Here is a 72,089-nt window from a genome sequence, read left to right on the forward strand (position 1 = left end):
CAAATGTGTCGTATCTTAGGCTCTATTTTAGGAGATTAGTTAGCTAGTTGGTTTGAATAGAATTTATTGTAAATGGAAACTTGTTATTTAATAAGTGATCCATAATTAGAGGTAGTTAGGACATGGAGCTTATAAATAGCTCATTGCAAGAGTGTTTGTGTTGTTCGGGTGTAAACTCTTGCAAAATCAATTATGTAATTGTTTTTTTCTGATTAATAAAATTACGTGTCTGAGGACACTTCTGCCATTATTGTGGTATCAGAGCTCCAGTAATGCTGCAGTGGATGTGAAGAAGAGATTCCAGCTCTATCAGATCGTGGAAAACTCAACTCCGTTGAAGTGATCAGCAAAAGCTTGGTATGAAATTTGCAATTTTTTTTATTGATTTTAGATCTGCAAATTCTAAAATCATTTTTTTTAAAGGAGCAAATGCAAATATGTGTGACTTCTTCAAATTGGTTGAGTGAATAAAAACATAAAAAAAGGACAGCGCTGTATATTTTAATTGTTTTTAAAATCTTTTCAAAACATTCAATCGATTCTGCAAATCGATTCTGCATTTTTTATGAGAATGGTTGACATCGATTTATGCTCAAATACCCTGCGTTGAGCATTCTGGCATCATCAACATCAACGGCATCGGTTGCTAGAGGTCTGGGTTCTGTTCCTGGCTCCAGTCGGATTGGCGCTGTAATCTGTACCATAAAACCAGTGTGCTTTCGATGAGACCGTTTCATTGTCAGTCTTGGGCGTTGTAGTCAGAGCGAGAGTTTTGCTGACTTTGTAATAAAGGTATGAGTAAGTGGGAGTCTACGTTATTGGAATCTGATTAAGGATGGATTCAATTAGTGGGCCAAACCTTGATCACCCCAGGCGTGCCGGTGAAGATCGTGGTATTGCCATTCAATCCAGCGTGTGAAGTGTTTCTTTGTCAAAATAACTGTGTGTTGAAATCATATCCAGTGTGGACGTATTTATTTCTCTGTGATGCTGCTTCGGTTTCATGTCCATTTTAATAATGTGAAATCACAGTGTCCAATGTTAGATTTATTGTTGAATCTAACCTGAAATTGAAACAGAAGTCGTTGCAGGAGGAACGTTTCTTGTTCTGGAAGACCGAGACTAGTAATCATTGAAGAATGTGCAGGCTGAGAAATAAATATCGTAGAAGACCTGCGTGTAGAGGTTTGTGAGAAAAGATGTGATATGCTTAAAAACAAAAAATTCTGCGTGTAGTATAGGTGAACGAGCTGCAGAATCATTCCATCATTCCACTGTAATTTCATTCTGTGTGCGTGGATGAAAATGTCGTGCAAAATTTACCATCGTACACATAAATATTCGCAGCATTTACGGTTTCAAATACTGAAATAGGAATTTCTTGGTCAGCAACATTTTTGGACAAGCAGAAGATGGAAATCAAAACTCCAGATCGAACGTATGGAGGTTCTAGTGAATCCTGCCAGTGTGAGCCAGCCTGCTAGCAACAAGCCAGCATGAGCCAACCTGCCAGCGACAAGCCAGAGTGCCAGCAATAAGAATTTTTTTATTTTGTAATGTTAATGAAGTGATAAGTGGAGTTTTATTTGTAATTTGTAAATTGGAGAGATAAGGTGTGTTGGGTAATTTGTTTTTTAAGAAGTTCTTTGGGATCATCACATTGTAACTCAAAGTAATTTTACTTTGAGGGGGGGGAATTTTGTTTTTACCATATTGTGCAAAAGCACCATTGTAAAAAGTCAAATTTTGAAAGTTGCCTTGTAAAAATTTGAGAAATTGACTAGAGCCAAGTGCATAGCTCAGTCAATTGTCTCCTGTTTTGACGACTATTCGAGGGTCAAGGCCAAGCCCCGATAGATCGTGTTTTTTTGCGTGGTGTGTTGTGTTGACTATCTTGTCATTTATGTTCTGATTCTTGGTGCGACGCTTCAACGCTACAATGTCTAAGTTGATTAATTTGTTTTCTGATACCAACAAACTTGAAGGCACCAAATCTTATAAAACGTGGCATCGTCTCATCGAAAGCACACTCATTTACAATGAATTATGGCAGGGAATATGTGATGGAGATGTTAAGCCGAATAAACCCACAGATGCAACTGCACTAGCAAAATGGGAAATCAAGAATGCTAAAGCCTTAGCTCTTATTAAATCGTCTGTGAATGATGAAATGTATGTCCATATAGAAAATGCTACAGATGCATGGTCTGCCTTGAAAACTTTTAAAGACCTCTTTGATACTCAGCCTGAATCAAAGAAAGTTGATCTACAATTAAAATTGTTGCAACAAAAATTAACTGAAGGCGGAGATGTTCTTGAATATATATCAAGACTTAAGAATATTAGGCAAGAAATTATTAATGTTGGTTTTCCCGCAATTGATGATAGCTTTATGGTCACAATTGTAATTGTTGGACTTCCTTCTTCCTATACGCATTTTTTGGAGACTCTACAAGTAACTGGGAAATTAGAGAAACTAAAGTTTGATGAACTCTGTGAAATGTTAACTCAACATGATAAAACTTTTGGGAAGAAGAAGAAAGTTGGTGAAGATGTTTTTCTCACAGAGGCCAGCACTAGTAAGTCATCAGCAGATAGTTCTCGAGGAAGAGGCAGATGGAATCAGAATCAAGCAGCACATAATCGAGGTCGAAGCCAAAGCAGAGGAAACAATTTTAATAGAGGAGGAAGAAATAATTTTCAAGGTAGAGGAAACAACCAAGGAAGAGGCAATTTTTAAGGACAAGGATATAATAATCAAGGTAGAGGACAATCTCAAAATAGAAGTCAAAGAAGAGGCAGAGGACAATCTTCAGGAAGCGGAAGAGACTTAAGTCAAATTGTGTGTTGAAGATGTAACAAAGTTGGCCATTATGCTGAATATTGTCGAACTTCACTCAATAAAATTCCCAAGTTTCAGCAGCATTCAGTGCAATTTGCCAATGATCAAGATGAAGATAACTCAGAATATGTTTTTACGTCCTCACCAGCATCACAACTTTCATCCCATCTTAGAAGTGACTATGAAGATGCCTGGATCTTGGATTCCGGGGCAACCCAGCACATGACCTGTCGACGTGATTTTTTCTGGAATTTTCAAGATTTCCAACTTAATTCCATCTTTCTTGTTGATGATACAAAACATACTCTTTATGGAAAAGGAGTAGTAAAAGTTTTTCTCTGTGGCATTGGAGAAAGAATGATTTCCAATTTATGGTATGTACCCAGTTTTAAGAAAAATTTTCTCTCTTTAGTCACGATTCGACAAGCAGGCCATCAGGTGATTATGGAAGATGGTTTAGTGAAGTTTAATTCAGTGAAACAGAACTTGAAAATAGTCATGACAGGTTGTGAAGATGGAAAACTGTTACGGATGAAAGGGACAGTTATTCCAAGGCATTCTGATTTTGCAGGGGCAGTGACTACAGGTATTTCACCTATAAGTCTATGGCATGTAAGATATGGACATTTGAATTTTGAGAGTCTTTCTCAATTGCAGAAACAAGGAATGGTTAAAGGACTTCCCACTTTCAAAAGGGAAAATGCAAAATGTGAAGCTTGCATTTATGTCAAACAAAATCGAGAAAGTTTTCCAACAAGTTCATGGCGTGCAAACAGGCGGCTACAACTAGTTCACAGTGATGTTTGTGGACCACTACAAACTTCCTTTGGTGGATGCAAATATTTCCTACTATTCATCGATGATTTCAGCAGAATGACTTGGGTTTACTTTTTGAAGAACAAGTCAAAAGCATTTGATAAGTTTAAAATTTTTCGCCAACTTGTTGAAAATGAAGTCAAAGAAAAGATAGGTACTCTCAGGACAAATAATGGAGGAGAATTCACTTCAAATGAATTCAAAACTTATTGTAGTGAAAATGGCATAAGACAACATCTTATTAATGTTTACACTCCACAGCAAAATGGAGTAGTCGAAAGAATGAATCGCACTTTGTTAGGCATGGCAAGATCCATGTTAACTTTCAAAAGGTTAAGTCCAACATATTGGGCGGAGGCAATACATACAGTTGTCTACTTAAGAAACAGATCTCCAATTGCTTCTTTAGACGGAATTACACCTTATGAAGCTTGGTTTGGTTTCAAACCTCGAGTTAAACATCTTAGAGTTTTTGGGTTAGTGTGTTATGCCTTAGTTCCGAAAGAAAAACAAACTAAGCTTGACTCAAGAAGTTTAAAATGCATAATGATTGGCTATTCTGATGAGAAGAAAGGGTATCTTCTTTTGACCAATGGGAAATTCATTGTGAGCAGGGATGCCATTTTTGATGAAACTGAGAGTAAGTGTGCTAAAGAAGTTGAAAATCTTCTTCACAAGTTAGAAACTAAAGGAAGTAAAAGAAATGGAAAAATGCAAAGTCAACCAACTTCACCAAATTGGTATGAACTTGATTTTCCTTCCTCTGAAGATGAGTCATCCAATCCATCTACATCAACAACATCTGGGTCTTCTAGCAGTTCATCCGCATCTCCAAGCAGCAGCAGTTCTTTTGACAGTGATTCTCCACATTCTTCACCTGAACGACGAACATCAGTTTATATTAATCCTCTTTACAATGATGGAGACTTTACAGAAGCGCAAACAAGTGAGCACCAACTTCCGAAATGGGCAGTTCAACTTTTGAAAGATGTAAATCATGATGAACAGAATAAAATAGGCACCAGAAGGGCACATAGAAGTGAAGGCAATTTTTCCTTGATAGCAAATGATTTTACTGAACCTTCCACATACAAAGAAGTAGTAAAACATAAAGAATGGCAACAGGCTATGGTTGAAGAATATCAAGCAGTAATTGATAACAACACTTGGAAACTTGTTGATTGTCCAGCAAATGTTAAACCCATAGGATGCAAATGGGTTTACAGAATTAAGTATAATCAGAAGGGTGAACTTGAAAAGTATAAAGCACGACTTGTCGCAAAGGGTTTTGCGCAGCAGGAAGGCATTGATTATGAAGAAACTTTTTCTCCAACAGCAAAATGGAACACCATCCGATTAACACTTGCATTGGCCACTCAAAAAGGATGGAAATTTCATCAAATGGATGTGAAAAGTGCTTTTCTCAATGGGGATTTACAGGAGGAAGTGTATATGACCCAACCACCAGGATTTGAAGTTGAAGGACAAGAACATAAAGTCTGCAAATTGATCAAGGCTTTATATGTATTAAAACAAGCTCCCCGAGCTTGGTATGCAAAGATGGATGACTACCTTAAGAAAGTTGGTTTTCAACGAAGTGAATTTGATGATACTTTGTATGTGCAACAATAGGGAAAATATCTGGTAATTCTTGTTATGTATGTAGATGATTTGATCATTACTGGCAACCATGATGATCATATTGCACAGGTGAAAAAGGAGTTACAAGCAGGTTTTAAGATGATAGATTTGGGATTACTTCACTACTATCTTGGAGTTGAAGTCTTCCAACGTCCACATCATATTTTCATTTCTCAAAGTAAGTATGCAACAAAGGTTCTTAAGCGATTTTGCATGTAGGATTGCAAGCCCATTCTTACCCCCATGGAGCAAAACTTTAAACTTTCAAAATTTGAAGGGGGGGAAAAGTGGACAGTACAATTTACAGACAGTTGATTGGCAGCTTGATTTATTTGACAAATACTCGTCCTGATCTCTCTTATGCAGTCAGTATTCTTTCACGTTTTATGCAGGAACCACGAGACAACCACTGGAATGCAGCCAAAAGAGTTCTTCGATATATCCAAGGAACAAAATATTTTGGTCTTCTTTACACAAAGACTAAAAATTTTGTACTTGGTGGATATTCTGATGCCGACTTTGCCGAGAGTATTGATGATCGAGCATCAACATCAGGTTATTTAATGAACATGGGGTCAGTAGCAGTATCTTGGAGTTGTAAGAAACAAGCTATAGTGGCCACTTCTTCAGCAGAAGTAGAATACATTTCAGCATGGGAAGCAGCATGTGAAATTATTTGGTTGCGCAGAATTTTGCAGGACTTGGGCATTTCTCAGGCAGAAGCTACATCATTATTCATTGACAGCCAGTCAGCCATCAAACTTGCCAAGAACCCAGTTTTTCATTCAAAGACAAAGCATGTGGACACCAAGTATCATCATATCAGATCTCTCATTGACAAAGATGTCCTCAAGCCAGTTTATTGTCCTTCCGAAGATCAGATCTCTGACATTTTCACGAAATCGCTTGGCAGAATAAAATTTACTAAGTTCAGGGATGAACTTGGTATCTGTTGTAATGTATCTTTGGATCATAGGGGGGAATGTTAGATGATCCAAAAATACAATTTTATCATAGGTTATAAAATTAGAATAAAATAATTATTAATTTAAGATATTAAATTAATAATTATTATTCTACAATGTTTGATTATTTAATGGAGACTTTTAGAATTAGCATATTGTTGTAACTAGATATGACTCTCCAAATGTGTCATATCTTAGGCTCTATTTTAGGAGATTAGTTAGCTTTTTGGTTTGAATAGCATTTATTGTAAATAGACACTTGTTATTTAATAAGTGATCCATAATTAGAGGTAGTTAGGACATGGAGCTTATAAATAGCTCATTGCAAGAGTGTTTGTGTTGTTCAGGTGTAAACTCTTGCAAGATCAATTATGTAATTGTTTTTTTCTGATTAATAAAATTACGTGTCTGAGGACACTTCTGCCATTAGGGGCATCACTCCCACCTTTGCATACCAGATCAATCCCCTCCATCACATATGTTTGCGGGTAGTATCCCATGCTTGGGGGCATAATGGTTTCCCCTAGCCATCTTCTCAACTGGTTAACATAAGTCTCAACCTATATCCCACTGGATCTAGGTATTGTCAATTATCCTCCCATTCCTTGGATAGTTTATCCTCCCGACCTCTTCGACGAGCCATATGCACATCACATATTGTAGAAATTTGATACCATACCTTAAAATATTCTACTGTCCACATAGTCCCCATGTTTGACTTAGTGGTTGAGGATGATTCTAGAACTCCTATAGTAGTTCATTCTCATTTTCATCTTCCCTTAATTCTTCACCAAGAACAACTATTCCAAGAAGCATTAAGGCCAGCTTTTAAAAAGTAAGGCCACTTACCTAAAGTCGCAAATCTTGATTCTGATGGTTGGTTTTTCTACTACGTTCTCCACAAGATTTAGGGCCTTGTGCTCCTCTCAAATGGGAGGGAAACACCATTTTATAAAAAAACCCACAATTTTTTTGTCACCCATTGCGACGAAATCGTATCTCAGTTTGATGAACCATCAACACCATTAGAAATCTCTCATCAAATACTATAATGGGTCTTCCTCAGTTTTTGGTGATTTGACACTTCACCAGGAAGTCATTTGTCCAAGAACGGTCACTTTGTTGCCTCTCAAAATCAAATTTCTTCACACACAACACTTGTACCTTAGGGACCACCTTCCCTTAATACTTTTCATACCAGATGTTGATTTTCGTCATGAGTAACCATCATTTACTCATGATTTCATGGTCCCCACCAGGCCTACTTTGTGTGGCAGTATCATCGACTCACCCTTGCTTAGAGCATCCATGATGAGTCATCTTTGCATTCATGGAGTCTCTTTCATATTCCATTATATCATGTCACAATATTCCATCCATATTTGCATATCATTCATCCTGTGTCGACCATTTTGGCCTCTAGTCATACAGTTCCCCATCCCCTCCGTAGTCGATTCAGTTGCTACCAGGTCAACCATGCACTTTATGCTCTAACAAGGGAAGTCGTCTGTTTGTCCCTTAGTCCCACATTTTCCATTGTCCCTGGTGTCAGTCCATAAGTCACATTACTATTTTCCCTCATGCGTTAGTTGAGGATCCTCATTGCCTCACCTATCGTGGGCCCTATTATGTCAACATCAGCTCATTTATTCCAGAAGAACAGCCTAGAGGGTGGTGTATCTTGGTTCTAGCTTCCATTCTTGTTTGGCACCTCGGATCAAGCAAAGGGACTCATTATTTCCCTTTGAATTGGTTGTTTCATGTTCGTGATCCATACACTTAATGGTCCAGTGATGCAAAATATTGTACCAGTGATTCCCAGGTGTGTGTGAGATGTTTTAGACCTCATGAGGGGGTGGCCCTTAAAGTAGCCACCCACATGCCCAAATGCCTTCATATTATGCTATAGCCTCAGATGCAATTCCATAAATTTGATGGGTTTGGTTCCTACCAATTGCAGTGTTCATAGCATGCTCGTCTCCTTCAGGTGATCCATTCAGTTTTGCATAGCCATTCCTGTTCACCAGGGCTTCCTCAGTTGTTTTACCCTCCCTCCCACCCATTTTTTGAAGGAAGGTCCATTATATCTCATGTACTCATATATTATTGTATTTAGTCTTGCCTCATGCTTTCCCCAGGCACATTATGTATATGGGACACATTGTATTCTTTTTTGGCTCTGTTATGCGAGCATGTCATGTACCATTCAACATGTACTTCATTTCTCAGTTTTATGTTTTTGGGTGCACCATTACTTTTGTACTAAGTTATCTCAATGGCTGTGTGTATGCCTCCACTGCCTCATTGAGGTCCAGTACAAAAACATAAAAGGAGACTTGCATTAGTCTTGGCCCCTCTGTCCCTATATCTTTTGCTTCAGCTTTATTGGTCTCTCTCTCTCTCTGTCTCTCTCTCTTGACTAAATCCCTTAGGAATAGTTAAATAAATCTTTTTCTATTTTTCATTCTCGTAAAACGTACATGAAATTTTTGAGTTATTTACGTCTTTCCCTGTTCATTAATTAAATTGAAAGTCAGTGATAGCGAGTAAACTTTTATCACTTTTTTAGACTCATTAAAACTTGCGAAAAAGAGAAACCCCAGAGTTACCTTTAATCTCTTTTCTGACTCTCGAAATATGAAAATATTGTTGGGTATGCTTGTTTTCTTCGAACTCGTTAAAGAAAATGAAAAAACATCTACTTGATATAAGTTTATTCCTTTTACGAATCATGTAGACTATTTACGAAAAAAGTATACTTTGACTAATCATGGTCAAAAGAGTTTTCTTTTGCATTATTTTACCCTTTTCTGGGCTTGAGAGACTAAATTTACAAAAAATAACAATTTAGAGTTTACCTGTGTTTTTGTCCTAACTCCCTAAAAATGAAAAACACTGAGCTTTACTTTCTTCGAGCTCATTAAAATTGTATGTTGAAGGAACTACGTGAGTTTATTTTTGTGTCTTTTCAAACTCTTTAAATATGAAAATGACATCGATTTACCCCTTCACTCGACTCGTTAAACATAAAAATCGTAGGACTCGTTAATAATGACAAGACCAAATGACTCCTTCCTAGGGTTCGTTAAAAATACTCCGAAGGATGGACTTACATGACAAGCATATGTTATCCTCCTCAATCTTGTGTAAAAATAAGGAGGTACTTTCCAGTAATGGTGGGGGGAAATTAGGAAAGATATATATATATTATTGTAAGAAGATAGTATGTTTCTCTTGAACATGACACTTTGTCACCTTTGTCTCTCGGTTTGGAAATAAATTTTCCTGTGAATTGGTCATACCTCACTAAAATTCTTCAAACTAATTTCTGGCCTATTTTTGAGTCAATTGTTGCGAAGTTGAAATGTCATGTCACCGATATGTTAAAGAGAAATCCAACCTCAGTCAAAACTACCTTGCAAATCATAACCTTCAATTACGTCAGTCGTCCTTAAGTCAGTATTGAATCACTCCATTTTTTTCTTCAAAACTCAATACTCGTTTCATGTTGTTGATGGGGGATACATCAAGGCCCTCCAGTGATGGGTCGCTTCCTGTCCATGTCAGCTCATTATCCATGAAGTTGACTTAGAAACCCCTTTTGTTATCTTTGATTCTGCATGCCTTAATGGTAGGTTTCTCGCCTTCGACAATAATCTCTCATCATTTACCTTCGATCGAATGATTCTATGAGTGTTCGAAGTCAAGACATATTTTCACACTTCATAAATTGTACTCAAAGTACCTTGAGAACCATTTCCATTATCGGTGGTCTCTCTCGCACTTGTTAATGGTTCACATCATTGACCAGTAATTAGGTTGTTTCTACCATGTTAGACTTCAAGACATTTACTCACATGGTTAGATTTGTACATCGACGGATACAGATCAATACCCTGGATCTAGTTACATCCATCCAGGTTGTGTCGAGTTATTAAATATTCATGGTTGTAAACATGGATCCATTGATGGTTGCATCCATATTGTGTGTATTATTGACATGTATCTTTAGATGTATATCCATATTGATTCTTTGAGGTACTTGTACTCTAAGTATGGGAATTCCTACCTCAGTGATGTTTATATGAAAGCATGATATGGTAATCCTTGATTTTTTGTTTCAAGTATTCAACCAATTGGTATTTGACCCGAACCTTTGAAATGATAAAGTGCTTCAGTCCTCAAACATATTCTCTAGATTTAAATTTTAGGGGGCAATATGTTACCCTAAATTTTGTCACCATGAATGTCGATTCACATCTCTCATCATTTGATGAGTGTTTCAAGTGAATCCCTATGAAGATTGAAGTAAAACAATACCAAGGACAAAAAGAATTTTTAGTGGTACTACTGAAAAACCATTTTTGAGTATCTGTGCATTTTTCTTAGCCATTACCTACACATGTGTATTTTTTACCATTGTGGCCTACACAATTTTGTGCACTGTCTTCCACTATAAACTGTTCAATCCTGTTCATTCAAGTAAAAATAAAAAAGAAAAATCAAGAAGCTTTAATGGAGGAACCTTATCCAAATTAAAAACCTAGAGCTAATACATACCTACACCTCATACCTTGGTTTATGGTACTAATGTCCTCCTCCTAAGAATCATATCCCTTAGGAAGAGGAACTTGAAACCTCATCCTCTTGCTTATTAATTTAGCACAAGACTAGAGGATGAGAGATACTTGGATTTCTAAAATTATGTTGTTGATTTTGGGTTTGAAGAGTTTTTCATCAAGGGAAGGAACGAAAACCATTGGAAGAGGATTGTGACATCAAGGAGAGAAGTTTGTAAGCATGTTCTCCTTTGAATTTAATACAAAGTAGTTGTTCTTTCCTAATTTCATATATTTTTACGTTATTTGAGAGATTCCTTGATCACTCACATTGTTTATAATTGATTATTGATTCGACTATATGATGTATGTTAATTTATGGATTTCATTTACCTTTTATTTTATATTCGAGATGATTCGATCCCTTTGAATGCTTTTGTCTATGAAGATCTCTTTTGGAGCATCATGGAGAAGCTATGGAAAGAATTGGGAAATCTGAGTCTAAGGCATTGAGAAAAAAATGGTTGTGGAAAGAACTAAAAGGAATTCTACAAGCACATCACTAATATGTACGTGATTCTTTATGTATTACATGTTTCATGTTTTAGTTATAGGCTAAGGAAAGGTAGAAATTCTTTTCATGTTTGTTAGTAGGTTTTGTTGGAAATCTAGGGAGATTACTCTGGTCCACAAGAGTGATTTGTCACCCGAACAATGGTACATAAGAAAAACCATTTATTCTTAATAAGATATTAACATATGATTAATTAAAGTTGGTATCTCTTGGAGACATGATCAAGAGGGAGCCAAGAGCTTCCTGCAAATCCTTGTTAAAGATAATTATTTCGAAAGTTCATGTTATTTCTTTATGACACTATTCTTGATTAGATTTATTATTCTAGACTATTGTTGATTTTTCCTGCATGTATACTTGAATGAATTTCACTAAATTCTTGGATGAAGATCGAAGATCCTTCTTGAGGAGCATCTTGTTGTACAACATTGCAAGAAGAATCATCCCCATGAAAGAGCAGTTGCTAGAAAATAAAGGATCCTCTCTCATATCTAGAAAGTAAATATAGTCACGCCCCATCTTTGGGCACACTTTCATTATGTTTATTTATTTTGTTATTAAATATCTTTCTTTTATCCTAGGATCAACATGTACTCAAAAAGGATGTAAGGACCAAGTCCTTTATGTCTAGATCGAGAAGGATGCAAAGCCATCCCAATACATGAAGGGCACCTAAAATGGACAAGAGCTTAAGACCTCAATAAAAGGGTTGTAGTCTCCTTGATTGATAACTATGATTGAAGAATATTCCTATTTAGAGGGAGTAGATTTAAATGCACCAGCCTGATATGACAATGAGAGATTTATGTCCTTCATAAAAGAACTATTCTTAAACACTAAGATGTATATTGTTTCATGCTCCTATGATATGGTTCAAACTATGATGAGGAGTATGCACTCAGAGAGAAAAGGTTATCTTTACTTTTGTTGATTTATGTGTTATTTCCAAATGTATGTGAAGTAAGCTTCATCCATTAGGAAGAAGCATACTTGGAGCTACCTGAAGACGTTAAGGCACATGAGATTAGATTCATGACTATAAATGGAAGAAAGTCCCATCTGGACTCATGTAAGTATTCTAGTCCTGGTAAGTTTGGATTGATGGTCATATGATGTAGACACCAACCTCTCTTCAAGTTGCAAGTATGTATTTGATATTTAGTTATATACGCTGAAAAATTATTTATGACAATATCAAATCATGTCTGCATTCATTCCTAGAGGAAACAAAACCTTGAGTCTAGATGATCAACATCTTCAGATTAAATGAGATGATGAGGACTTCCTTTTTAAGAGAAGTATAGTTTCACAAACTTAGAATTATGATTAACACTGAAGTAGTTGAGAGAGATTCCTCTTCATATTTAGAATTGAGCTAATAGCCAGATGGATATTTTCTTTTCATTATGTAGTGTAAGCTAGATAGAGCCTGCATATACATATATTGGGTTGTTTTCAATCATTTGACACTATTAATCATGGACTGAGACACACTAATCGAAACATGATGGATTCGCTAATGATGACTAAGACTTGAAATTTTTGTTGATAGGAAAAGTGCATTTGAGTGTTTGTTCGGGTCTTCCATGATTTGTTAAATGAGCCAGAAATAGAAGTTTGTTGATTTGAGTATGACTGAGTTAGAGAAAATTGTTGATAGCTTCAAGGCGATGTGATTGAGAAAGCTCCTTCGAAAAGTGTATTGAGTATGTCTGGAGCACAACTATGATATGTTGCGATGAGATTCGACTTTCAAAGAATCCAATGTTTTAGGTCCAATCATTTGGGATATTAGATATGATTATATTTAGGATATGTTGCAGAGGGAGTAGTGTGGATCTGATACTGATATGCCATGGTATTGAAGTAGAAAGGCTTCAACATATGATATAGTTTCATATATTCCTACCTTTAGAGATCAGATTGGACTAATTGATGTGACACTCCCAAGTGAGGGTCCTTGTTGATTGAGGACACTGAGTTATGCTCTTCCCCTCGTATGAGCTCCTAGGGAGAGGAATTGAGCCAAAGAGCTCCTAGGGTTGAGGGAACACTGGATAATAGGATAGTATGTGATCCTTACCTCTTGGTAGGCCTTATATTTTATATTGTGGAGAAATAGGATATTTTGTGATCCTTACCTTCGACGGTAAGTTATATCCTTCATATTGCCTCTCTTTGGTATTTATAGAGTATACCCCAGTTGCCATCCTACCCACATGTTCGGATTTTTGGGATTATTTCCCACCCATCTAGCTAATGGTTGTTCGATACTTGAGTTAGGCATAATCCTTACCATTTATGGTAACTGGTATCCTTCTTAGGTTTGGAATGCAAGTGTTCTACCAGTGGGTGTTAAGGGTCAAGTTGGGAATATCAACAAATAATAGGGTAGAGTGTGATCCTTACCTTTTATGGTAAGTGTATCCTTTCTATTGTTTCCATATGTTAGTATAGGCTTGATCCTCATTACGTCTCATAGTAATAATGCATCCCTTCTATTGTCTATGGATATAGGCTGGTAGTCAGATATCCCTTGTGATGATTATTTTTCTTTAGATCGTGACATCAATATTCAGTTGATGATCAAAGGAATCAAGTTAAGATGAGATATGATGAGATGGATTTTTTTTGAGATAGATGAGATGGAAGTCATATAATTTGACATGGAAACTTTTAGGGTTCGATGGATCAATATCCCCTACCATCAGTTGGATATGATTCTTCTTCTATGAGACAGATTCAAGATGAGATGTAATGATGATACATCTACTTGCCTCCTTATTGAGACATGTCATCTAAAATGAGATTTATGATGCAAATGGAAATTCCTCCCTAACTACGAGGGAGTGTTAACATTCGAAGTATTTGGGATGAATTTCCTTGGAAAATCCCTCCTACCCCAAAGAAAATATCTTCGTGCCTCAAAGGAAAATTCAAATGGATACGAGTATAATTTGGGCACTCTTCTTATTATCATCAAGGTGGCAAGAAATTTATTATTATTTTCATGAGGGAAGTGAATATATATATATATATATATATATATATATATATATATATCTATATCTATATATATATATATATATATATATATATATATTATATATATATATATATATATATATATATATAATTTTGAAATTTAAAATGGGTAATCATTCCCTCCAAATTTTATATGTGGTCTCTTCTAATGGTGGATCTATTTCTATCGTCAATTGCCTATGTATTAAAAAATCCTTGAGGCTAATGACAAGTGTGATTATCATATTGGTGATTTGATCTTTTGATGGACACTTTTGTATTTTGGTTCGATGGAATTTCTCTATGGTAAGCTCACTCTAAGATAGGGCTTGCATCACTCTTTGGCAAACTCACATTTTGGCTCATCGCATTGATATGACTCGGTCCTGATACTTCACATTTTGGATTTCTGAAGCAAACACAAACCTCTCTTCAAGTTGCAGGTATGTATTTGGTATTTGGTTATATAAGCTAGAAAGGTATTTGTGATAGGATCAAATCATCTATGCATTTAGTCATAAAGGAAACTAAACCTTGAGTCTAGATGATCAACATATTGCGATTAAATGAGATGATGATGACATCCTCACTAAGATAAGTATAGTTTCAAAAAATTAGCATGATGATTTACAGTGAAGCAATTTAGAGGGATTCCCCTTCAGATTTAGATTTGAGTGGACAACCACATTAGAGAAATTTTGAGGTCTAAAATGGGCCTCAAAACAAAAATGTACAACCAAAATCAACTTTCTAAGAACTAATAAGATTTTAGATGATGATGTCAACTATGGTGGAAGATTCACCATTTTTGGAGTAAAAAATTTAAAATATATTAAAAAAAAAAACTACTTTTTCAACTTATTGTTGGAAACAATGATAATACTGAGAGGGGGGTGAATCAATGTTAAGGCTATTTTTAACTTTTTATGTCAATTTCATTTTCTGATTCATACTTGGCAACCATTCATATAATGAGCAACAATATAAAATCAACATAGAAGCACACACCATGAGCATCATACACATGAGACACAAGGTTTTATGTGGAAACCATTTCGAGAAAAAACCACCAAAGCTTGTTGTTGTTATTGATGTAAATAAGAGAAGCTACTCTATTACATCAATCTTTTTTGTGAGCACCCACTCACCAGAAGCACCAACTTCGTTTGGTTTTTTTCAAGAACCGACTAGAAGGAAGGACCAACTCCCTCTTTTTGTAGACACCTATTGAACCTACCAGAAGCACCATGTGAGGCACCGGCCTCACGGATTTTTTGCAAGCACCAAATTGCAACTCCTTGGATTTTTGCAAGGAAACTTTCAAGAAGAACCAACCCCCAAGCCTTCTCAACAACCCACTAGAGATGGAAGCACCAACTTCCTGTATGAAGCCACCAACCCACACTCAAATAGGAACAATACGTTCTTTGTAATTGGAAGCCACTCTTCCTAATCTCAGATTTATTCTCTGCTCACTCTGCAGACTCTGTAGCATCCCACTTATCTTACCAACAAAAATAAATCATCGCATTCCATGCAAATCTGTTCTTTTCTCTCCATCAGCACTCACTCATCTCTCAGCCTTTTTCTCTCCACGACACACACACAACTCTTGGCCTTCTTTCTCTCCACGAGCACCTTCGACTTTTCTCACAGCACATGCGCTTTCAACCTTTCTTACACAACACTCGAAACTTCAGCCTTACTCAAAAAATAGAGGAAAGTATGACCTTTCACACATATCATACTAAACTACGACTTTTCTCATAGGAGCACACATGAAATTTCTGCCTTTCACACAATGTATAGGAAAATTTCAGCATTTATTGATAACAGCGTGGCTCTCAGGGTCTGTTACCTCTGCATAGGAATTCTTGACCTTTCTCTGCAGAACTATATATTTCTCATCCTTAAACAATAATGCATACACTCAAATATTTTCCGCTTAGCTCTTTGGAAATGATGTTGCCTCCCCCCCTTTTCTCATCTAAGATCCTGGGTTTTGTTCCTCTGTTTCCCCCTGATCAATGCTGCCACTGTATCCTATATTGTTCAATTGTACCCCAGCATGGCTCCACCACTCTACTATCATTTCTAACTTGGTCTTTTCCACTACATTAACCATGAGAGTGGGAACTTAACAATTTCTCCATACTGGGAATGAATTCTCAGTCCACTTACACACTCCACCAGGCACAGTCCTCTCTATGAACAAATCTCCTATCATAGAGGCTCTTTATGCTTGTTCATGGTTTTACATTCCTTGGTTGTCCTTCAGCATGGCTTCTCAACTATACTTAGGCCTGACATTCCTTCCACTGTTGGGTTTCCTGTCTGCTTCTTATCACAGTGCAAAAATAGTGATCGACCTTGCAATCCTTCATCACCTGAATGCATGGAGCTCCATGCTGAGAAATTAATTCTTAGATGACCTCAAGGTATACCTAATACTCCCTCCCGTAGATCGTGGTCCTTGCTGCCTTGACCTAGCAATCTCTGACAGTTGCCATTTGAGACCAACTCTTCTATTTTTTTGTTCAACTCATAGATGCTGACCCATAGGCCTTTAACTATCCATACTATGCTATCAGAGAAATTCCACATCGCAACTTTATAGTAGTGAAATGTTCCTGCTGGGGGCTAATATTACTTTACTACCGCTCTGTGCTCTTGGATATATGGGTTTACATGAACAAGAGCCTACCTAGTATTAGAAGCTCCATCTATCAGAACTTTTTCAATGACAAACTATTCTGAAGTTTTGATATCCTAATCCTCTGATTTCCGAGCTCCTTCTGCATAGCCCTCACAATGCACTTCTCACCATAGGACCACTTCTTGTGACCTGTCACTTAGCATTAAGGTGTTAAGCCTTCAGACTCATGATGATGGCCATTCTCCCTTTGTCAAATACTTTGTGCCCTTGGTTCTTTGAACTCTCACGACCATGTGCTAGCCCAATATCTGAAGCCCTTCTATATCAGAACATTTCAATAATCCAACTATTATAGAGTTCTGATTTCTTCAACCTTCGATCGCTGAGTTATGATCTGATGTCATCTCTCCATGTGGCAACTCCTTAGTGGTGACATGTGTCACCCGTTTATGGCCCATTAGCCTACCCAATAAGGTTGAATATGCCTGCCATATGTCTCGTCGTACTACCATGTCATGTTGACATCAATTTCCACTTGTCCCTTATCAGATCCAATTAGATCCTACCATGTGTCCTTATTAGGGCCAATCACATCCTGCCATGTGTCCTGCTAAAGGACAGAGAGGAGGACCCTACAAGCTTGGTTTTACACTGAAATTCTTTGCTAACTTTTATTTTGAAATTTGTCTGCGCTTTTAAAGGCTTATCGACACTTATCGATATCGCAACATTTTAAAGGTTCCTCACTTAACAAAGTTTCGATATTGTGATCGCTGATATGCAATGCTCTGATATGCTGATCTTTGGGATTTCTATATCCTCCAACCTCTAATACAACCTGCGCTAATGTATCGGACCTCCGATATTCTGATATCGCCGATATTTCGACCTCTGACATTCCAAGGCACTGATATGCTAATCTTCGAGGTTCTGATCTCCTGATGCACCGATATGCTGACCTACGATCCAAGATGCACCGATACGCTGGCCTACAATCCAAGATGCACCGTGTTAGAATAGTTCTAGGCTAAGTCATAAGAAGGTTTTAAAAAATTTATTTTTTAGGATTAATTTTGCAAATTTCAAAAAAATTAAAAACGCTAGCAGAACTTCCAGTATCACCCAATTTCCTTGTTCAGATAGTGTCCCCTGTTTTTCAGACAATCTTTTCGTTCCTGTTTTATTTCTTGTTTTTTTTTTAATTTTCCAATGCTACCGAAATTTCCGTAGCATCTTCTATTTAAAGAAAAAAAGGTAAAGCCGAAAACACAACCATTTTCAATTGTCCATGTGTCATAATGGCGAAATATTTAATTCAAATCATGAGATTTTGTGATTGGATAGGTCACAAACTTCAAGTCAAGTCAAGTGGTAGTGGTTAATCGATTTGGTTGATCATATTAGCTAGGTGTTAGTCACAGCCATAGCCAGCCATTGCCTACCCCACTGATCTTAAATAAACCCGTGTTTCCAAAATTAAAATGTGTCTACAGCGTCAGTCTTAGCCATATGTTTAAATTCCAACAGTCGTTCTTTTTGTTCCGCATAATACGCTACTAGAATTTCCAACGAGTCCGAATTAAAGCAGAAAAATTTCTAGATTTGCAAAAAATCTCGTACAACCACCTGTAGCAGATTAGCTGGACTTTCCAAAGCAACTCGACTTCATCATTACTATTACATGTTGTCTATTATTACATGAAATCTCATGTAATCATGAAGGATCATATGCATAGGAGATTGAACCAAAAATTTATCTTAAATATTCGAAAATGGAGGAAATTTCACCATTTCGAATTTCTAAAGTGCAGGAAAGGAGACAATGATTGAGGTGGTTAAGAACACAACCCAGTTTTTTAGGTAGCCTAATTCAAGCTCATGGCAACATCTGGTGGGTAAGCTTCCATACTTTGACACCTATTCTTCATAACAAACGAGCAGATATCCATGGCACCAAAGTCTAGGAAAGGTGGAAAGCTTAAGAGAATTGAACCTCAAGGTGATGAACTAGTCGATGCTAATCCAAGTGTTAGAAGATTGTTTATTCAGGCAGACTAGTATCCACTCTACACCAAGTTAGGAGGCTCACATCAAGGTGTGTCTCAGGAGTTTTCTCAAACTTTCAATGGATAGGAAGCTACCATCTTTGGTTTCAAATTGCAGGTTTCAAAAAAGTCAATTGTAAAAGCTTTTAACCTTCCCCAGGAAGGAGCAAAGTGGTTTAAGGGACAACACATTACAAGAGGAGATATAAATACTTTTATTAGAGATAAATACATAGATCCTGACTGGGCCAAAGGAATTCCTAACAATTATCTTAAGAAGGAATGGGAAGAAACAATCAAACTGGTTAAGATTTTTCTCACTTGTGAGACAAGGTATACAATGGTATTCCTTTACCATATGAGGTTTCTTTTTCATTTTGCAGGTATGAGAACTCTTAACCTACCCTATTTCATATTGAAGGGCCTGACCAAAATGGCAGCCAAAATTCAAACACACCATGAAGCATCAGAATATAGCCTGTATCATCAGGAAATTATCAAGGTTCTGGTTCAAGAAGAGCTGAAAAGAGAAACCAAACTTGGGAACATTTCTTGTTTTACAGGCAAGCCATCCTGCACCAAACCCCAAGAAACTGCTAAATCTTCTTCAACACATGCTCATACAGAAAGGACATCAACTACTTCAGTTGAAGGAAGTTCCAAAAGAAAGGCAAAGAAGGAAAGTGCAAGCAGAGGTACCAAAAGCAGCAAAGAGAAGCCTTTAGCTACTGAATCTGAAAAGAAAAAGGAGCAAGGTGAAAGCTCTTCTACCCAGAAAACAAAAAGCATGAAAATGGTTCCTCTTGTTAGACCTTTTCCTAAGGTTTACACAAGAACTCAGAGAGGAAAACTTGCAGCTGAAGAGAAATATAAAGTGTAGGTGCTTCCTGAAATTTCGGAAGCACATAAACAGCAACAAGGAAACCAACCTATTGATTCTGATGAGGAATTGCTGAGAGAAGCAGGGTATAAAAGGACCAGTAAAAACAAGAAAGAAGAAATAAAACCAGTTGCTGGAGCTAGGAAGAGACATACTAGGGAAAGAAACAAATACAAACTGAAATCAAAAGCCCTAAATAATCCTAGTTTACTGACTGAAGTAATAGTCATAGAAGAACAACATACAGAGTTGCAGACTGAGGATCCTTCAATTGCAGAAATCAGAAGATCTTTGAAGAAGCAAAGAGGTAAAGCTCCCATGGACTAGCCATCAGAGCCTTCAAAAAGAAGAAAGGTCCAAAAAGAAGCAGAAAAGAAAGAGACCATAATCAAAGAAGAAATAGTCAAAATCACGAGGTCAAAATCTGCTGCCAGAAATAAAAAAAACTTGGATAAACTTGCAGAGGCTGCAACTCACATGAAATGAAACGATAATTTTCCTTAAAAAATACCTTTTGCATGTTAATTCAAATTTTTGAGTGTGAATATTAAAGCTCAGAATATCCAAGCATATACAGGTGTTTTGAAGTATTTTCTATTAAAATTTTGAAGTGAAAACGTTATCCTACCAGAAATTTCGGAAGTGTTTCGAGATTTTTTTCTATTACAGGTATTACTAGAATTTTTAGTAGCACCTATTTCAGCATAAACATATAGCTGTCAGCGAAAAAACTCTGGGCCAGTTTTGGAAAGACAACAACCGATAACAATATGGATAAAGAAAATGATGGATATGAGATAGTTATGAGGTTGTTGAAAGTTGTATTGAATGAAGCCATCAGCCAGTCAATTTTTCCAGCATCCAAGTGTCATTTTTTCTCTTCTTCTCATCTACACCTGTACTTTCTATTGCAAACCAATGGGAGATGATTTTAATATCTAAAGGACACCTATGTAACAAGGAAATAATGGAACCACCAATTTAGGAGAGTTGGAGTTGGTACCTCTCTCTATATGTCTTTTGTGAATATCATTTTAGGGTTGGATGTTAGTTATCCTGAAGACTCAGATAAATAAAATAGTTTTTTCTACACTTCATGCTAGAGGATTTTGTGATTCAAGTTATATCTAATGTGTGGTTTGTCTATTTCCTTGTTTCAATTTTTTGAATTATAAATTTGTAGTAGCTAGTATAGTATGAGTAAGAATCATTAAGAGGATCTGATGATGATTTATCTACTATCCAGTTTTCTATAAATTATAATATATGTTCAAGTAGAACTTGTTATTGAAGGTTTCACAAAGGGTTTGTGGGATACTTTATACATGTTTCTACTTTCTACTTGTTGTTTTCCTTGTCAAGCTTGTTTTAATCTCTTAAATGATAAACTACAGCAGCTAGTATAGTATGAGTAAGAAATCATTAAGAGGATCTAATGATGACCTATCTACTATCCATTTTTTTGTAAATCATAATATTACTTCAAGTAGAAATTGCTAGTTAAGGTTTCACAAAGGATTTGTGAAATATTTTATATGTTTTCTTACTTTCTAACTATTATTTTCCTTGCCAAAAAATAGAGTTTGTTAGAAGGTTATTTATGTAGTTGAAGTGACTTTCTTAAGATACTCGGTTTCTTAGGATATTTATCAACTAACTATTCTCTTTCCTCTACTCCCCTATATTGCTCACTTAACCACACAATTTATGCTTGCCACAGCTTGCCAAAATGCATGAAATTTAAAGAGGAACGCATCATTCCAAAACTCCTTCAGAAGCCATCCCACCACTCAAAAAACCCTTTTAAATTTTGAAATGAAATCATGTTGTGTAAGGCTTACTCCTTTTGCAGTCCATGAGTAACTCCTTGCACTAAAAAACTGATATGATGGCCTCCAATCTATGATGCGTCGATATGATGATATGTCGATATTGTGATCTCCAATATGTTGGAGCCTCGATATTCCAGCCTTCTTAGGACTTCAAGTCCCTAATCATGGGCAAGACATAACATTTGAACCAGGAATCCATTTCTAAACTTCTGCATATTGTTGGAAACATCTTCCATAGATATTTCCAATGGAGAGGGTCTGATGTAATATTTGAGCCCATCTATTACCTATAATTTGGCTCCAAAATCTCTGCCATTGTTCTACACCTTGACTCTCCTAAAATTGAAATCACAACCACCAAGGTGATACTTTGCATGAAGCCTACAACTACCATGGAATTCCTCATGTTCCATCACTGTAATCGTTAGTTTATGGCTTCTCCAATAATCCTACTACTATTATGATTCTCTGCATGAAGCATGCAACTATCATGAGATTCCTCCTGGACCATCACTGCCAACATCTGTTGCGACAAGCATCCAAGCTAGTCTGGTTGAAATCAATGCCAACAATCCTACCAATAGTTAGGAAATTCCAACTTACCAATACATCTCCGCAGCAAGACTGTTGACATCAATGCCAACATAGTTGCAAATGCCTTCACTAGGCGACTCGCCATTTAGACAATGGCAAGTGTCCAACACTTATCTCCCTACATTTTTTTTCTCAAATTTCAAGTAAGATCACTCATTTGATGTAGAGTTTAATTCCTCATCCAAGGAGGACCCATGTTGTATACTTTCAATGAACCTCACTACAAGAAAAATGATAAATACATGAAAAATGTGATTGCAATCACATGTTTTCATGTATTTATCATTTTTCTTTGAATAGGGTCCATCGAAAGCATGCAACATGGGTACTCCTTGGATGAGGAATTAATTTACACATCTAATGAGTTCTTCCACTTGAAATTTGTGTAAAACTATAGTGATATAAGTTGAACATACGAGTTGAAAAAGTAGTTTTTTCTTTTTTTCTCTAAAATGTGATAATGTAATGTAATCTTATTTTATTATTTCCAATATTATTTTATAATATTCCTTAGGAGGCCCATTTTAAACCTCAAAATTTGTCTATTGAATGGATACTTTCTTTGATTTATGTACTCTAAGACAGATATAGCCTACATATACATATATTGGGTTGTTGTCAATCATGTGACATTATTAATCATTGACTGAGATGCACTGCAAAAAACATGATGGATTCACCAATGATGACTAAGAATAAAAAATGTTGTTGACAAGAAAAGAACATGTGAGTGTTTCTTTAGGTCTACCATGGTTTCTTTAATGAGCCATAAATAGAAGTCTATTGATTTGAGTGCGGAGGAGAAAAATAAAATTATTGATAGTTGCAAGGTATTGGGATTGACAAAGCTCTTTGGAAGAGTTGTTTGAACTGATGTTGGACATGACTAAGATATGTTGCGATGAGATCCAAATTTTAGAGAATCTCATTTTTTAGGTCCAACAATTTGGGATATTGGATATGATTATATTTGGTATATGTTGTAGAGGGAGAAATGTGTCTTTGACACTAATATGCTATGGTATTGAAGAAATGAGGCTTCAAGAGATTATCTAGCTACAAATATTCTTATATTCACATATTAGCTTGGACTAATGGATGTCACCCTCCTAGGTGAGTGTCTAGGTTGATCGAGGACACTAAGCTATGCTCTCCCCCCCTTTCTGATCTCTCGCGGAGAGGAATTGAGCTACAGTACTCCTACGGTTGGGGGAACTCTTGAAAATAGGATAGTATGCAATCATTATCTCTTGGTAAGTCATATCCTACCTATTATGGATCAATAAGATAATATGTTATTCTTACCTTACGCGGTAAGTCGTATACTGCCTATTGTCTCTCTTTGGTATTGACATAGTATACCCTAGTTTGAATCCTGCCCACAAGCTCGGTTTGTTGGTATTTTTTCCCACCCATCTAGGCAATGGGTTTTGGTTACTTGAGTTAGTTGTGATCCTTACCATTTATGGTATGTGGTATCCCACTCAAGTTAGGAATGCATGTGTTTTACCACTGAATCTTGAGGGTCAAGTTTGGAAGATCAACATACAATAGGATAGAGTGTGATCCCTACCCTCTATGGTAAGTGTATCCTACCTATTGTAGCCATACATTAGGATACGCATGGTCCTTACCTCTCATGGTAATCATCATCCCTCCAATTGTCTATGGATATACGTTGGTAACTAGAGCTCCCCTATGATGATTATTCTTCATTAGATCGTGACATCATTGTTTAGATGGTGATCAAAGAAATCAAGTTGAGATGAGATATTATGAGATGGATGTTTTGTTGATATAGTTGAGATGGAGGTCATATGATTTGACATGGAAAATTGTAGGACAAGGAGGACCAATCTCCCCTACCATCGAATGGAAATTATTCTTCTTCGATAAGAGAGAGTCAAGATGAGATGTAATGATGATGCAGTTGCTTTCCTCTTTATTGAGAGATGTCATCTGAGATGATATTTACGATGCAAAAGGAAATTCCTCCACAATTGAGATAGAGTGTTAAAATTTGGTAGATTTGGGATGAATTTCCTTGGGAAATCCCTCCTGCTCCAAAGAAAATCTCTTTGTGCCTCAAAGGAAAATTCAAATGGATAAGAGTATTATTTGGGAAATCTTCTCATTATCATCAAGGTGGTAAGAAATTTATTATTATTACCATGAGGGCAAGTGAAATTTAAAATGGGTAATTATTTCCTCCAAATTTGATATGTAGGCTCTTCTAATGATGGACCTATTTCTTCATCATTTGCCTATATAAAACACTGCTTGAGGCTAATAACAACAACAATTATCATATGAGTGATTTAATATTTTTATGGACACTTCTATATTTTGATTCGATGGAATTTCTCTAAGGTAGGCTCGCTTTGAGGTAGGGCTCGCATCGCTCTGTGAAAAAATAAAATTATGGCTCATCATATTAATATGGCTTGGTCCTACTCCTTCAAATTTTGGATTTCACAATGCAATACAGAAAAACTTGCATCAAACTACCCTAGCATGAATATATAGATATCTCTGTAGCATGAAGTAATATACTAATATCATTGCTTCTTTGGTTCAATTCACACGTTAATTTGGTGGCTCGCATATTTTCTTTTGTGGCTCACACATATTATAAGGGCTTGCATCCTCATGGAAATGAAATATATTCATTCAGAGGTTCACATCCATACATGGTGTTATGAGAGTGACTCACTCATGGTCATGGTACACTCATATTCTACAATCGCTTACTTCACTAACGTTGGTCTCTTGGTGGCTCACTTTTGCATAAGTCTATATGAGGCATCAAATTTCTCTTTTCAATAGCAAGATATGGCAAGTTCCTTGAATGACTGTAAATCGAAGTAACCCTATCTGAGACCGTTGATTGTAACCCTAGATACATTAAGACAATAACGGTTGTGAGACGTGATGTTAACAGTAACCTTGTTGTAGTAATATTGATATGGTATTATAATTTGGTATCTATATATTCTTAACAATGATTGGTGATAGTAATGTATATGACTAGAACCTTGAAATTTGACAAAGAACTCATATCTTAGTAGTTACAGTAACCCTTAGCATTAGAATATATCAATAAATTTCTCATAAGACAATGGAACTAACCGAGTATGGTCATTACCCTTACTGAAAATATATCAAATCCATTACAATAGTAATTTTGATATGACGTAAATAGTGAAAATATTATAAGGTAGCAGCTACCTTGCGCAAATATGATGGTAGTGACCTTGGACAATAACATATAATAACATTCTTCTTCTTATAATGGAAATAACTAGTTATGGCTTTATGTTAACAATGATTCATGATGGGAACAAATCTTGATGGCAATGTTACCATATTGATTCATGACCTTGATCCTTAATGACCTAGCATGCATGATAGTGTCTTCATGTGATATGAAAGAAACTTTCTTGAACTCATTTGGCTATCAGAAATTAGTTCACAATTGAAGTTGTGAACTAGCTTAGATTGGACCTAGAAAGGGCTAATGTAATGATGTCTCTCACTTTTGATGTACATTGTATATTAGCTGAAAATTTGATAAACATCTAATAGAATAAGAAGAATTGAATTTCATGTTTTCCCCCATGTGGGGTTTTTCCCTTCTCTCTAAACAAATCACGATGTATCTATTGTGCATGCTCTTTTTCTATTGTTGGTTTATGATCTGCTACATGAGTAATGTTATTGTTCTTTCTACATAATTGTTAATGATGTAATTATGTTGTGGGGTGAATAAAATATGTAAATAACGAAAGGTTTGTAAATGAAATTATCAAAAGAAAAGAACAAGTATCCCTAGGAAAATTAACAAAAAGTCCTAAAGTGGAACTTCATGGAGAGTCTTGAAAAATCGAACCCCCAACTTTTGACGGAGAGATAGAAGAAGCAACTAAATCTTGGTTGCTTAATATTAATAGATACTTTCGGGTATAGGGCTATTTAGTAAAGTTAAAGGCCAAGATGGCCATGTATCGTTTACAAGAAAAAAATTCTTTATGGTGGGAGGAAATGAGGACCATTCACAATTTAGAAAAAAAGGAGGGTGACTTGGAGGAATTCTAGAAGTTGTTCAAGGGGAATTATTTAACTGGACGGTATTTTGAAGATAGAGATAAATAATTTCATGACCTTAAGCTAGGGAAAATGACAATGGATGTCTTGGTAACTAATTTTACTCATCTGTTGCACTATGTATCATACCTTAAGGACTAGAAGGAAAAAGTTCAACTATTTTTAAATTTTTTTCCACTCTCTTTTAAGGACAAAATTAAATTTTATATTCGAGAGACTATGGGTTAGTTGATTAGAAAAGATTGAATTTATTATCAACATGCCAAGCAAAGAGACGAAAACCAAAACTCCTAGTTCAAGAAAAAAAATACAAAATGACTACCATAAATTTAAATATATTACCTCTGGGATCCTATGATATGTTTATAGAGATAGAATGATGAGGACATTTAACAATTTTTACTATTTAAATAAAATTTTCACTTGTACAGTAGAAAATGGAGAAGTGGAGATTATGAAGGGTATACTCAGGCTTATCTCTATACGGAAAATATCAACATTGTAGCTAAAAAGGGCTGCAAGAAATTAATGCAAACTTTTTTCCTTCTAAGTGGAATATCATTCAACAAATAAAACAAATACATATGTATATGAATTAGAATTTATCTAGTATTTTCCAATATGTGTTTCTAGATGATATTCCAGGTCTGCTGCTAAAATGAGAGATATATTTCTTTATAGAGTTAGTATTGTGGGAATCTTCGGTATCGAAGGCCTGACTAGATGAGTGTACCGAAGTTGATGGAGTTAAAAATTCAATTGTAGGAAGGGTATATTTGGCCTATTGTGTCACCACGGGGTGCACTAGTTCTTTTTCTTTAAACAAGGATGTGATGTTTACACTATTCATTGATTACCACTAAGTGAACAAATTAACCATTAAAAATAAGTATCCCCTTCTAAGAATTGATGACTTGTTTGACTAATTCAAGGGAGTGACAATTTTATCAAAAATAGACCTAAGATTTGGTTACCATTAGTTGAGGATTAAAGAAGTAGACATAATCAAGACAATGTTTTGAATAAGGTATGAGCATTATGAAGTTTACAGTGCTACCCTTTGGACTTACAAACGCACCTCCTAATTTCATGTGTTTGATGAAAACCATGTTCAGTAAGTTTTTGGATAATTTTGTGGTGATCCTTGTTAGCACTTGAAATTTCACCTCAGGCTGAGAAAGACAAACCTCAAAGCTACATCAAACCATTCAGCCTCGTAGCTAGCCATACGGGGCAGGAGAAGGCTCTCTCCGGTCAATCTCGGTAGATCTTCAATGGGATGAGATGACCAACATGGTAACACTAATATTAGGCTAGTAAACTGATTTGAAGGTTGATTTGGGGGTTTTTGGGGTTTTTGGTGGCAAATTGAGGAGCTGCAATTTAGGGTGCGGGGATTTGACACAGTTTCTGCAGGGGGGTCTTTGGGGCGAGGTAGGAGCCTGTATTGATGTCTTTAGCTGAAGTGGATGATTAAGAAGAAAGATAAGAAGGCTAAAGAGAGCAAACAATGAATTTGAATTCTCTTTAGACAGTAGAAAACATAGAAATTAAACAAATTTAAAAGTAGAGCATGGCAAGCATGAATTCTACCTTTATCACTTCATTTGTTTAATATGCAGCAGTATAGAAAGGAAATGAATCACATAACAAAGCTTACAAGAACATGAAGAAACACACCATCAACACATGAGTCCACAAGAATCCCAAAGATGACTACAAAACCCTGGTCTTCCTTAGCCAAAAATTGCAGAGATACAAGTGAAATAATACAGTGATAGCTTCTCCCTCAAGAGTCCAACCATGAAAATGAGAAAGAAAGTACATAATATAGATGATCTAACCTCTTTCCCTGCCTCCATGGGTCGCGCTCACTATCCTAGGAGCTGTTTGAACCACTTCTAAACTAAGCACTACAAAATAGGCAGTCAAAACAACTTGCCTCTATAAACTTGGAAACCAGTTCATACATTCAATTTTTACCCTTTAAATGAAAGAAACTTCTAGAAGAGTTAAACAAGAGTAAAAGTATCCAAAAAATGTCATAATTACATCCAAGAGGACCCCCATCCACCTCAAAAAGTCAAACTGGAGCCAAACTGCGTTTTCTGGGCTGAACTGGTCAAATCTGGCACAATTTCCTCAACGGGTCGCGCACATTTCCTCAACGGGTTGCGCACTTTGGAGCTCTAATTGGAGGCCTTTCCGGTGTCAGAATGAGGTGCAGGATAGCGCGTTGGAAAGGTCTCTGTGTCTACTTTCCAACCCAACTAGAATTTTTGGATTTAAAGGTCATTTTCTTAGTCAAAAGTCAATTCTCCCAAGACTGCTTCTGCAACTCAAAAAAGGGGCAGAAAGTCAAATTTTGCTTGTATTTTGACCTTTTGGAGGCCTAAAACTCCATAAAAACTCAAGTCCATCCATAGGAATGTGTAACTTTTCATGAAAAATCTAGAAATGTTGATTTTTTGTAAAACGAAGCTATGATGACAAAGGGTCTCACCGGGGGTGAGGCCCGTTGAGAAGCCAAAACCTGTAAATTTCCCAAAAATACCAAAATTACCCAAAATTCTCAAAAAATTTTGGGATTTGTGCTGTAGATGATGTTAGTGAGTGCCATGATCCTTGAGGGATGCCTCAGCCAAGATACGGAGTGGATTTGTCCTTTTTCTCCGTTTTAGTGCCTCGGTCAACCTCCTTTGAAAAACTTTCATTTTAGCCTTGCAGACATGCATCCTTGCCCAATAGTGATTTTTCATGTTTCTCAGCAGCTTCTTCTCTTGGTTGGCCTTAGCCAACAACCTCTCTAAATGTGCATTGACCTGGATAAGCTTAGACTCACGGTCAGCAGGCAAAGGATTACCGGGCCTCCTTCGGTTTAGGACTTGGTCACTACGAATCCTCCATAGCTCATCAAGAACTTTCTCCTCCTCTAGCTGTTTGTTTCGCTGCTCCAGGTAGGTGATGGTCCATTGGGCACCCTCAAGTCTCCTCTGCAAAACATCATTCTCGGCCCTGAGATGCTGAATGATCTCCTTTGCCTCTTGGCTAGGAGAACTAGCCTCGAGATCAATCACCGAATCCTCATGAATCATGGGCTCTTTGCCCCTCTGTAGTACCTGTGCTGGTGAAGAAACCGAGGCCCCTTCCACCTGATGTGGAGATAATGCTCGCTGATCTGAAGATGAAGGCGAGACCCCTTCCACCTGCTGTGGAGATAGTACTCCCCTAGCTGCTGCAAATAAGGCCCTTGGGCCTTTCTGATAAGTGACCAATGGAGGAGAGCTGACATGTCTGGTCTCAAGAATATCATGCTACTGTGATGGCCTTCCCTCCTCATGAACAACCTTAGGGGGTGAAAGGGATAAACTTGAGAGCAGCAAAACAAAACCCTATCTCTACTTGCATTTTGACATTTTTAAAGCAAATATACATGAACTTCTCATTTCAACTTGATGGCATTAAAACACATTTCCCATGCTCATTTTTCTCTATCAAGAAAAATACTTTGATGATCAGAGGCCTACCTGAAACCTTGAAGAGATTTGGGGTCATTTGGCAGCTTACTGGCAAATTTCTGTGGAGAAATCCCCAACGGGTCGCGCCCCTCCCAACGGGTCGCGCACGTTGATTTTCTGAACTGCAGAAGAGCTCTCAACGGGTCGCGCTTTTGCAGGAGGCTTTTGGAGGCCTTCCCGGTGTCGGAATTGGGCGCAGGATAGCTCGTTGGAAAGGTCCTTCAGTATAATTTCCAAATAAACTAGAATTTTTCAATTTTGAGTTGATTTGACATATAAAAAATGAAATCTTCCAAGACTGGTCAAAAAGTGCCAAATGAGGCTGCCTCAAGGAAGAGTGCTGTTGAAGTCAACTTTTGAATGCCTTCCTCAACCCCAAATTGAGCTCATGATAGCTCATTAGAAATATCTTTGTGTCTAGCTATCATTTTACCCATCAAGAAAATCATTTGGCCAACCAAGCTAGGAGAAAACTTGATTTTCCCAAGGTCACTTCAGAGGTGTCTTTGATTCTCCTGAGGCAACGATATTCTTGACATTTCTCTCAAACCATGACACCTGTGAAAAAAGTGATGGAGGTTTTTCTTCCTTGGCATGTTTTGGAAAACAACCTCTCTCAGTTTCCCAAAATTCATCTCTTATTGCTCTGAAACATCATTTGAGTGAAACTTTTCCCGATGTGTGAAACAAGGAATTTTGCCGAAATGAAGCGAAATGAAGGGGATAGGGGGCTTCTAAATTCTTGGGGAAATTTTTGGGAGTGGGGAGGGATGTTAGGAAGTAGGGGAAAGTGGAATTGTGGAGATCGAGTGAGGGGAAGGGGTCCAAAAGGGCAAAACACAAGCCCAACCTAGAAAATTGCCAGGTTGTAGCTAGAAACTAGGGTTTGTGCAAAAATGAGGATTTTGGGGGATCTCAGTGATGGGAAGAATTTGATAAGGTGTATGAAGGATAGAGGAATATGTATGAACATCTGGATACAAGTTTTGCCGATGATTTGACCGTTCAAGAGATATTAGCTTTCAAAACCCTAGGAGAGGGAAATAACCTTGCCCAGGCACAACTGAAGCATGAATAAAGTGTAAAATGACTCATTCAACACCGACATGATAATGACAACCCTCTGAATGATGATAGGCTCAACTGAATGATGACATGGACTGACATTTGGGCAAACCCTAGACCTAATGCCTAGTGACCAAATTTTTCTTGAAGACTCACTGAAATGACAAAATTTGACCTTGACACTCTAAGACAACTTTGTAAGAGCATATTGGATCACTGGAGGAAGGTTGAAAAGACTGACACTAACATTGGCTCCAATGGGGATGGTAGCTCCTTGGAGGTGCCAAGAACCTTAGACCTCTGGGAGAGCAGACCAGTGCTTGCAACCATTGGGCGATGGGGTCATTATTTCGGCAAACGACACAAGACTTTGACTCATTTATTGAATGAAAACTTGACTGAAAACTGACTAAAACTTAACTGAAACTTGACTCAAACCAACTCGATGGCAAACTGAAATAACTTGAAAAAACTCACTCAACAGACCAAATACAAATGACTCATGACCGACTTAAAACAAAACTTTACAAAGCTTTTGGAAAAACGGCAGCAATCCATCAAGATTTGGAATCATGATGACAACCACCTGCATACTAATGAAATATGTACAATCATGTATAATGAGCTTTCCAATGTAACCAATCCAGCAGATGGCTACATACCAAATTTCTGCTCTTGCTTATCTCGAGCAGGGGAAACGATGAACCTGTAGGCAACTCAAAATAACCACTGAAACCAAAGCTTATGATAATGAACCAGGCAACATTTATCTTTTCTAATGCTTGCAGAAGAATGCCAAAGGGATCTTGATAATCCTGAAGCACTACCTTGTTTGGAGATCCAGCGGCAAAAATATAAGTACTCGCTTCATTCTGATCTGAAAGAACAGTGGGTTGCTGATTGATAGGAAGGCACAGAGAAGTATAAGCTTCTGCCATATGAGTGTTGGCTGTAAATTCCTTGACCGTGAGAAATTTTGACATATTGTCTCTCTCAAACTTATATTCCTCAATTTTATGGTCTAGGTCATTCTTAAACATAAAACAATCCTGAAGATCATCAAACATGACAGCCTCATCATCTTCATCAAAGAAAATATTATCCGTTTGCTGATCTATAAAACTACTTACAAGACTATCATCATTTTCAAAAGAGGAAGAAGTTTCACCAACACTTTCGTGACCATGTGCACACTGCCGATTTGTTTTAGCTTGGGTTGTAGCATGACCTTTCAAAAGCTGATCTATCTCCTCTTCAGACAAAGGAGATAAGACTTTCTGTTTCCCTTTGCTCAAACAAGTCTTGTCTTCTTGAAATAACATTTCAAAACATGAAAAATCTGAATGACAGTCCTGATATTCTGAAACTTGGAAACATTGTTGATCATCTTCATATGACATGGCAATCAAACTATCCAAATTATGATTGAAAGAAGAGTTTTCACTTACTTGAACAAAGATCTCATCTTGCTGTTCATGAGCTGGCTGAATGACCTCCTCATGCAGGCTCTGTTCTGATGGCATAAGGACATTTGGATCAAGAACTTTGTCTATGCTCTCAACAACAAAACTCTCCTTTTCAGGTTTCGGCACAAGGTATGCTTAGTCATCACAATCTGAATCTAGAACTGAAATAGTTGTCCTAACATTATCACATTCTGCAACGTGGTTTTCTTCTGTGGACAGATCTGGAACAAGCTCTTCTCTTTCCTCAATTACAGCCATATGACCATCTTCAACCTGCTGATCTTGACAAGTATCCTCTAAGATTTCTATGTGCTGCTGAAATGGCTTTTCATACAGGGCTTCCATGATCTCTTCATCCATGAAATTATCATCTTCATAAAACTTCTCAAGGCTTACAATAAAACTATAGGCATGCTTGCAACAGTCTTGAACTAAATTCAATGATCGATAAGAGTCCTTATATCGTTCAATGAACATAGTATGAAAATCCTTTAAACAGTAAATACAAGCAGGCGGCAAACTTTCATACCATGATTGAGCTTTACCTTCCAGAGTGGCCAAGAATATCTTCATCAAGCAATCTTCAGGAAAATCCACTTTCAACTTGCGAATATGCATATGAAATCTTACTAGATGTAGACCAGCATCCTTCTTACCATCATCATTAAATGTAGGCAGATTCCTTGACCAATCTACCTTTGGAATTTTATTTGGAAAACCTGGAATATGATCTCGGCTCAAGGGAGTATATCTTCTTGTAATCTGATCCATCTTGAAAATCTCACAGCTACTGATCTCTCTGCAGTGAAGTCACCATGAAGCATTGATCTTTGGAGTTTTCAGTGAAGGAGTCGCCGGTGAATGATTTTCAGCCTTTCAAGTGTCTGATCGTTGTTCACTATCAACAATCAGATCTGAATTTGATACATGTACTGGGGTAAAGAGTCAATGAAGCGCTACGTTCACAAGCTCACGGAGATTGACTGAAGCAGCGTTTATCTACTAACGCTGATGTAAAACAAGAGCGTTTTCGAAGGCTACCTGGCGTAACTTCAGGCTCCGTCTAAGACTTATGAAATAACACGTCAATGAGAAAAGGATGAGATGTTCTCCCCAGTATGGTCGCCAGTATGTTAGCACTTGAAATTTCACCTCAGGCTGAGAAAGGCAAACCTCAAAGCTACATCAAACCATTCAGCCTCGTAGCTAGCCCTACGGGGCAGGAGAAGGCTCTCTCCGGTCAATCTCGGTAGATCTTCAATGGGATGAGATGACCAACACCGTAACACTGATATTAGGCTAGTAAACTGATTTGAAGGTTGATTTGGGGGTTTTTGGGGTTTTCGGTGGCAAATTGAGGAGCTGCAATTTAGGGTGCGGGGATTTGACACAGTTTCTGCAGGGGGGTATTTGGGGCGAGTTAGGAGCCTGTATTGATGTCTTTAGCTGAAGTGGATGATTAAGAAGAAAGATAAGAAGGCTAAAGAGAGCAAACAATGAATTTGAATTCTCTTTAGACAGTAGAAAACATAGAAATTAAACAAATTTAAAAGTAGAGCATGGCAAGCATGAATTCTAACTTTATCACTTCATTTGTTTAATATGCAGCAGTATAGAAAGGAAATGAATCACATAACAAAGCTTACAAGAACATGAAGAAACACACCATCAACACATGAGTCCACAAGAATCCCAAAGATGACTGCAAAACCCTGGTCTTCCTTAACCAAAAATTGCAGAGATACAAGTGAAATAATACAGTGATAGCTTCTCCCTCAAGAGTCCAACCATGAAAATGAGCAAGAAAGTACATAATATAGATGATATAACCTCTTTCCCTTTCTCCATGGGTCGAGCTCACTATCCTAGGAGCTGTTTGAACCACTTCTAAACTAAGCACTACAAAATAGGTAGTCAAAACAACTTGCCTCTATAAACTTGGAAACCAGTTCATACATTCAATTTTTACCCTTTACATGAAAGAAACTTCTAGAAGAGTTAAACAAGAGTAAAAGTATCCAAAAAATGTCATAATTACATCCAAGAGGACCCCCATCCACCTCAAAAAGTCAAACTGGAGCCAAACTGCGTTTTCTGGGCTGAACTGGTCAAATCTGGCACAATTTCCTCAACAGGTCGCGCACATTTCCTCAATGGGTCGCGCACTTTGGAGCTCTGTTTGGAGACCTTCCCGGTGTCAGAATGAGGTGCAGGATAGCTCGTTGGAAAGGTATCTGAGTCTGATTTCCAACCCAACTAGAATTTTTGGATTTGGAGGTCATTTGCTCAGTCAAAAGTCAATTCTCCCAAGACTGCTTCTGCAACTCAAAAAAGGGGCAGAAAGTCAAATTTTGCTTGTATTTTGACCTTTTGGAGGCCCAAAACTCCATAAAAACTCAAGTCCATCCATAGGCATGTGTAACTTTTCATGAAAAATCTAGAAATGTTGAGTTTTTGCAAAACGGAGCTACGATGACAAAGGGTCTCACCGGGGGTGAGGCCCGTTGAGAAGCCAAAACCTGTAAATTTCCCAAAAATACCAAAATTACCCAAAATTCTCAAAAAATTTTGGGATTTGTGCTGTAGATGATGTTAGTGAGTGCCATGATCCTTGAGGGATGCCTCAGCCAAGATACGGAGTGGATTGGGCCTTTTTCTCCGTTTTAGTGCCTCGGTCAACCTCCTTTGAAGAACTTTCATTTTAGCCTTGCAGACATGCATCCTTGCCCAATAGTGACTTTTCATGTTTCTCAGCAGATTCTTCTCTTGGTTGGCCTTAGCCAATAGCCTCTCTAAATGTGCATTGACCTGGATAAGCATAGACTCACGGTCAGCAGGAAAAGGATCACCGGGCCTCCTTCGGTTTAGGACTCGGTCACTACGAATCCTCCATAGCTCATCAAGAACTTTCTCCTCCTCTAGCTGTTTGTTTCGCTGCTCCAGGTAGGTGATGGTCCATTGGGAACCCTCAAGTCTCCTTTGCAAAACATCATTCTCGGCCCTGAGATGCTGAATGATCTCCTTTGCCTCTTGGCTAGGAGAACTAGCCTCGAGATCAATCACCGGATCCTCATGAATCATGGGCTCTTTGCCCCTCTGCAGTACCTGTGCTGGTGAAGAAAGAGAGGCCCCTTCCACCTGATGTGGAGATAACACTCGCTAATCTGAAGATGAAGGCGAGACCCCTTCCACCTGCTGTGGAGATAGTACTCGCCTAGCTGCTGCAAATAAGGCCCTTGGGCCTTTCTGATAAGTGACCAATGGAGGAGAGCTGACATGTCTGGTCTCAAGAATATCATGCTACTGTGATGTCCTTCCCTCCTCATGAACAACCTCAGGGGGTGAAAGGAATAACCTTGAGAGTAGCAAAACAAAACCCTATCTCTACTTGCATTTTGACATTTTTAAAGCAAATATACATGAACTTCTCATTTCAACTTGATGGCATTAAAACACATTTCCCATGCTCATTTTTCTCTATCAAGCAAAATACTTTGATGATCAAAGGCCTATCTGCAGCCTTGAAGAGATTTGGGGTCATTTGGCAGCTTACTAGCAAATTTCTGTGGAGAAATCCCCAACGGGTCGCGCCCCTCCCAACGGGTCGCGTACATTGATTTTCTGAACTGCAGAAGAGCTCTCAATGGGTCGCGCACTACCCAACGGGTCGCGCTTTGGCAGGAGGCGTTTGGAGGCCTTCCCGGTGTCAGAATTGGGCGCGGGATAGCTCGTTGGAAAGATATTTGAGTCTACTTTCCAACCCCACTATAACGTTTCAATTTGGAGTTGATTTGACCTGTCAAAAATCAAATCTCCCAAGACTGGTCAAAAAGTGCCAAATGAGGCTGCCTCAAGGAAGAGTGTTGTTGAAGTCAACTTTTGAATGCCTTCCTCAACCCCAAATTGAGCTCATGATATCTCATTGGAAATATATTTATGTCTAGTTATCATTTTACCCATCAAGTAAATCATTTTTCCAACCAAGCTATGAGAAAACTTTATTTTCCCAAGGTCACTTCAGAGGTGTCTTTGATTCTCCTGAGGCAACGATATTCTTGACATTTCTCTCAAACCATGACACCTGTGAAACAAGTGAAGGAGGTTTTTCTTCCTTGGAATGTTTTGGACAAAAACCTCTCTCAGTTTCCCAAAATTCATCTTTTATTGCTCTAAAACATCATTTGAGTGAAACTTGTCCCGATGTGTGAAACAAGGAATTTTGCCGAAATGAAGCGAAATGAAGGAGATAGGGGGCTTCTAAATTCTTGGGGAAATTTTTGGGAGTGGGGAGGGATGTTAGGAAGTAGGGGAAAGTGGAATTGTGGAGATCAAGTGAGGGGAAGGGGTCCAAAAGGGCAAAACACAGGCCCAACCTAGAAAATTGCCAGGTTGTAGCTAGAAACTAGGGTTTGTGCAAAAATGAGGATTTTGGGGGATCTCAGTGATGGGAAGAATTTGATAAGGTGTATGAAGGATAGGGGAATATGTATGAACATCTGGATACAATTTTTGCCGATGATTTGACCGTCCAAGAGATATTAGCTTTCAAAACCCTAGGAGAGGGAAATAACCTTGCCTAGGCACAACTGAAGCATGAATAAAGTGTAAAATGACTCATTCAACACCGACATGATAATGACAACCCTCTGAATGATGATAGGCTCAGCTGAATGATGACATGGACTGACATTTGGGCAAACCCTAGACCTAATGCCTAGTGACCAAATTTTGCTTGAAGACTCACTGAAATGACAAAATTTGACCTTGACACTCTGAGACAACTTTGTAAGAGCATATTTGATCACTGGAGGAAGGCTGAAAAGACTGACACTAACAATCCTTATAGACGATATATTGGTATATTCGAAGACATTGGAAGAGCACAACCATTACTTGGAAATAATGTTACATACCCTAGGCGACCACCATTTATATGCTAGATTTAGCAAGTGTGAATTTTATCAAGACAAGATATAATATCTTCGTCACTTGATATCAAAAGAAGCCTTCATTGTGGACCCTACAAATGTGAAATATATACATGATAGGTAAGTTCTAAAGAACATGGCAGACATGAGATCCTTCATGGGAATTACTAGCTATTGTCGCAGATTTATAGCAGAATTTTTGAGGATGGCATATACAATAAATTCTTTGCATAAGAGGGGAGTTAAATTTCAATGGAAACAAAGGTTCCAAGAAATTTTTCAAAAACTAAAACATCTATTAATAGTGGCACCCGTGTTGAAGATAAAATATCTAACTAAGGAGTTTGTTCTATGTATTGATGCTTGTTTGGAGGGTCTTGAAGGAGTGTTGATGCAAGAAGGACACGTGGTAGCCTATGAGTCTCAAAAACTAAATGAACATGAGAAAAAATATGAATGCTATGACTTAAAATTGGAAGTGGTTATCCATGCACTGAATATGTGGAAATTATTTAATGGGTAATAAATTTACTTTAGTGACCGATCACATAAGTCTGAATAATTTTTTCGCCAACATGCTATGAATGTTGGGAATCCTAGGTGGATGAAATATTTAACAGAGTATCATTTTGATATAAAAGATATAAAAGGTGATGAAAATTTTGGGGGGAGGGGGGGTGGGTGGTGGGCAGGGGGGGTGGGGGGGGGGGGATTTACCTCAACTACAAATAAATGAAGACAAATCAATCTATGACTCTATAAAGCTTTCCGATAATATTTCATGATATTTCATGCAACATTCAAATATGTAGTCAAATAAGAAAGTATGGATTTGTTTTGACAAATTCTATGAGAGGGCTTTCTCTCACCTTCTAGTCCGTGTTATCACCTCATCCAAGTTACATATGTTTTAATCTAATAGATGATGAAATGGGCAAGCCAAATGGGATTCTAAAGACCTAAACATGCAGCCCTGGAATTTATATTATAGGTACTGCGAAAGGATTTTGTAGTGCCCCAGAAAAAACTATATTTTCAAATTTATAGAAGGTAAAATGACTCGGGCTTATTCCACTTGACTTCCCAATCAATTCTACATGGCCTTAACTTGCCTCCTAACATTACACATCACTTCATACACCTTCTTTTTGTGGATTGCAAATCTAACACGGACATATTAGTCAGGAACAAATCTAATAACTTTTGAACATCATTCAAACATGGCAATTTGTTTCTTATGAAAATGCTCTATTTGTTATGAATTCTACACATTCATTACTCTAACAAACATGGAACTTTACTCACGGGTTTTGAAGACATTACAACAAAATACCAATTTTCATAACTAACGCACCAAAGGATATCGACCAACATACACACATATAAGGCACAACCATACATATTCTACAAAAACCATCCATGTGCAACAAGTTCATGGTCTTCAACATTAAAAAATAAAGCATAGGGTGTAATGTATGAGAGGCATACAACATCTCAGAAATGGTCACAAGCCAACTATCACACTAGCATATACTAGCAGTAATACCACACATCAATAGATAAACATCACAAGTTCTAAATACTGCAACAACAACCACGACAACCATATGAGGTTACAACTTCATATGGAGAGGGGTAAATAGGTTTGGCTCTAGATTAAATTTAAATGAAGAATCAATATTGTTCCCAAGGCATAGAACCACCACATTTCTCAACACATTTATATTCTTACTATAAATTGACTCAACATGTGCAACCCTCAACAAATCGAATTAATAGTATATAGATAGAGAAGTAAATAAACATAAAGGCATCTAGATGAGCTGCTCATTAATTGAATTTGGCATACATTAAATTGGCCAAATATACAATATGGTCATGTGTAGCCCAGGCCTCTCGACCTTTTCCTTTTCTTCTAACACTAGAGCTTCTCCTCTCTTCTTCAACTACACTTCTCCACCCTCTTCCCAAACACTCCTTCTCTATATAAAAGAAAGATACATGGATAACCAAGAGTCACGAGAGATGATTCGTTCCCCCTTCTCAAAATATGAGGGAAACTAAAATTATATTTGCATTAGGAAATATTTCCTCTAATTTATTCTAAAAAAACTCACATCCTAATGTAAATTTTTACAAAACATTTAAAATTTCTCCCAACATCATCATGTTACCATCCCTCAAATTGAAAATATCTAGTCTAGTCTTCATCAAACTTTATGCCCCATCTCTACACCTGCATTAGACTCCCAATGTATGAAAATTTATGACCTCCTGGTCATATGTATCTAATGTTCTCGTAACATCCTTAACTCATGATATGCAACAAACCTCTCCAGTAACAAGTCTCCACCTTGATACATAATACCTCACCAAACTTTCTCTCAAGTATCGGATTTTGGCATCTTCTTGGTTTTCTTCTCTGGAACCCTTTGAGTACTCCTGGATCTAGGTTGGTGCAAATATCCCCACATTCCTCTACTATCACCTACATAGTGAAACTTAAAAATCTTACCATATATTTAATCAAATTGTACCTTCTTATACTACTTCTATTGCAAACTTTGGCCTTTACCTGCTTCCAAACTATGCAAACTTGCCAATACATTTCTCAAAAAATCATAGGATGTCTCTTCATACAACCAACTATAGCTTCTTGATTTTCTTTTTTCAATTTCATCTTCTAATTTAATCCTTGGCTGGAATTTGTTGTCTCGAGGTTTCTCATCAAATATTCATCTTCTTCATTACATGTGTTCATCACCCTTAGGCTATTCTTCCATGGATGAAACTCAACTCCCTTGAAATTTTCCTCCAACTGAGCATTTGATCTATATCTCAACTTCACTTGTAACAAACTCCATTTCACTTTCTTCCAGATACTTCATCTATAACCAGGATGTTCCTCATCTTTATGCAGCAATCCTCTCATCATCCCTAGCTGTAATTTTACTTCATCTACTTCTCTATCAAGTTCAACTTGACATGATCTACTATGGATTCTCTTTGAACCTTTACTATGACTCTTAGTAGTCACACATTTTATTCTTCTGTGAGCTTCTCTATTCTCACAGTGAGCTGTAACAAGGCACATCAACCAGCTAACTCCATCAACTTGCTTTTAAATATCATACTAAGCTCTTCCATGCATAGTCTTCTCCTGGTATTCCTGTTGACTCCTTCCTCTAGAATCTTCATTTGAGTACTCTCTTCTCTTATGGATTCTGCATGCAATTACTCACCTACTTCCTTTGAGAAATTTGTTGTTCTTCCTCAATTTCTACTACAAGGGTTCTTCCATCATCCTCAACTACAAACATTCATCACTGATACTTGAAATCAATAATTAATTCGTAATTAATTGAAAAAAATGACTGTTACCTCCTGTTCAATCTTCACTTGAACATAGAACTGCTACTGCAGAATTATTCTTACTGTTGTAATCCCTTTATTGTTGTAGACCTTCCTATCCTTTAAATAAAAACCATTCTTCCTCTCAATATCCAACCATAAATCTATTCATCTTGACTTTATCTTAGAAATTGTTTCACATGATTGAGTTATGCTCTTAACTCAACCATCTCCTTCTAAAATTCTTCTTCATTCATTCCCTTTATTCCAAATACTTTGGCACTTTTCTTTGTCTACTTGCGACTTTACTATGAACCCCTGGTATGACTAATAAAAATCGTCTTCATCTCTTCCTCTTGCGAAATATCCTTGTCTACAGTAAGTTGTAACAATCCCTTCTTATATTTGTAATAATTCTGCTTCTTGTCACCCATACGGTTGGGTGTGGAGCCTGATTATCTTCCCCGAATGTATAGAGGTTTTTTGTTTCAGTCGTGTTAGATTATTGTTCCTAATGGGGCAGAAACGATGCCCATATGATCGCCATCAAGGGGCGGTGACGACGATTTTTATGAGCTAAAAATAGATGAAAGAATGCCTTGTAAAATATTGTAGTTTTATAGTCAATCTGGTCCGTTCATTAGGAATATTATCTAACGGTAGAAGTTATGTTAATTTATTGTTTTTTCGCCAGAAGGAAACTCTCATTTTATATGAGGGAATATTATTGCGACTATGTATTATTATTCTAAGTGAAAAAAAGAGAGGATACTATGTGAGAGAAAATAAGAAATTATAGTGGATTTGTTGTAGGTTGTATCTCTTCATTGTGTTGGATAATAGAAAAGGAAGGACTAGTTGTTTCTCCATGGATATAGCCCAAATTGGGTGAACCACATATATCTGTGTCTATTTTGTTTTATGCATTTTTGTGTTTGTGTTTCTGCAATATTTTTACATGTTTTCATTACTCCGTTAATTAATTTCTAAACGTTGGTATCAGAGGTGAAGATCTATTTGGCTAATTAAATTATAGGAGAGAAGGGTTCTTGGTTCGAGTGTGAGAAATGAAAGAAGATGGTAGTTTTAGGTTTGAAAAAATCAACGGTCAAAACTACCAGTTGTGGAGGATGCAGAGAGAAGATTATCTATATAAGAAAGATCTTTACCTAGAATTGAGCAGAAACACTAGTATGATGGATGAAGAATGGGGTATTCTAGATAGAAAGGCACTAGGAATAATATGGTTGTGTCTGGCAATGTCTGTGGCATTCAAAATTTCAAAGGAAATGACAACATAAGGTTTTATGATAGGATTTTCCAAACTATATGAAAAAGCCTCAACCTCAAATAAATTATTTCTTATGAAGTGTATTTAATATGTAGAAGTCAAAAGGTAGAACTATTGTTTATCTTTAAATGAATTTAACATAGTTACCAGTCAATTAACTTATGTAGGGGTAAATTTTGATGATGAAGTTAAGGCTTTGTTATTTCTGTCCTCATTTCTCAAAAGTTGGAATGGCTTAGATATGGCTATTAGTAACTCTATCTCTGGATCTATTAGTTTAACATTTGATGATGTTGTTCATTCCATCCTTAGCGAGAAAATGCGACAGAAGATATTTGTTGAGAAATCAGGTAATGCTTTGACTGTAAAGACTAGGGGAATAAAAATAGAAAGAGGAAGGATCCCATAAAATCATAGTAAGTCAAGAAAATACAGATCCAAATCGAGATCATGGATAGTGTGCCAGAAATGTGGGAAGAAAGGGCACCTTAAGAAAGACTGCAAATCTTGGAAGGGAAAATAAGGAGATGGACAACAAGAGAATAAATGTGAAGCGAATGTGGCAGTGATGTGTTGCAAGATGCATTGGTTCTTTCATTAGAGAATATTATTGATGCCTAGATGGTAGATTCAAGGGCTTCATTCCATGCATACCTAATAGGAAACATTTTAATGACTATGTTCAAAGATATTTTGGATAGGTTCGTTGGGGTGATGATAAACCCTGTAAAATCATTGGAATGGGTAAGGTTTTTCTAAATGAACAAAATGGAAATAAATGGTTATTGAAAGAGGTAAGGCATGTTCTAGATTTGAAGAAGAATCTAATATCAACAGTGGAGTTAGGTGGTGAAGGTTTTGTAACTACATTCATAGATAGAACCTAGAAGGTCACTAAAGGAGCCTTGGTAATAGAAAAAGGGGAAAATTTTGGTACGTTGTATTTATGCAATGGTATTTATAATTATGTAAATGTTTTAACCTCTACAGGAGCAGATACAACATTGTGACATAATAGGCTTCCAAACATGATTGAGAAAGGGATGGGGATTCATCACTCAAGAAATTTTTTGCTACGTTTGAAGCATGTGGATTTGGATTTCTGTGAAAATTGTGTTCATGGAAAATAGAAGAGAGTCATATTTCTCAAAGTGGGGAAGGAAAAGAAGAGTGAAAAATTACAGCTTGTACATCCATATGTATGGGGATATTTTCAGGTATCATCTTTCAGTAGCTCTCGCTAGTGTGTTACTTTTATTGATGATGCATCTAAGAAAACCTGGATTTATTGTATTCAGAATAAATCTAATATATTTGATACTTTCAAGAAATGGAAAGCTTTGGTTGAGAAAGAGACAAGAAAGAAGTTGAAGTGTCTCAGATCAGATAATGGAGGTGAATGCTACATAAAATAGTTTGATAACTATTATTCAGAGCATGGACTTCATAGAGAGAAGATAGTTCGAGGAATGCCACAAGAAAAGGGTGTGTCAGAAAGGATGAACAAGACAATCATGGAGCATGCAAGGTGCATGATATTGCATGTAGTATTTCCCTTACAATTTTCAGTAGATGTTGTAGATATTATTGTTTCTCTAGTTAAAAAAAGGCCTTCAAGTTCCTTGGATGGTAGTATTCCAAAGGAGGCATGGATAGGTAAAAAGGTAAACTACTTATTTTTAAAAACTTTCAGTTGTGAAGCCTTTGTCCACATCAATAAAGAAAATAGAACAAATCTTGAGGCAAAATGAAAGAAATATACCTTTATTGGATATGGTGTTAATGATTTTATTTATCGTTTATATGAAAATAAAAAAATCATTAGGAGTAGATATTCACTGAAAAGATATTTTATAAGGATTAGATGTGGAAAAAGAGACGGGAAAAGGAAAACAAAGAATATGCAGTGCTTGATGAGATCACAAAAAAAGTAAAGGTTCTTGAAATTCATAATGATTAATAGCCAAAACAACAAAAACAACCACAAAAGCAACATGCACCTCAAACACCAAAAAGTGGTGTTAAAGATATACGATGATAAGTAGACCCCCTTAACGATACTCTCCTTCATTATATTATATATTGTTGATTGATTTTAGTGAAATGAAAAGATATGAAGAAGAAATGAAGGTAGAAACCAAGAAGAAGTGGGAGAAATCCATGGAAGAAGAGATGGACTCCTTGATGTATAACTAGAATTTGGACTTAGTCAATTTTCCTGTGGGTAAAATAACATTGCAAAAAAAATGGGGTTATAGGTTGAAGGAATAAGATTGAGGTAAACAAAGGTATAAGGATAGAGTTGTGGTGAAGGGGTTTGCACAAAGGAAAGGTATATATTTGATGAAATTTTTTCTCCTTTCGTTAAAATGACTCCAATCAGGACTATCTTAAGTCTAATGGTAGCAAAAGATTTTCATCTTGAGCAGTTATATGTAAGAACAAACTTTTTCCATTGGGATTTGGAGGAAGAAATATATATGAAATAGCCACAAGGGTATGAGGTCAAAGGGAAGGAAAAATTAGTGTGAAAATTGAAGAAGAGCTTATATGGCTTAAAATAGGCTCCAAGGAAGTGGTATCTAAAATTTCTCATGTTTATGTCTGAACAAGGTTATACTAGATGTCACTCTTACCATTGTGTTTATCCTAAAAAGAAAAATTATGGAAGCTATTTTATATTGCTATTTTATGAAGATGGCATGCTTTTTGTAGGGCCTAACATGGAGAAAATAAATGTTCTCAAAGGAAAATTAGAAAATTCTTTTCAATGAAGGATTTGGGTGCTACAAAACAAATCGTTGGTATGAGAATAACTAGAGATTGGAAAAATCATAAATTAACATTGTCTCAGAGTGAGTACATAGAAAAGGCATTGGAAAGATTTAATATGGAGAATGAAAAACCAGTTAGTACACCTTTGGCTAGTCATTTTAAACTAAGTAAGGAGATGTGTCCCAAGACACGGGATGTGATGGATTATATGTGTAAAGTTCCATATGCATCAGCAGTTGAAATCTTAATGTATGCAATAGTCTACACAAGGCCTAATATTTCACATGTAGTGGGAGTTGTAAGTAGGTATATGAACAATAGAGGAAGAAAGTATTGGATGGTAGTGAAGCGAATTCTCAGGTATTTGAGAGTTACCAAAAATCAAGCATTATTCTTTGGTGGCTCAAACATTTCTCTACAAGGATATGTTGATGCAAATATGGCAAGTGATAGAGATAACAAGAGGAGCACCAAAGGGTATGTGTTTACTATAAGTGAAACAAATTTCAGTTGGGTTTCAAAATTATGAAACAATGGTGCCCTTTTAACAATGAAAGGAGAGTATGTTGTTGCAACAAAGGCTAGTAAAGAAATGATTTAGTTACAGAGGTTTATGGATGAATTGGGAAAGAAGCGAGAGATGGGAAGGTTATGCAGTGACAAATAGAGTGTCATTCATCTTGTAAATAACTCAAAATTTCATTCCAAGGCTAAACATATACATCTCAACTACCATTTCATATTGTCAGTGTCGGAAGATGGAAAGTTGAAGCTAGAAAAGATACACACTAGCCAGAATCATTCATATATATTAACAAAATTTGTAATCAGGGAGAAATTGAGGTTCTACTCATTTTCATTTGTCTTTAGGTATGATGGTGAATATGAGAAATATCTAGGTCCAAATGGAGTCATTTTCCAACAAGTGAATCAACGATGTAGTTTATATAATTAGTCTCCTAGAGGGAGATTGTTGGGTGTGGAGCTTGATTATCTTCCTGAATGTTCATGGGTTTTATGTTTCAGCTATGTTGGGTCACTGCTCCTAATAGGGAAGAAACGTTTCCCATATGATCACCATTAGGGGGGTTTAGGGGGGTTGACAATGATTTTTATGAGCCCCCCTGGAAAGGGTTAGGGGGAATCACCCCTGGAGCTAAAAATAAATGAAAAATTACCTTGTAAAATATTGTAATTTTGTAGTCGATATGGGTTTTTCATTACGTAGAGGATCTAACTAAAAGTTATGTTAATTTATAGTTTATTCCCTAGAAGTAAACCCTTAGTTTATATGAGGTAATTGTATTGCGACTGTGTATTATTATTCTACGTGAGAAAGAGAGAGGAGGTTGTGTGAGAGCAAATAGGAATTACAATAGATCTGTTGTAGGTTGTATCTATTCATATTTTTTGATAATATAAAAGGAAGTATTGGTTGTTTCTCCATGGACGTAGCCCAAATTGGGTGAACCGTGTATATCTATGTCACTCTTGTTTTATGTGTTTCTATGTTTATGTTTCAACATTATTTTATGTGTTTTCATTACTCCGTTAATTAATTTCTAACACATACCAAGTCATCCTCCTAGTATCTTCTCTTCCTTAGGTTCACTACAATATAACCTCTTTTTCAGCATTGTTTGTCCTCTCCTTTCAAAGCTATTGATTTTTCATATTCAAGTACTCACTCTTCTTATTTTTTCATCAAGGTTGTGTCACCCTTTCTTCATCTAAGATATTTTCCTACATCTTGTCCTTTGATATAGCTTACTTGCTATGGTAGTTGCTACTATTTCACTCTTCTTATGAATTCAACTTATCCTCCTCTTGTTTTAAGGTTAATCTTCCCTAACTCTTTGTGACAAGTCTTCTTCTTGTCTCAATACCAAGTGCTCTGCTTGGTGTCTTTCCTTCTCCTATCCTTGAAAATTATCATCCAAGAATTCACTTCCTCAAGCTATAAATTGAAATGAGATAAATGACCCAACAAATCGAACCCTGATATAATACTTCCTCTAAGTTTTTACCCCAATTGTTTCCTGTTGCAAGTTCTGCCATTATCGTCCTGTAATTTTGCATTACTTCTTCCAAGGTCCCTTGTGCTTCTTCCACTGAAGCCTCTTCAAGAGAGATTTTTTCTCCTTGCATGTATTTAACTTCTTGATAGCCTACACACTCTTCAAATGTTGTCTCTTTCATGACATAAGTATAAATTTTCTTATCCATGCATTCATCACTTCCTAATTTCTTCTTATTATAACCTACATAACCTTACCTTAAAATACATAAAAGTATCCTCTCAACCCTGTCAATTTAAATTCTATTCAAGGAATTTGTTTTCTCTCAATTTCATTTAAATAATTTCACCACAACCCATTCAAAAGGCCTTCGTACAAAATCAACATCTAAATTTTAATGGATACCTCATGCATTCAAACTAAGATTCAGTCGAACCTTGAGATCAGCTTGACTTTGATACCACTTGATGATGGACTGGGACAAGTTACCCTAGCTACCAATAACCTAGGACAACTCAATCTACATCTCTATAAAGCTTTCCAATAATATTTCATGCAACATTTAAATATGTAGTCAAATAAGAAAGTATGGATTTGTTTTGACAAATTCTATGACAGGGTTTTCTCTCACCTTCTAGTCCTTGTTCTCACCTCATCCAAGTTACATGTGTTTCAATCTAACAAATGATGCAACGGGTAGTCGAAATAGGCTTTTAAAGACCCAAACATACAACCCTAAAAATTTTGTTGTAGATGTTGCGAAATGATTTCATAACACCCAAAAAAAAATGAATTTCTAGAAGGTGAAATGACTTGACCTTGTTCTACTTGAATTCCCAATCAATTCTACATGGCCTTAACTTTCCTCCTAACATTACACATGACTTCATACACCTTTCTTTGCCCTGATTGGAAAGCTAGAACAAATCTAACAATTTTTGGACAACATTCAAATAGGGAACCCTATTTCTTATCACAATACTCTATTCACTATGAGTTCTATATAGTCACTATTCCAACACGCAAGGAACATTCCTTACAAGTTTGGAAGAAATTACAACACAATACCAAAGTTTCATAAATAACGCATCGAGGGATATCGACCAATATACAAACATATACAACACAACAATACATATATTGCAAAAGAATCCATACACAACATGTTCATGGTATTCAACATAAATAACTACAACATAGTGTCTAATTTCTGACAGACATATAACATCTCAGAAGGTTTTAACCCTCATACAACACTACCATATACCAACAGTAATACCACACATCAATAGACCAACAACATACATTCTAAATACTTCAACAACAACCACGACAACCATATGAAGTTATAGCTTCATATGCACATGGGTAAATAGGTTTATCTCCAAATTACATTTGAACAAAGAATCAATCTTGTTCCTAGGGCATACAACCACAACATTTCTCAACACATTCAGGTTCTTACTATAAATTGGCTCAACAAGTGCAACCCTAAAAAAAATTAATTAATACTATATAGAGAGAGAAATAAACAAACACATATGAATCTAAATGAACTCCTCATTAATCAAATTTGACATACGTTAAACTAGCTAGATAAATAGTATGGGAATGTGAAACCCAGGCCTCTCGACCTCTGACTCTTCTCCTAGTGTTGGAGCTTCTCCTCTCTTCATATACTTTACTTATCCACCCTCTTCTCAAACATTCCTCTTTTTAAAAGAAATCTACTTGGGATAACCAAGAGTCACAAGAGATGATTTGTTTCCCCTTCTCACAAAATGAGGGAAATTGAAATTACATTTACATTAGGAAATATTTCCTCCAAATTATTCTAAAAAAAGCTCACATCCTAATGTACATATTTAAAAGACATTGGAAATTTCTTCCAACATCATCATGTGACCATCCCCTCACGTTGGCAAGCTCTGGTCCAGTCTTCATCGAACTTTGTGCCCCATCTATGCACATGCATCAAAAGGTAAATAAAACAAAGTGGTTGATGCTTTGAGTTAGAGTTTAATACAATTGTGTGAGATAGCGGTAAATAAAATTGAATTATATTTATCTGAACAAATAAAAAGAGAAACAATAAATTATCAGAATTATAATACGATATATGACAATTTTGTGAAGCGAAACTTCATAAAGAGAACATCTCGAATATGTAATTAATGAGGATGGACTGTTGGCATAAAAAAATGGACTTCATATTCCAAATGAAGCTAAAATAAAAAGAATTACCTTGACTTAATATCATAGAAATCCATATGCAGCACATCCAGGATATCCAAAAATGATGTTTTCACTTAACAATGATTTTTTCTAGTGAGGCATGAAGAGGGATGGGGTTGAATATTTGGAAATATTCCAGGAATGTTAATTGGTGAAGGTAGAGCATCAACATACAACAAGATTATAGCACCCTTTAACCATTTGGGAATGGACGTGGGAGGTTATATCATTAAACTTTATCACCAGATTACCCAAATCTGGGAGGTAGCATGACTCTATCATGGTAGTTGTGGACAAGTTAACTAAAGATTCCCATTTTATTCCTATATAATATACTTTTAAGGATGTAGAAGTAGAATAATTTTTCATGAGATAAATCTTCTGACTTCATGGAATACCTAAGACAATAATATTTGATAAAGATGAAAAGTTCACTTCTAACTTCGAGAAAGCCTTATTTGTTGGTATTGGGACATAGCTTCAACATTTATTACCATCCGCAGATTGATGGGAAGACAAAAAAAGTAAATCAGGGGTTGGAGGACATGTTATGTATGTATTTCATGAACCAACCCACCAAGCTAGAGGACTATTTGCACCTGGTGGAGTTTACGTATAATAATGGATATCAAGCCTTACTCAAGATGAGTCCCTTTGAAGCCTTGTATGGAAAAAAATGTCATGTCCCTTGAATTGGTGTGGACTAGAGGTATAACTTATGCCAGGACCGAATGATTTATAGGAAATGGAGGAAATGATAAAAAGTATTAGGTATAACTTGAAAAGAACCCAAGTTAGGAAGAAACATTGTTCTGATCGAAAAAGGACACATAAGAAATTCAAAGTAGGGGAATATGTTTATGTTAAAGTAAAACAAAAAAAGAGTTTGTTGAAATTACGAAGCCACTCCAACTTGGCCCCACAAATTTGTGGTCCATTTGAGATATTGGCAGGAGTTGGGTCGATTTATTATCAACTAGCATTACCAACTCATGTTAAATGTAATAATTTATTTCATGTGTCTCTTTTAAAGAAATATGTACATGAACCAACTCAAAATTTTAATTGGTGTGTTGTATAAGTCAAACTGGAAGGATAATTCTAGTTTGAACCAATACAAATTTTGGACCAAAGGGAGATTATACTTTGGTATCAAACCATCGCCCGAGTTAAAGTGTAGCGGAAGCACTTTTGGATTTAGGAGGCCACCTGGGATATGGAAGATGAATTGAGGAAAGTATTCCTGATGTTGTTAAAATTAATATGGGTACTTAGAGAAAACATTGAGGGCAACAACCCTTTTAATGGTATGGGAGATGTAATACTCCCGAAAGTTTACTATATGAATTTTCTTATTTAATTATATGGCTAGAGAAAATCAAATGACATGTGATAGAATATGCTGATGAAAATATTATTTTGCAATAATATAATTATAAATTATTTTTTATGTGTTAATCCTCTTAAGAAAATTTTAAAGGCCAACATGGGAGCTTAAATTCTAATTTCCAAAAGAAAACAATTAAAACTAGTTATGCTTAGAGAGGCAGAAACTAAAGAACAAGGAAAAATCCTCTTTACTATCACTTATTTCTAAAATTCTATTGCAAGATGCAAGAGAAAAGAGAAGAGTACTAAAAAAAAACATAACACAACAATTTTTTTTATTGTTTGAGATAATTTCCATACAATGGACTCTATTTCTAAGGACAATGGGATATAAAGATAATTCTTGTGCAAGATACTAGTGGGATAGAAGGATTGGTAGAATACAAAAAAGTTAGTAAGACACTGCTAAGGGTTCAGGAGGTACAAAATATAACTAAGCTCTTATAATAAAGATTTGTTTCCTGACAATTAAAGGAAATCTCAGAGAAACGAATAAGAAAAACTGGCTCAAGGTTGGGTGAAATGTGGTGGCCCTTAGCCTATTCTTGGAGGGTTTAGATAAGTATAGTTGTTCATGTTAGAAAATAGAAAATAATGCAAGTGTGTGTAAATGAATGAAAATTATAGTGTAGACCAATATTATTTTGCTAATAATAAATAAAAATTACTGTATAGTCTAATGATGTTTTGTAGATGAAATTGGCACATAGGTCAGGTGTACTAGAGTTCTATGGATGGGGTAGGAAATACCAGAACCTTGGACAAAGATTAATTCTCCAAGTAAATATTCAAATGAAAATAAAATTACTAGGGAGTATATTTTGTTGAATGAGTGATTACAAGTATACATATATGTATATATAGTATTATTTGAGAAATAAAATATAGAAGTTGTTTATCTTAGAAGGTTGAATGGGAGAATGTTATGAAACTAGCTCACAAAAATATAGAAAATATAGATCAACGACTTCAAAATCAGCCTCTTCGAGGGGGAAACCTCCTTTACATTACACAAATGAAAAATTATTGGATGATACAAATGACAAGACCTCCTTTCTATATATAGGAGTCTAAGGGGTCCCAATATAATCAGAGCCTACATAACAATAATATTGTAGGGGCACAACAATAACAATAGTGGACTTCTATGGGGCATAATAATAACAACATGGGACTATATGGGCACAATAATACAATAAGGGGATCGCACTAATAAAAATAAGGGGTTAAACTAGTAGTATAGGGACCTAACATGCCCCTCTCCCTCAAAAAGTGTTGTCCTCAATGCTTGAGTAGTTATGGATGCTTCTATATAAAATTCCCATCACCCCATGTGGAATCCTTAGTGGGTAAGTTCTTCCACTTGATGAGATAATCTAAGATTGATCGATTTCGTAACTTTCATTTTCTTGTTTTTGTGACTGCCTCTAGTTTCAATATGATTTTTCCTTCCTCTTCAAGTTCTGGAAAAATTGTTTGAACTGGGCTCTTCACGCTTATAAGATTATTTAAGCATGAAACATGGAAAACTGGGTGCACTTGGGAAGATGCATGAAGCTCCAATTTGTATGCCATAGTACCAATCTTTTGTAATACCTTGTACGGACCATAATACTTTGGTGATAATTTATTATCCTTCTTAGCTTGCTTTGATGGACATTTTTTCGTATGGTTGTAGTCGTAGAAATACCCAGTCACCTACATCAAAACTTCTTTCACTGTGATGTTGATATGCCTGTTGTTTCATTCTATTCTGCGCCAAAGTGATGTTATCCTTTAAAGTTGGAGAACTTGTTGTTGATGAGTGATGTGATCTTTCACTGCTTGAACCTTTCTCTTCTTGATATGTCCTTCTATATTGAGAGTTTGAGGAGTGGTAATTCCTGCTAATGCATTACAAGATATCGTCAGATTCATTTCTTCTTTCTCTATGGTTGGTTCCTAGTGTGTATCCTTTTCTTTTGACATTTCTTGATCCTTTTCTTCTTGATATTTCACTTCTTGAACCTTCTTCTTCTTGATATGTCCTTCTATCTTGAGAGTCTGAGGAGTGGTAATTCCTACCAATCTAGTACAAGATATGCTCGGATTCATTTCTTGTTTCTCTATGGTTGGTTCCTAGTGTATATCCTCTTATTTTAATGTTTCTTGATCCTTTTCTTCCTCCTCTTCAAAATATATGTAAAATAATTTCTTTTCAGCACACTTATGACCTTTAATGTATTTGCTATCACAATTGTAACAAAGCCCTTTTCTCTTTTTTCTTCCAACCTTTTTGGTGTCAACCTTGTAGGTTGTGGAAGGCTATGAGCAACAATAGTTCCATATTGAAAGTTTTGAGTGGTAGACTTCCTTGTTTCCATAATTTTTCTTTCCACTTTTCTTGCCAACCTGTATGCCTTCTCCAATGAATCAAGTTCCCAAAGGCGAACCTCATGTTGGACGTTATAGTTTAAAGTTGCTATGAAGACATCAATCCTCTACTTCTCTGGAATATCATTTACCCTTATATTCAATTTTTGGAGGTCCTCAGTGTGCTTTTCCATTGAACCCTTTTGTTTGCGATTTATCAATTGGCTAAATAAGGTGTTGCTCTTTGTCTCCTCATAATGTGTTATCATTTCCTCCGTGAAAATTGACCAGGTGACAAATGCTTTACAAGAAAAATTCCCTCTATACCATACATACTAATTCGGTTCTAAATATAAAGATGAAATACATACCTTTTTTAACAGTTGCAAATCAGGTAGATAAAAATATTTCTCCATCTGTAGTTTCCATGTTACTAGATCTTTGCCATCAAACTTCCTCATATCTCTTTTTCTTGCTTTTACTAGCTTGATCTTGAAACAAATGTAACTATGTGATTTAAAATCTCCAAATTTGGACATTGCGACCTATGGTAGCCCTTTGTATTATCTTTCCAATTCCACCAGTCTGATCGAAATTGGATTCTCTAAGGAAGAGTTATAGTAAACCTCCCACAATGACTTGATTATAGACTGGTTCAATAGAGCGGAATTGTATTAAGTGCCACGTGTCACTGTTTCAACCCTAGGACCTGAAACAGAAAAAGAAAAACTACATTTTGTACTCTTTTTGTATCATTTTACAAAATTTCAATCTGATGCTCAGAGAGAAAGTTATGAGGAACTTTCCCAAGTCACCTGTTTGTGATGTAATTTGGGAGCCTACAAAAACCCTAAATGTCTTGGACCATATCTCCGAAAATATAGTGATAAAAGATCTGAAATTCGATTCCAAACTTCATGATGTTTTTGTCTCAAATGGGTTTTAATTTCATATTTTGAACATTTGTAGAAAAAATGTTATAGCGAAAATTCCATGATGGCCAGTTTGCGATGGAATTCTGAAGCTTGCAAAAACCCTAACTTCCTTAGATCATATCTCCAAAAATATAGTGAGACAAGATCTGAAATTTAGACCCGAGGTTCATCATGATTTCGGCTCAAATGGGTTTTTTTCTTAGCATGTGAAACGTCGCAGAAAAAATGTTATAGCGAAAATTCCAGGATGACTTGTTTTGGAGCAGCGAAACCCTAGAATCCAATGTTCTGATAGCAAATGTTATGAAACCAACTCACAAAAAGACAGAAAAGATAGATCAACGACTTCAAAATCAGCATCTTCTAGGGGGAAACCTCCTTTACATTACACAAATGAAAAGTTCTTGGATGATACAAATGACAATACCTCCTTTCTATATATAGGAGTCTAAGGGGTCCCAATACAATCAGAGCCTACATAACAACAATATTGTATGGGAACAACAATAACAATAGTGGGCTTCTATGGCGCATAATAATACAAACATGGGACTATATGGGAAAAATAGTACAATAAGGGGGTTTCACTAATAACAATAAGGGGTTACACTAGTAGTATTGGGACCTAACGGAGAATAGTCACCTTATCCTCCAATTCTAATACCCTCAATCCTGGAACATAGGGTTACATCATAGAGAACCAACAAAGATTCTCCGTTATAGGGACTCTCTAGGTCTCTAGATTTTATTAACTATAACTCTATACTTTATATATATGGATTTATATAACATTGATATAGATATAACCATACCATCAACACACAAAAAAATGGTAGAGAAAATTTACAACAAAGAAATAATCACTACCTTTGAGATAGGAAGGCTTGTATACAATCTTGTATTTATTAAAGTAAAAATAATCGAAAAGTATCTTTTGCAACATATAATAATATCCATCTAAACCTTTATTAAAAAATCGGTGTTAATACATGCCTATAGAGAAAAATCAAGGTAAAAACTATCCAAAGTGAGACTGATATCTAAAAATATGTTTTTATTTTGATCTTCGGTCTCACAATAAGGGACAAGATAATGTCTTCTTAAAAGAAGAAAAAATTATAAATGTTATTTAAAAAAAAATAGGGGTAGGGTTGAAACCTTGTATGTATATAGTATAATACAAGATAAATAGAAATAATCTAATAAAAAAAATTATAATGTTGTATACGAGAATTCTAGAAATTAGCAAAGGGAGTTCTTTCTCTTAAAACCATCATTCCTGATAGGAACCTGATATATTAAGTGCTTCAAATAATTAAAATCACAATCAAGTTTGGAAAGTCCTTTTACAACATACAAAAGAGAGGCCCGTAGCCTTACAAGTTATGATTTTTCACATTAAGTATAGTTACTCCACAACCATGTCAGGACAAACCTTAAATGTTGTGGGAAACTTAAATATCCAAAAAGAAATTGAATGGTATTCATATCCATAACAAGGAAAAAAGAAAAACCTGGCATGCAATTAAAAAAATTGTGTAAGAACCTGAAGCCACATGTTGTAACCTTGTAGAACAAAAACCCTAAAACCATGTTTTAAGCTTGACAAAATGGACCAATGCCAAGCACACCTATATCATTGTGAAGAGAATAATAAAGATTCAAAATTAAAGAAACCCTTGTCAATGAAGGAAAACCCTGCAAGGTATGGATTTATATATATATATATACCTGTACCTGACACAAACTCAGGAGTCGATGTCATCTTTTTCAAAGGAAAAGACACAAATGAATAAAACAATTTCCCCAATTAGAAGCATATGGTTAAAAAACTTAAAAATAATTGTAGAGATATGAACTATGTCAGATAGGATAGGGTTTATTACCTAGAAGATATGATCTTCATAGCACTTGATGTAGTCAGACAGGAACTCCAACTCTGTATCACAATAGGGTGCTAAGGCTAAAACCATTTAGCATCCAAACTTGCCTTTGTTGCCAATGAATAATGGCATAAGCGTTAGAAATTCTTTCAATAATCAAGAAAACAAATTAAAAAATAAACTTAATAAGATTAAGAATAATGACTCTATGGCAGAACGTAAGAAAATTTGAGAAAATTTAATAAGAGGATTTAAAAAATAAAGGGACTGACAAGAGGGTGTTAGTTAGTGGGAGAAGTTTCCCAGATTTAGCTAGAGACATATCCTCCATGGGTGAAATTAATATCCCTCAAATCTCATAAGAAAACCATTAGGGTTTTGCAAGAAGTAAAAATCGCACAGAGCTATTTCCTCTATGGGTTTTGAGAACAACGAAGTTTGATCTGCTAGATTGGGTATGGTGGTTATGCTACCCCCCTCCTGACATATCTTGACCATTCATAAAGTATGATTAAATCCCAAGTGTTGAGAATAATAGCTGAGGCGATTTCCACAGAGGTAACCAGATTGATGTCACACTATCCCTATATGTGAGAATGTAATGATGTGGTAGGTAGTTAGGTCGCTAGTACCTTTTCATTTAAATGAAAACCAATATAACAAAATACATCCAGCGAACCATAGAGAAACATGATAATCGATAGTCGAAGTCTCATATTATGAGCTTATGTTTTGAAAGAAGGGAAGGGTATCAATAATATTAATAAAGTATTAGTACCAAACGGATTAGAAATAATTCAAGAATTTGTAAACATAACAAATACAAAATAAAATTGGATTAAAACCATAGGGTTTATATATATATATATAGATATAGGCGTAAGAGCCATGTACTCTTAAACTTACAAGAAATAATTTTGAGTAACCATAAATAAAGTGACCAGAACATTATGAATGGAATATGTAAAATTATGGAAAACTGAGCAAAAAACCTATATATATAATGGCAAAGTCAACTAAATTAAAATGCATGGAGCTTGGATTGAAACAATCCTCGTGCGTTGGACTACCCATGATAAGCAAATAAGGTCACAAATTATCTTTATCATGTCAATAATAATAGGAATGAAGCACAAATGGACAACATAAGAGCCATGTACTCTTAATCTTACAAGAAATAATTTTGAGTAACCATAAATAGAGTGGCCAGAACATTATGAATGGAATATGTACAATTATGGAAAACTGAGAAAAAAACCTATATATATAATGGCAAAGTCAACTAAATGAAAATGCATGGACCTTGGAGTGAAACAATCCTCGTGCGTTGGACTACCCATGATAAGCAAATAAGGTCACAAACTATCTTTATCATGTCAGTAATAATAGGAATGAAGCACAAATGGACAACATAAGAGCCATGTACTCTTAAACTTACAAGAAATAATTTTGAGTAACCATAAATAGAGTGACCAGAACATTATGAATGGAATATGTACAATTATGGAAAATTGAGAAAAAAACCTATATATATAATGGCAAAGTCAACTAAATGAAAATGCATGGACCTTGGAGTGAAATAATCCTCTTGTGTTGGACTACCCATCATAAGAAAATAAGGTCACAAATTAACTTTATCATGTCAGTAATAATAGGAATGAAGCACAAATGGACAAGAAAGGTATTTGAGCATATTACGTATTTTTTCCTTTCTTAAAAAAAAAAATTATTGTACATTATGTAAATTCCAAATTAAGGGTAATATCATTTCCTTGAGAGTGAGAGAAAGAAATGTTATAGATGTGTCATTCCATGTCATAATTGTGTCATCCTTCGTTGCCTCATAATCTTCTTTCATCCTATCACCTACTTCCATGTGTCACTATCATTTGGTTAGTCATTTACTGCCACTTATATTCCCATTAAATGTCTTCCATGTGTCACTTCCATTCGAAAAACCATATCCTTCCAGTTGTACACGCACTAGATGTTTTCCACATGTAATTGCTTCATTGGCCTGGTGCGGGGGAGGCAGGGTTGGGGGGCATAGGGGTTTAAATGTCTTTCATCTTTGCATACCGTCCACCATACATGATTTTGATCATCATTAGATTTTTTTTCTCAGTAAAACTATGCTAATTGATTATATTATGTACATAAGAACATTACAGGCAGTAAAACAGGTTTCCCATGGCCATCTGTGGCATTGTGGGTTGGCAGCTGGCTTTACCAAAGAGATGTGTCCAAGCCGCCTCAAAACTCATCATAATTTTCCTTCTAGCACCAACATTACCCACGCAGGGGCTTTGACACAAAAATCTGCCCTCGCAGGGGCGACCGTGGACATGAGCAATCGCCCTGAAAAGATTTTCTGACTGAAACAAAGACACATAAAGACCTGCAGACGAACTAAAAGACCCAGACATAAACATATGATTTATCCCATACACAGAAAGCGACCGAGACAGAAGACCTTAAAACTGGACCTGAACAAAAAGATGGTTGACGGAGCTTTCCATTGTCTGCTACTCCTCCGGTTCCTCCTCAATAATCGGGACCCAACCATATTCTCCGTGGAGTCCTTCCCGTTCTTCTCTTGCCTTGGACGTCGACGCCTCCTGCGTTCGAGGATGGGCGGGTGCCTTCTCAGGTGCTCCCTCTGTCTTTTCCTCAGCCCTTTCCGATTGGTCATCGGAGGGCGATTCTCTGCTGCTCGACCCGGCGTCATCCTCCTCTGTGTCCTTGATAAATAGGACTGAAATGTGTGCGCTGAGGTTTCCCAGATTAAACACTGCTGTGCCAAATGCTGGAAGCGCGGGTGGTCCTTCATTTGGGCTACCCGTATCCAAGAACTGTGAAGCCTGCAAGTGGGGAGCTCCGGCTCGTCTGTAACAATAGCAGCAACAACAATGGTGGTGGGCATCCGCTGCTGGAGGGCGTGAGGAGCCCCCTCGACCAGTGCCGCGTCTGCACGGCTGTCTTTCTCTTGGCCTGCCCATGTTGGCAGTGGAACTGGCTGAGTGAAACAGAGCTGCAGATGCAGGGCCTCTCTTCTCAGCGCCTGAAGATAATGTTGTGATGCCCCTTCCTTTAATAACAGTGAATTCAAAGTCCGCATTCTCTGCCAGAAGGCAGAGAAAGTCCAGGCCCGTCTGCACAGCGTGCCTACCTCGCTCAGAATGGCGTGACCCCAAACCTTCATCCAGCTTAATTCCTTCAACATTCTCTTGAACCTTGAGCGCCATGAATGCGCACTGCACACACAACAATCCGCCTTTAATTTCATTAAAGGTTCTGAACGGAGGCCTCCAAATTTATGTCTTCAACGGCGTCCCGAGTGTCCTTCCACGGGCTGTCTCGTGTGATCACCTGCTGGCCAGTGGCCTAGCAATCTCTGTCGTGCTAACACCCGCATCCGGGTTTGACCATCATTAGATTAGTTGAAAGGTAAAAGATATTTAATTTTGTTAAATAGGGCACATGTTCGTGTCTCTAAGGACATTGATTAATTGCCACTATTTGGATCCACCCTTAACATGCATGATATTTAATAAATTTGGTGTATTTGGTCCTCATTATAGCTTCCAACTTCACACAATCATAACTTCTCATCCAGGTGGATTTTTTCAAAGTTTGATATACCATTGGAAAGTACTTACACAATGAAATTAAGAAAGAGATCGACCTATGACATCAAGAGTGGGGGGAAATGTTGTCATTTTTAGAAAAATGAGCACTAATTTCAATACTTACAAGTGGAAAAATCACACATGTACATTTTAGATAAGGGTTGATCGGATAATGTTACCATTGAAATCCTATGCCTAAACTACATCATAAAACTTGTATTGTATTTTGGTTACCTCAGTTAACTCACAATAAAGGGTCTTGATGAAACTTTAGAAACAACCTGAGTTTTAACTTATACTGATATAATATAAAATAAATAAAAATCATAAACTGAAGCAAAGAAATCTCTGTGAACTCAAACCATGTTAAAGTTGATTAAGCAAGTCCATTTGTTGATGAATCTTTGAATTCAGTCCCACATGATAAGGTTTGTTTATTTTAATTTTGCAAATGTTTTAATAAATTGACACATATAGGTAGTCTTGCAAGTACTGTATAGTTCTTGGAACTCACACATATAGAAAGTAAATAAATAAAATGAGAGACTTACTCTACTTGATTTAAAACAAATCTTAAGAACGTGTTCTGAGCAATTTTAAAATAAGTCATTCATAATGAGAAGGGCCAAATAATGATAATACTAAAAACAAAAAAATATATTTGGCCTCCATAGATAAATCTAATTTCTTTATTTGATATCATAAACTTCTTTTTTGATGTTAGGGTTGTCACTACTGAAGTGGCAGGGCGAACACTGATGAAATGAATGTTGATAATGTTATCCTAAAAACATTGAAGAACAAGAATGACACTGAATGTAGTAAAACTGTATATAAGGAATGGTGGTAGAAGGAATGGAAGTGGAAGCGGGAGTGATAATAATAATGATAGTGGAGTGATGATGAAAATTTCAAGAATATGAATGATGGTGATGGGAATGGTGAAAATGGAAATGATGATGAAGAAGATGGTGGAAATGGAAATGAAAGAACAACAAAGATGATCAGACTGGAATATTTAAGAATAATGACCATATTGAAGAGTGATGGAAATCAAAGTGCTAATGATGAAGGGAGAAAATGCTAGTAAAAATAGATGTATTGGAGGGTTTTTTTCTAACTGCAATAAAATTTTGGGGAGACGGTTGCCCCAATATTTGTAACGAGGAATCCTTTCACAAATATATTTCGTTGCCATCAATATTAGACATAGAAAGACAAACTCCTTTTGGAAATAAAGAAAATTTCTTAAATATCGTATAACACCTCCATTTTGTGAGAAATGTTGGGATAATTTACTTGTCACTTTCTTAGTTTTCAATAACAACTCTTGTTCAATTATGCTACTAAGCTAGTTTTCATAATTTAACATTATTTTTATATTTACCTTTTTTATTTGATAAAATTTTTCTTTCTTTTTTATTATAATATTTCTTCTGTGCTTTTTTGTCAAGGAAAGGAAACAAATTCTCCATAGGTTAGAAATTTTCCTTACTTACCATCTCCAACTCATGTTGCTAAAATATTTATTGAATGAATCATTCTCTAGTAATGGGTTGTTGAAAACAATTAGTCTATGTTCATTAACGAGGAAGGAAGTACCCTTATAATCGATAGTTTTGATCTGCATAGATCCATTGCTAAAGACATCTACAACCTCATATGGAACCAACCAACATGTGTGGAAATTTCCTTAAAATTGCTTGAATTTTGAATCATCAAGGAGAGCTCAGTCTCATCTTTGAAATAACTTTTTATTGACAAGATTATCATGCCACCTACTCCTAAGTTGGTGGAGGAGAATGGTTTGTTGAAAAACATTCATCCTAATCTCATCCAATTCATTAAGTTGTAGAAGTTGATGTTGTTATCCCTTAGAAATCCCTAAGCCCAGCTTGACTATAGTTCTAAAATCCTTTACCTAAAACTCCATACGTAAAAGGAAAACCTTGTCATATACCAACTCATATGGAGTGTATCTATTAGGATTCCTCCACATTAATTTTTACGCACACAAATCCTATGGAAGTCGAGCTGCCAAATATTTATGGTACCTTTGCATAGTCTTAGTTAATATGGCTTCAAGAACCTTATTAGTGGACTTTACCTGGCTATCAGCATGTGGATGATATGTTGATGATTTTCGGTGCCTGATTTTATATTGTTTAGTTATGTATTTCATGATTGTTGAAGTAAATTGCATCATTGGGTCTATAAAAAAATCTATAGGCACACCAAAATGTGTAAATATGCCCTTAAATAAAAATTCTACAACAAAATTTTCAGTAGTGAAAGAAAGTGATTTATCTTCTAGCCAATTAGTTACATAATCAATGAAAACTAGAATATACATTTTCTTTAGTGATAATTGAGTGATTGGTCCCAGTTAGTAAAGAGATAATTTTTCAAAGGGATCCATAAGTACTTGGGTATATAAATGTGTTTCATCAACCAACACCGGATGACCCATTTGCTAGCAGTTGTCACACCTACAGACATATTCCTTGGTATCCTCAACGAGGGAAGGCCAATAATAGCCCAAATGAAGGACCTTCTATGCAACCACTTTGTCTCTGGAATGACCACCACATGGCTAATTGTGGGAAACATTTAGTATGTTAAATACTTCCTCTTTCCGAACACATATTTGGATAACAAAATCATGACCAGTGTGGAAGAGTTCTCCTTGAACCTAAGAATACAAGATACTAGACTTGACGATTTTATTTTTTTCTCTAACGAAAATATGTGGTGGTGTTTTTTCATATGACCAAATAGTTATATATATTTTAAAGCCATGGAGAGTTAGTAGAAACAAAAAAATAGATGCTAATCAGGAAATGTATCATCCATAGGAATTACTTGACCTAGATTATTTAATCTAGAAGAAAACTAGCTACCAAATTATTTTACTACGCCTATCCAAAAGAGTAATTATAATGAACTTGTGTAACAATAAAACCCACTTAGTGACTCATCCGTTAGTTAATGGTTTATTCATTAAGTATTTAATGGCGGAATGATCTATATGCACAAATAGCTTATATCATGTAATGTAGTGTCTAGACTTATTAATAGCATAATTATAACTAAAAATTATTTCATGGTTATTGTTTAATTTAGTTTAGCAAGTGTAAGGCTTTTTTCCGGCAAAATAGATGGATAGGAAGACTTCCTTTATTATTTCCCTAAGGTTGCACCAATTTTTGTCTTTGAGTCATCCATAGTTATATGAAATGAAAGGAACCAATTAGGTCCCCTCAAAATAGGTGCTTGAGTAATTTTTCCTTTAATTCCTCAAAAGCATGTTGGCAATCATCCCCAGGAAAATTTAATATTCTTAGAAGGAAAACGAAATTACAAAGAAACTATCCTAGCAAAGTGCTCAATAAATATCCTATAGTAGCTTGCATGGACTAAAACAACTCCTCACCTCCTTTTGAGTTTATGGTACAGGAAAATGTATAATAACTTTGACCTTGGTAGGGTCAATCTATATACCTACACTGGAAATAAGGTTACCAAGAATTATTATTGCATTAAACTATATTCAACATTTAAAATTACTTAGAGCGGGATTAGGTTCTTGACATGTTACCAACAGTTTTTCCAAATTATCTAGGTCCTTCTAAAAGAGTCATCATACATAAAAAGATCATCAATATATATGTCAATGCACTCAAGATTAGACAAAATGTATAGGACTATCCAATCAAAAGCAGTAGGGGAATTACACGTCCAAAAGGGAAGCACCCTATAAGTGTAGGTTGCCCAAGGAAATGTAAAAATAGTCTTATCTTGATCTCTAGGTGCAATTTGTATTTGGTTATGTACACTGAAGAAAATGAAAAATGAACAGTACTTTTTGTCGGGCAAGGTATCTAATACTTGTTCAATAAATGGGAGAGGGAAGTAGTCCTTAAGGGTGGCCTTGTTAAGTTCCCTATAGTCTACACAAATTTTCCACCTATCATGCTTTTTCAGGACTGCTATAAGGGGTGAGTCTCGTTGACTATTAGAGATGGGGTGGATGAATTTGGTATCAAGGAGTTTTTGAAGTTCATATTTGACAATGTTCTTGAGTTTGGGGTTCATTATCCTTTGTGTTTGTTGGACATGTCTAGCTCCCTCTTGAATATAAATATGATGAATAGAGGTTTTAGGGGGAATTCCTTTCATGTCATGATAACCCTAGGTGAAGGAACCCATATGATTTTGTAGATTTTTTTAACTATTTTCTCTTATTGAGATTGTTCGAGTTCGGAATTTATGTATAATGTTTTTCCCAAACTAACCTCAACAAGGGAAGAATTAGATTCATGAAAATATATGACTACTACTAAAATCTATAGTAGTGATGAGGAATTAAGACCACAATTGTCTTGAAAATATGAGTTAAAAATAAGATTGAATAAATCTGAATTCTGTAAAGAGTCAAGGTTGAAAAAAAATCCATTAGTTGCAATATCTTCAATATACTCTGTAAAATGAAAAATCTAATCAATGACATAAATAATTGAGCATATTCATCACTAATAGCTTCTTAAAGCCATAAATTATTTTGATGTTCCTAAGTGGATCTATAAGGGGGGTATAAGGTAACTTTATTTCTTGACTCCTCATGCATAATAAGCATGTCACTAGAGAAACAACTAATATAAGCATCAGTTGTGGTAAGCCATGCTTATCCTAGAATCAAGGAATACCCCCTATGGGATTCTTGGGTTGTAAAACTATAAAATGTGCGAGGTATTCCCAAGAGTCTAGGGAGACTATCACATTATCCAACACACCCTTTGGTTTAATTTTTTGTCTATCTGGAAGATCCAAAATAGTGGGTTTGGGATAAAGATGAAATAAGTATATTTGCTCCATAGTCTGTCTAGTCATAAAATTGATTCCCACCCTAAGATTTATCAAGATGTCTGGGACAAGAACACCACTAATGTGGATAGATACAACTGGAATTCTAGTATCTGTGTACTTCTCTTCTAAGGCTCATCCTATCATCAAGTTAGTTATCCTTCCAACAAACTGAATGGTTCATGCTTCTATAATTTTCCTCCTTGGTTTGGTTATACAAAGTTCCTTGAGAGTTTTAGCATAAATTGGAATCTCTTTTATGGATGAAAACAAGGGAAATTTAATGCAAATGTTCCTAAGTTAAGAAATCGGGTCATATTTAGGGCTTGGACCAAATTTATCCATAGTTAACCTCTCAGGATAAGGAGATTAGCTTAAATATGGAAAGGGCTCTAAATTTTGGGAAGCGAGCTTTATTGTAGCATCATTGCATGGGAGATCAAGAGTTTTCTTCTGAATTTTATTCTTAATGATCGCAAAAGGATTTTTTTGCTTTTTCTTTACCCCTAGTTTCAGGCTTGAGACCCTTGGCCCTAGTCATACATATCTAAGAAAATTAAAATTTGTAGAAAAAACAAAGTAATGAAGAAAAACAACCCACTATCTCCTGATGATTCTGACTCACTAGTGTCAATAATATTGCATTTCTAGTTGAAATCACACAAGAATTAAATAAAACACACCTGACAGGCGAAGTAAAGAAAGAAAACTAAATTTTTGTCTCTTGATTATCCTGACTCAGTAGTTTCGAAAAACCCACATTTTCTTTCCTTAAACCACATTGTATGACTAGCACAACATGGGCTTATGGGTCACACTTGAGGTGGTAGTGCAGGTTCTTACCTCTCATATTACCTACCCTTCTCCTCTGAGTCTTAAATGCTTTGGAATCCAATTAAAAAAACTCAAGTCACCAAGGTATTATCCCTCTGCACCTCCTTGAAAATGATGTGGAAATATTTGGTGATATATTTCACAAAATGTTTACTCAACATTTACTTTGTCAATATAGGATCATAGAATTAGAAGCACTACAAAATCCATGCAGAGATGGGAACCACAAAGAACTACTAAATTAAGGATCTATCTTTATGTTTAAAAACCTTCACACAAATCAACATAATGTCTTGTATAAATTTGATCTATGTCAGAGAGTCAACTTCTGGGCTACAAATGATCATAGTACCTTTAGTGACAAACCTCCATTCAAAATAATCAAAAGTATCTAAATAATTGAACACTATGCCTCTTGTGTTGTCTCCTCCTAGGGTGATTTCCCACTATCTCCTCGAATCCATTGGAAAACAGAATTGGGGCTTAGTATGGACTCTACACACTTATAACATGAAAAATAAGTTAATCTTTATCAAGAAACTTTTTCCTAACTAAGTAGCATTGTTAGTCAACTGCATATAAAATTTAGAGGTGGTTTATTCTAATATCTTCCCCATGGTCATATCATTATAAATCATTCATTATTAACCTAATTTCCAAATGAACTAAGAAATATTGGTATAGCTCACATTACAACCTGTTTCAATCTCCAAATTAAAATCAATTCACAAACTATTGAAATCTTGCATAGAATACCTAACAAAATAATAGCAACAAAGCTTAAATGATACTTATAACTCATATCCACAACTTTATCAATATGATAAGGTCATGAAAACATTCAACGTGAAATACAAGTCCAAGGTCTCAAACAAACATACAATATGCAAATTGGATACAAAAGTCATAGTTCAATAGATTCTATATTATCACATTTCAGGTACATATATAGAAAACTGCTTCTAAATATCAGAGGATCTTTGACAATATGTAATGTAAATGAAAATAAAAATAAAAATAAGAAATGTTTCCTAAAGTAATCCATTATGTCTTTGCACAGTGATTGGAAACTGAGACCATTAAGACAACATGAATCAGTTCATATATCATAGTTTTTGTGATATTGTATTAACCATAATTACTTCACTATGTTAAAGCACCACAAAAAATCTATAATTAATCCACTAAGATCTACATTTTCACATAACCAGGTTATTGACATAAAATAAATGGTCCAAGGAACAAAATTGTTATTCAACCATTTAGATTTGATATATATTTTATACCATTTATACTTTAGTTCAAGTCTTCATACAACCAAACTTTCCATTCAAAGAGTTATATTAATGGAAGTAACCAAAACAAGCCTAACTCATTGCTATGAATCACTAAGCATGAAACTTATGGATCAAACAAAAATGTTGTCCAAACATAGATGAAAACTATGAGATCTATAATAAATACACATATATCTTGACATGAGAATGCTAATAGCACAAGAATGAAATGTGTTAGGTTGGTGGGCCCAAGAAAACTAGCAATGTTTCCCTTATAAGAGATTAAATCATAGAGGAAAGGAGCTTAACACCGCAACTGATAAATCTTAGGCATAAAAATTCATATTATAGAAACCACAATCTTTACATCACTTGGTACAAGAGAATTCAATCCAATGGTCCTAGTGAGTAGTTGTTACAAACTTAAAACAATAGAATGATAGAATAATATCAACACCAAACTAGCACAGAGCCAGGTTTAGGCTTATATAATTTTTTACAATAGATGATAAAATCAAAACGATCCATGCTCAATATTAGTACATAATAGAAGAAAGGAAAAATATGAACCGATTCCATTCATGGATTCAGATAAAAACAATGCTTTCCGAAAAATGAAGTCAATGATTTGTTAGATAAATCGAACAAGGAACCCCAAATCTTTGGTTTTCGGTTAGTAGACTACCAAATAAATAACTATTGTGTGCATAAGCCATAACCATCAACCATATTGAAGGGATGACTAAGTGCACAACTACCACAATCCACAGGCCCACATGTTGCGCTCTCAATGGAAGTTGTGTACTTGGGTCCACATAAACCCTAGCCATATGACCACTTAAGGGCTGCAAAACATGCATAAATTTATTAATGGCCCTAAAAGAAATAATTAGTCTTCTTTGTTATACTCAAACAATAAGTTTTTGGTGCAAGTTAAGAATTTACCTCATGACATTTTTATATATTCTAGTTTTAGCATGATAAACCATTATTGCTTACAAAAAGGGACTAGAGGATGCAAAATGGGGGGTTTAAATGAGGTAGAAAGGGATTTTTAAGCAGCAAAAGATATTCAATTTTGGAACCCAACAGATCTGCTATCATAACTTCTAATTTGTGCCTTTTTTTTAGCATCGGTACTTAATCATGTCCTCTATAACTAATAACATGATAGTTTTGCAATCTTGTGCTTTGTGTCTACATTTTGTGCATGAAAAGAATGAACAAAGAACTTATTTTGATACCTAGTGGCATAAGGTGGTCTTGATGTGATATATCTTCTAAAGTTGTTCCTTTATAAAGGTTCATCCCTTCGCAATTTCTGACTCTTGCTCCATTGTTGCTTTTGGATCCTTCATGAATATTTTCCATCAAAGGGGATCTATATTTTCCTTCTAATTTGAGATAGAAGGATGCTACAAATTTTCTATTCACATTCGAGAGTCACTTCTACTGCTGAAATGAGCACGTTTGGATTTACTCATTACTTTCTTGGGATCATCTAATGAGTTATGGATTGATATAATTAATGTGGCCACCTGGTTCTTGGGATATTATTTTCTTGAAGTAATTCAAAGATATTTGTTTTTATATGTTCCACACTCTTCCTGATATCCATGGTTATTTTGATGAGAGGATACCTTTAGATGTACAGGACGTGATATAAAGATTTATACATGTTATGAAACCAGCTCACAAAAATATAGAACAGATAGATCAACGCCTTAGAATTCAGCCTCTTCGAGGGGGCAACCTCCTTTACATTACATAAATGAACAATTCTTGGATGATACAAATGACAAAACCTCCTTTCCATATATATGAGTCTAAGGAGTCACAATATAAACCAGCCGACCTAACAATAATAATATAAAGTCACAAAAACAACAATAGAAGGATTCTATGGGGCATAATAATAACAATATGGGGACAATAGGGGCACCACAATATTAATAAGGGATACAACTACAATAATAATGGGGTAATCACTAGTATTATAGGGACCTAGCATGCCCCTTTCCTTCAAAAAAGTGTTGTTCTCAACACTTGAGTAGTTCTGGATGCTTCCGTATAAAATTCTCATCCTCCTATGTGGAATCTTCAGCAGATAAGTTCTTCCACTTGATGAGATACTCCGAAACTGATCGATTTCATAGCTGTCGAGTTCTTGTCTCTGTGACTGCTTCCGGTTCCAATATAATTTTTCCTTCCTCATCAAGTTATGGAAATATTGTTTGAACTGGGAGCTTGTCGCCTATAACCTTCTTTAAACATGAAACATGGAAAACTGGGTGCACTCGAGAAGCTGTAAGAAGCTCCAATTTGTATGCCATAGTACCAATCTTTTGCAACACCTTGTACAGACCATAATACTTTGGTGATAATTTATTATCCTTCTTAGCTTGTTTAAGGGACATTTGTTTATATGGTTGTAGCTGTAGGAATACCCAATCACCTACATCAAAACTTCTTTCGTTGCAATGTTGATCTGCCTATTATTTCATTCTATTCTGTGCCAACACGAGGTTATCCTTTAAGAGTTGGAGGACTTGTTGTTGATGTTTCATGTGATGTTCCACTGCTTGAACCTTAAAATTTTCTCTTAAAAATGATGTGATGGATGGTGGCTGATATCCATAAAGTTCCATAAATGGGGTCATTTTTGTTGCTGTATGGAAGGATGTGTTATACCACCATTCAACCAGAGGCCACCATTTGACCCATTGTGTTTGTTTATCAGAGACAAAGCAACGAGGATATCCTTCCAAACATTTGTTTACTATCTCAGTTTTCCCATCAGATTGAGGATGATAAGATGAGCTATGAGCCAACTGAGTACCAAGACAAGAAAATAATTCTGTCCAAAAATTTCCAGTGAAGATGGGATCTCTGTCACTTACAATAATCTTTGGATTTCCATGTAGCTATTGAATTGTTTCCACAAATGCAGTAGAAATTGTACTCGCTTTAAATGGATGTGATAATGCACAAAAGTGTGCATACTTGGTAAGTCTGTCAACTACCACCATGATGACACTCTTTCCCTCAGACTTGGGTAAACCTATGATAAAATCCATTGAAACCTCCTCCCAAAATTGGCTTGGAATGAATAAAGGTTGTAATAGACCCGGGGTCTTAATTGTTTCAACTTTATTTTGTTGGAAAACCAAACATTCCGCCACAAACTTTCAAATATCTGATTTAAGGCCCTCCCAAAAAAATTCCTTCTCAACCCTATGGTAAGTTTTTAAAAGTCCTGAGTGCCCTCCTAAGGGAGAAGTGTGCAATTACATAAGAGTCTTTTGTTTGAATTGGGAATTCTTACAGAGGCATAAGCGATCTTTGTACCATAACAAATCATTTTGCCAGCTAAATGTATCAGATGTACTGAAATCTTGTTGTAACTTTTGAATAAGTGACCACACTTCTTCATCATTCTTCCATTCCTCCCTTGCTTCGTTTATCTAATCTGGTTGGATAATAGAAATGGCGCACAACAATGCTTCCACATCCTCATCCTTTCTTGAGAGTGCATTTGCCACCACATTTTGCTTCCCTTTTTGTAGATGATTTCAAAGTCATAACTCAACATCTTTGTGACCCACTTTTGTTGCTCTTCAAAGGATAATATTTGTTCTAAAAAGTATTTAAGGCTATCATGATCTGTTTTTACCTTGAAGTTTCTTCCCATTAGGTAGGGTCAACATTTCTTAAGTGCATGTAGTATTGCCAACATTTCCTTCTCATAAATAGCTTTGTGTAAAAACTTTCCCTTGATTGGATGACTTTCAAAAGCAATGGGTCTTTCATCTTGCATTAAAACAACACCAATTCCATTTCCTGAAGCATCACATTCCACAATAAAGGTTTTTGTGAAGTCCGGTGTAGCTAAGACCAGTGCTTGGCACATTGCCTCTTTAAGATTTTTGAAGGCCTTTGTTGCTTCTAGAGTCCATGAAAATGCATCTTTCTTCAAATAATGTTGTTAGAGGTGTTGTTATTCTCCCATAATTCTTAACAAAATTGCGATAATACCCTGTCAACCCGAGAAATCCTCGCAGATGCTTTATGGATGTGGGGATTTTCCATTCCTTAATGGCTTTAATTTTTCTAGGGTCTACCTTAACTCCTTCATGAGATACAATATGACCCAAATATTCCACCTCTTGTACTCCAAAGAAACATTTGGATCTTTTTGCATATAATTGTTTCTCCTCCAATAGTTGTAGCACCCTATCAACATGTTTAACATGATCCTTCCAAGACTTGCTGTAGATTAGTATATCATCAAAAAATACTAACACAAATTTTCTAGGGAAGGGTTTGAAAATGGAATTCATCAAACCTTGAAATGTAGAAGGTGCATTGGTAAGGCCAAAAGGCATGACCAAAAATTCATAATGACCCTCATGAGTTCTAAATGTTGTTTTCGGAATGTCTTCAGTTTTCATTCTGATTTGATGATATCCTGAATGAAGATCCAACTTGGTGAAGTAAATTGATCCATGCAATTCATCCAGAAATTCATCAATGACAGGAATGGGAAACTTATATTTAGTAGTGAGCTTGTTGAGCTCCCTATAATTCGGGCACATGCGCCATGATCCATCCTTCTTGTGCACTAATACTACTGGACTAGAGAAAGAACTTTGACTAGGTTGAATTATACCAGCCTCTAACATTTCTGCAACCATACATTCAATTTCACTATTTTGGGCATAGGGATATCTGTACGGCATGATGTTTGGAGGAACACTTCCTAGAATCAAATGAATAGCATGATCATGATCACGAATAGGTGGGAGACCTTTGGGAGTCTCAAATACCTTGGAATGATTGTCCAAGACTTTTTGGAGATTTGGAGAAATATATGATTCCGATGTGGAAACATCTAGCGAACATAATTGTGCAATTACACCTCTTTGTTCCTTTTTTAGAAGCTTTGTCATACCGTTAGAGCTGATTATCTTTCCCGGTTTCCCTGCAATACCCCTTAATTCAACTTCCTTTCCTTCTACGTAAAATTTCATGAAAAGTTCTTGAAAATTAAAGGATATTGTACCCAAGGATTGTAGCCATTGGACTCCCAGTACAACATCAGCACCTCCCATTGGAATGGAAAGCATTGGGCTATTCAATACATATTCTCCCATGGATAGCTTGACATTATGGCACTTTCTAGAGACGTTTATCATTCCTCTATTTGCAACCATCACTTGACACTCTGGTGCTGGATATAGGAAGAAATTCACTTCTTTTGCTACCTTATAATGAATAAAATTGTGGGTACTTCCTGAATCAATGAACACTATTACCTTTTTCTTCTTGATTTGTCCTTCTATCTTGATGGTTTGAGGAGTGGTAATTCCAGCCAATGCATTACAAGATATGGTCGGATTCATTTCTTCTTTATCTAGGCTTTGTTCCTTGAATATATCCTCTTCTTTTGACCTTTCTTGCTCCTTTTCTTCTTCCTCTTCACAATCTATGTAGAATAATTTCTTCTCAGCACACTTATGACCTTTAGTGTATTTGCTATCACAACTTTAACAAAGCCCTTTTGCTCTTTTTTCTTCCAATTGTTGTGGTGTCAACCTTATAGGTTGTGGAAGACTAGGGGAAACAACACTTCCATCTTTATAGTTGTGAGTGGTATGCTTCCTGGTTGCCATAATTTTTCTTTTCATTTTTCTTGCTAACTTGAATGCCTTCTCTAATGAATCAGGTTCCCAAAGGCGAACATCATGT

Source organism: Pinus tabuliformis, chromosome 3_1 (genome assembly GCF_031772625.1).
Source record: "Pinus tabuliformis cultivar Carrire ecotype Pingquan chromosome 3_1, CPIR1, whole genome shotgun sequence".
NCBI lineage: Eukaryota > Viridiplantae > Streptophyta > Pinopsida > Pinales > Pinaceae > Pinus > Pinus tabuliformis.